We start from the raw sequence: 69,674 nt of genomic DNA, 5'->3' as shown, positions 1-69,674 counted from the left end.
CGGGCCCGGCCCGCCCCGGGCCCTGCGCTCCGCCGCCGCCGGGCCATGCCACGCCGCGCCCGCTCGCCGGGGACACGGGCGGCAGCCGCGGGTAGCGATGCGCGGGGGTAGGTAGGACGGACTGACGGACGGACGGACGGACGGACGGAGCCGGGAGCGACGGTGCCGCCGAGACGTCGAGGGAGAGAGAAAGAGAGAGAGAGAGAGAGAGAGAGAGACAGAGAGACAGAACGAGAGCGAGCGGCGGAGCAGCGAGGAGCGGCGGAGCGTGTCCCCGTCCCCGCGTGTCCCCGTCCCCGCAGCAGGACGCGCAGGGCGATGTCACCGCGGCAGCAGCCACAGCTCGTCTGACCGCCACGGCCTCTCCATGTCCCGGCTCGTTATTTATTATTATTATTATTATTATTATTGTTATTATATTTTTTTCCTCTTTTGATTTCTCATTGGGAAAAGCACTTTGACTCCTGACTGCTCTACCTCAGACCTTAGAAAAACTCATCACGCTCGCTTTTTGGCGGTTTTATTTTGAATTTTTTTCAATTTTTATTTTTCTGAGCGCCGATCTTTATAGCCGGTATTGTTTTATTGTTACTATTATTATTATTACTATTATTATTATTATTGTCCGTGTGGTTGGTTGCGGCCGGGATCCTGCGGCTGTGTCGAAGCGCTGGGCAGTGGGGTGTTCTCCTGTGTACCCCTCCTAGGACACTCGAACGAAGATTTTTCTTCTTCATCCCTTCCTTTTTCTCCTCCTTCACTTCTCCAAGGCTTTTTAAAAATACATACACAAAAACAAGAAAAAAGAGAGAGAGAGAGAGAGAGAGAAAAACGAAAACAAACCTTCGCCGGTGTTGTCGTCTTTCTGAAAAAAAGAAAAAAAAAAGAATCGTTGTTTTTATTTTTTTTTTCCTTGATACCTGGGAAACCGCTGCCCCCCTCAGAACTAACCAAAGACAATGGTTCACTGTGCAGGCTGCAAAAGGCCGATCTTGGACCGGTTTTTGTTGAATGTACTGGACAGGGCTTGGCATGTGAAGTGTGTTCAGTGCTGTGAATGTAAATGCAATTTGACAGAGAAATGCTTTTCGCGAGAAGGCAAGCTTTACTGCAAAAACGACTTCTTTCGGTGAGTACCGGCCTCCGCCTGCCCCCGCCGCTTCTCTCCATTCGTTCTTCACTTGCATTTTTTCCCCTTATTTTTGTTGTTTTACCCCGTTTCCAGCGGGACCCACAAGCGCCTCTTCCCTTCCCGTGGCACCGAACATCTCAAACCGCGGCTGTTTCTCGGTGATCTCGGGGGAGGGACGGCCGGGGGTCGGCCCGGGGGTCGGGCCCGTTGGTGCCGCCGCTCTCCGCGTCCCCCGGCCGGGCTCGAGTTGCCCAAACTTCCCTCCAAACTCTCGACCTGTGGGGTGGTGCGGGCGGGCCTGGGACGGGGGAACACGGGCAGGGTCCGGGCCCGGTGCAGCGGAGCGGGGCTGACCCCGCCGGGGCTCTGGGAGCCGGAGCCCGGTGCCGTTCCCGGTGCCGTTCCCGGTGTTGCCCAGTGGGGCAGGCCCGGTGCGGGTGCTCCGCGGGCCCGGCGCATCCCGCCCACCGGAGCCAGGCCGGCCGGAGGGCAGCGACCCTTCGCCGGTGCATGGATGGATGGATGGATGGATGGATGGATGGATGGATGGAGAGGGAGGCGGGGACCGACGCTCGCTCGCCGCCGCTCTCTCCGTCCGCTGCACCGCGCCGGCATCAATCCCGGGCTCGGAGCGGCCGCCGGTGCCGCTGCCCCGCCGGGCCCCGCCGCCGCACACGGGCGATGAGGGCGAGGACCGGCTCGGGGCCGGGGTGGCCACGGAGCCCCCGGAGAGCACCGGCACAGCTCCCGGCCCGGCCCGGCCCGGCCCGGCGGAGCGCGGCCCCCGGCCCCGCCGCCTCTTCTCGCTGGACACGGGAACCGGCACTGCTCCGAGCTCCACCGCTTCTCGCCGGCAATCGGCCCGGCCCTGCTCCGGTCCCGGTTCCCAGAGCGCCTGGGGCTGAGCGGGGCACGGGAGGCCTCCGGCTCCGGTGCCGTCCCCGGCTTCCCGCCCCGGCCTTGCCCGCACCGGCGGCTCCTCGGGCCGGACGCCACCGAGGCCGGTACCGACATACAGAAAGTGTAGAATTCCTGCGAGCTGTTTGTCAGAGCATCCCCTAATGCAGCGCAACCCTGGGCGCTCAGCGATCCGGAGCACAATCCCGAGCCCGCTGCCCAGGCCGGCTTTGATTTTTATTTTTATTTTTAAAGCTGTAACATGGAGAAGAGAGAGCGCTATGCAGGGATGCAGTATTTGATTTAATCCCGCTCTGTATGGCCGAGCTGGGTGTGTGGAGGCCGCGGCTCGGGGCCCGCGGTGCGCGGGCGATGCTGACCGCTGCCCGGCCTCTCTCCGCAGGTGTTTCGGGACCAAGTGCGCGGGCTGTGCCCAGGGCATCTCCCCCAGCGACCTGGTCCGCAGGGCGCGGAGCAAAGTGTTCCACTTGAACTGTTTTACGTGTATGATGTGTAACAAGCAACTCTCCACCGGCGAGGAGCTCTACATCATAGACGAGAACAAGTTTGTCTGCAAAGAAGATTACCTAAATAACAGCAATACTGCCAAAGAAAACAGCCTGCATTCAGGTGAGGGTGCGCGGCCGGGGCGATGAGGGCGGGCATCGGCTGCTCCTTGGGATGAGACGCTCCTTTCCTTCCTCCTCCTTTCTTCTCTTCTTTCTCCTGTCTTCTCCTTTCCTCTCTCCCTCCTTTCTTCCTTCTCCTCTCCCTTGTCTTCTTTCCCCTTTTTCTTCTCCCTTCACTCTCCCGTCCCCTTATTTTCCTCTCCTTCTTGTTTTCCTTTTCTTTATCTTCTCCCTTTATTTCCTCTCCCTCTTTCTCCTCTCCCCCGCTCCTACCACGGCCCATCCCTCGCGGTCGGTATTTCCCGCCCGGCTGAGCGTGACCTGGGTTTGTTCTCCCCAGCCACCACCGGCAGTGACCCCAGCCTGTCCCCCGACTCTCAAGACCCCTCCCAGGACGACGCCAAGGACTCGGAAAGCGCCAACGTGTCCGACAAAGAGACGGGGAGCAACGAAAACGACGACCAGAACCTGGGGGCCAAGCGGCGGGGACCCCGCACCACCATCAAAGCCAAACAGCTAGAGACTCTGAAAGCCGCCTTCGCGGCCACCCCAAAACCCACCCGGCACATCAGGGAGCAGCTGGCACAGGAGACCGGCCTCAACATGCGGGTCATCCAGGTACCGCCGCCTCCGGGCACCGGGCAGGGCTCCGGGGGATGCGGGGGCGAGGAGGGGCCGGTGCCCGGCACGATCCGCACTGCGGGGCCCGGGGAAGCCCGGCTGGCCTTTGAAATCGTTATTGTCGAGGTGTCCCGGTGCTTCCCGGTGCTTCCCGGTGCTTCCCGGTGCTTCCCGGTGCTCCCGGTGCCCCAGCCCCGGCCGGTCAGCAGGGACAGAGCCGCGGGTTTACTCGCAAAAGTCCTAAAGAAGCCGCAAACAGTGTCGAAATTAATAACCAGAAATGTGAGGGGTTAATGGGTAAATAAGAATGACAACGCGCTGGAATTATTAAAAGGTTTATAAACCCGCAGCGCTGGGGTAATGGGGGGTTAAAGGACCATTAAAGACGAGGTTACATTGGAGAGGCTCAGTGTGAGGGTAATTAGCAGTAATCTTGTCAGGGTTAGAAGAATTAACTCAATCATTCTTGACCTGCAGTCGGTGGGGAGCGGGGCCGCCGTCACGCGTGGGTTCGGCCGCGCTTGGAGAGCGGCTCGGGGCGCATCGGGCAAGAGAGACCGGGAAAGGGGAAAAGAGCAGCTTTGGGGATGGGGATGGGGATGGGGATGGGGATGGGGATGGGGATGGGGATGGAGGGGAAGGGGGGAGCGGCGCCTCTCGGGCTCCCGGGAGCGGGACCCGCGGCTCGCGTGACCCGCGCCTCTCCCGCCGCTCTGCCAGGTGTGGTTCCAGAACCGGCGCTCCAAGGAGCGGCGGATGAAGCAGCTGAGCGCGCTGGGAGCCCGGCGACACGCGTTCTTCCGCAGCCCGCGCAGGATGCGGCCGCTCGTGGACCGGCTGGAGCCCGGCGAGCTCATCCCCAACGGGCCCTTCTCCTTCTACGGAGGTGGGTGCCTCTCTCCGTGCCGGGCTCCCGGCTCAGCTCCTCCCGGTTCCCCGCCGCGCATCGCGGGACTCCCCGCACCCGGGGGTGGGGAGGGGGATCCCGGCGTTCTGTACGCTGTTCCCCCGGTGTTTTCGGGAGCGCCGCGTTGTGCCGGTGTCCCCGCTGCTCTGCGGGAAGGGAGGCCCGGGGCTGCCGCAGCCCGGCCAGCCCGGCCACACGTTTCCCCTCGGGTTCGTGGGTGACACCCCGAGCGCACCCCACTCGTTACCTGCCCGCCTGTTACCTTCCCTCTGTCTCTCTTTGTCCGCCAGATTATCAGAGCGAGTATTACGGCCCTGGAAGCAATTACGATTTCTTCCCCCAAGGACCGCCTTCGTCCCAAGCTCAGACCCCCGTGGATCTCCCGTTCGTGCCCTCCTCGGGGCCGTCAGGGACCCCGCTGGGGGCCATGGACCACCCCCTGCCCGGACATCACCCCTCGAGTGAGGCTCAGCGCTTCACTGACATCATGTCGCACCCTCCAGGAGACTCGCCCAGCCCCGAACCCAACCTGCCCGGGTCCTTGCACTCCATGTCCGCGGAAGTTTTTGGCCCCAGTCCCCCATTTTCATCGATATCCGTCAACGGTGGTGCTAACTACGGCAATCACTTGTCCCACCCTCCAGAGATGAACGAAGCAGCTGTGTGGTAGCTTTAAAACAAACTGGGTCTAAGTAAGTGATGATCATCTAGTCTGCTTATTGTTATGGTGTACAGAAATGAATTCATATAACATCTCTCCCGCCCTAAGACAATTTTACCTTGGGAACGAACTGAATCCAATCGCTCCAAGGCAAGCTTTGCTCTAGACCAGGACAATCTCCATGTTATGGTTGTATCAAACAAGCGAGGGGACTTTTTTGTACCATTGACAAAGAAACTGGGGAAGCTGTACAGTAAAAGTGCTGCCATTCCATAGGATGGCGTAAGTTTGATTACCCTGTTGGATGTCATCCTAAGAGCCACAATCCTTAGAAACTTCTCATTAAAAAAAAAAAAAAAAATTAAAAATAATTGAATGAAGGAGAGGTCAAAGAAAAGGGGGAAAAAAAAAGCTTCAAGAACTCTCTATAGCGTTCCTGGTTAAGGATGGTTCTGGCATTATGAATCTCTTTGTTCATTTTTGTCTCTCAGAAAGTTCGACAACAAGAAACTTTTTTAGCTTCAGCCATTTCAGCCTGCTGACGATCAGGTGGGACAACTTTTCCTTTTTCCTTTTTTTTTTCCTTTTCTGTTTTGTTTTGGTTGCTTTGGTATTTGTTTTGTTTTGTTTTGTTTTCCTTTCCAAAAAAATAGCAAATACTAAATGTTAAGCCCTCAGCACCAACTCTTCTACCTTCACAAAGCTACACGTACAAAACCTCCTCATCATAGCAAAGGTCACCACCCAGACCTCTAACGAAAATGACTTGAAAAAACAAACAAACAAAAAGTATTCTACCTTCACAGAGAGAGAAAAGCTAAACAAAAAGACTCTATTGAACTAAAAACAGTCAACTGTTTACGTCTAATGTTAAATTCAGGAGCTCAATGTTTTACTAATAAATCCTGTTTTAGAAAAACCTCTTGTTCAAAAGCAAAAGATTTTGAGCAGCCAACCAAAATAGTTCATTTTCTTTTCTGTAGATGTTCTAACAGTTTGCAGGGCTTGTGGTTCACTGTGCTAGTTTGTAAAAGGTGTTGTTTACAGAAGGCAAAGAAAAAAAACCCCACAAAACCCAGACAGTTGCCAAATAAAGTAAATATATAGCACAAATACTGTAAGGTGCTTTGCACCAGCAACCCGAGAAGTTGTTTTAAAAGTGTTACAAGGTTAAAAAGAAAAAAAAAAAAAAAGAGACGAACAAACATCTTTGCTAATTTTTAGTCCTGTTGAACATTCATGGAATTGTTAATATGACTTATATAGACCCACACAGGTTTTATTTTTGTGTCTTTAAAATAAAAGTCCAAAATATTTAAATTTTATGGTCAAATATGCAGTCAACAGCTGCTACTTTTTTCTTTATATATTAAATTTCTCATATGTCTTTTATTGTTCTAATGAACCTAAGCTTGTGTGACCTCCAGTGCATATTAGACCATTCACTGTATGAAAGAAAACATGTTGGATAAAATTTGTGCGTTTTTAATAAAATTAGAAAATCAGATGTTTAGATAACTTGTGTTTCATTTGATGTTTTAAGCAATTTTTGGAAATTGATTCTCTTGAGTGAAATGATCCACTCTGCTGCTAATCCTGGGCAGCTCTTTGGCTCTGGTGGAAGTCTAAGCCCTGGTGTCGATGCAGACAGCGGCCAGAGGCAGCTCCAGCCTTTCTTTCCCTTTCCAGACTCAGTTGTTGAAGTCCAAATACCCTGTTCCACTGCATTTTAAATTTTACAATTCAGAAATAATCCAATTATTCAATATCTTCAGTTATTCGTGCTCTATGCTAAGAGAGACCATTTGAAATGCTGATTTTATGCATAAACAAAAACGTGCTGTAAATGTAAAATGCTTGCAAAGATACGGTTTGCAATTGATCCAGTTTTAGTTAATTCTTCAAAGGTAATTTCATTTTTTGTTTTTTCTCCTAATTGGATGGTTTGGACACAGCATAACCTCAATGTCCTGAAAGTCATTTTAATCCTTTTTTCTTAGATGAGGCAGAGTCAATGCTTTGACGGCTTTTGGTCGCTCTGAAGTTCTCTAAAGGGCAGTGGGGGAGAATATTTTGCTTTGCCCTCGATACAGCCTCATTCTCTTGGAGAAAAAAATGAAACAAAAAAATCCTGGAGCCTTGAGAAATGCCAGATTTCCCGTTTTAATTATCAACCGTGGCACATTCCTGAATATTCAGTTCTTCAAAAGCAAAAGCGCCGCTGGTGCCCGAGAGGACTTTGAGCTGTGTTAGGGACAAAGAGTCAGGCTGGGTTCTGCAAAGTCTCTGGTTTGAAAGTTCCACCTGCTGGGTTCCTGCAGAGGGATGAGCTGGGATTGCTTCTCCTCCTTCCTCTCTACTCACCAGGGCTGGGGCTGGCTTCTCTTGGATTTCATGTAGACACAGAATTTTTGTGCTAAAGCCCAGACTTCCCCATTCCCAGTGATTCCATTCTTTCTCTCTTTAGGCTGGGGGTGGGAACAGAACCAACTCCAAATGCTTTTGATTTCCTAGTTTGTGATTTTAAATGGTGATTTTTGGTTTTGTTCACTACCTAATTTCTAAGCCCAGCAGAGGGGCCACCTAGATGAAGCAATAGTTCACTTTAAACACAAAATGTCTTATATAATAACAATATAAAGATAAAAAAAACTATCTGCAAGGGATCTGTTAGTGTTTCTGAAAAAATAATTCATGCTTTATTAAATACAGGGGAGACTTCTTAAACTCCTGGACTCCGTGTCTAACTCATTTGTTTGTCTTTTGTGCTATTGCCATGTTTTGCTGCTCTGCTTTGCATTTGCATAATTGGAGGAAAGGGTGATTTATTTATTCCAAACTTCTACTTATCTGGGAAAGATAAATACTACTGTTTGTGCTGCTGGGCTGGGCTGCTGCTTTATTGTTGAATCAATGATTTTAAATGAGGATTTCACCAAATATGTTTGTTTTGTAGGAAATTTTGAGAGCTTTCTTTCTCTCTCTCTCTCTTTCTTTCAGTCCTTGTACAGTTTATTCTGCATTCATTTAGGCGGTGACATGGCTCAGTTTAGGTCCGTTTAGGTTGTAAAAAGGAGAATTTGTCTTTTTGTGATGCTCCCATTGCTTTCTTGGTGTTTTGCTGGGTTTGGGGGAGCCCAGGGGCCGTTCCCATGGCCGAGGCCGAGCCCCGGCCCCGTGGAGATTGGAATTCTGCACTCCTCAGAGCGAGCTCAGTGCGTCTGAAGCCCCTAATCCAGCAACAATTGCACAGTCAAAACTCCTTTTGAAAGCATTGTCACGTTGGGTTCTTGTAAGTCCTTGTTTACAAGAGCATTTCCATTGACTCCGGCGGCGTTCCCGGGGAGGGAGGGATGGAGGGAAGGATGGAAGGAGGGAGGGAGGGATGGATGGATGGAAGGATGGATGGATGGAAGGATGGATGGATGGATGGATGGATGGATGGATGGATGGATGGAAGGAAGGAAGGAAGGAAGGATGGTTGTGGGAGAAGGGCCTGGAGGGATCCCAGGATCCTGCGCTGCCTCTGCTGTGCAGTGCCCGGCTCTGTGTCCGTCCAAGGCCTCCCCAGGAGCCTGTTGGGAAGTAACTGCTCTCTTTTGGTCTCTCCTGCCTCTCCTGCTGCTGTTAACGTGACCTCGGGGCCGTGTCCCAGCCGAGGGGAGCCAGGGGATGCTGCCCCTGCCCCGCCTGGCCGTCACCCAGCTTGGGATGGCCGGGGATGCTCAGCTGAGGCAGGGCCAGGCTGAAGATCTGTGCACAGCCACGTGTGTCACACCTGCTCCAGACCCAGGAAAAGGGTTCCAGGCACATCCTGTGAGTACTGTCCATGGGAAGCTGCTCTGCGGGAAGGGGATTTTTGCAGGTTGATCAAAGTCTGTAAAATGCTGCGAGTTTCCGGCAGCCAAACCTCTCTTTTTGGCCCAAATATTTCACAGTGTCCCCACCCAGGATGCTCTCTGCTCATTCCGTCCCTCCCCAGGCCCTGCTGGGATCTGTTTGCTCAGGGATGGAAAGGGTTTTGGGAAGAACTGTATCCCAGGAATAAGGATATGCTTAAATGATGATTTGTGGACCGTTGATTTGTAATATTGTAATGCCTGTACCCAGGTGCTGAGCAGTGGGTGCAGGATACAAATTGATAAATAAATATAATTTTTAAATATCAGTGGCGATTTGCATACTTTCGCCACCCTGGGAAGTGGCAGATATTTCGGTGTCCTCTCAGGAATTGTCTGGATTTTTATCTTGAATAACTGTGGTGTCTTTAAGCTTTGCTTGTTCTTACAATATGAAATTGAAGCATTTGCAATCTCCCTTTCTTTTCCTACCCCTAACAGATAAATTCACACCTCCTAAGTTTAAACAATTGATACAAATCCTTCTATCCTGTTGAACTGGGAACAAGGATTTGTGATGTTGAAGCAGGTTTTGGGAGGTCCTTTCTTTGTCTCTGCCATGGCACTGGGGTGCTCAGCATTCCTCATGCCAACAAAACACCCATGAAATTATAAATTAAATTAGTGGGCCTGTTAAAAATATATTTTGATTATAAATCTGGGATTTGTTTATTTGTTGATAGTACTCGTGGTATTTTAGCTACAGGGTATGGGCTCATGCTTGGAAAGCAGAGTTTGGTGTGGCCTGGGAGAGTTGTTCACTCATTAAGCGCAGAACTTTAATGTAGAAATTGGAGAGGAAATGTGGCCTTGTGGTGAGGTGACGTCCAAATTCCTAAATCCATGTCCTTGGGGTTGCTTGGTGGTTGTGGGGTGTTCTGGGGGTGTTCTCAGGGTGTCCCTGCAGGGCTGTTCCTGTTGGCACATGGGATCACAGTTGTTGTTTTTGTTGGCATCTCATGGTTTTGTTGTGGGAGCATCCCTTGGTGACACTGCTGGGACAAGGGGGTGCCTGGGTTCTCTTACAGCTTCTGCTCCAGGATGTCACCAAATTCAGGGGCAGCTCTGCCTCGGTGCCATTTGGGCACTGTTCACAGTTTGGTAAGAATTAGGGAGATTTTTGCTGTTTGGTTTTACTCCAAGCTTCCTTCTTGAGGAATTCGCCCCTGCTCAGAGGCTGCTGGGATCCCACATGATTTGGGGGGAAATCCTTGGCTCTGCTCACCTGGGAGCCCAGGTCTGCAGGGTCCCTGGACAACGTGAGAATTGTGACACAGCGCAGGCTGGAACCTGGGCTGGAAAATCCCCCCTGGCTCCCAAGGACCCAGAGTGAGAGGAATTCCCAGGGGCTGTGGGGAATTTCTGGGAGTGAAGCCCACGGGAGAAGCTGCCTTGCACACTTCCCTTGTGCCTGTCTGTGTGCTGGCAGGGCTGTGCACAGGAGAGCACACGTGTGGTTTGCTTCAAAATCAGACATTTTGCTCCTCCTAAAACCGGTTTTTGTCTAGTTTTTAAATTGCCTTTGGGTGGCCTTTAAAATTCTTATCTGCTGGAAGCATCTTTGGGCTGTGCATCTCTTCAGACACACTCTGTTCCTTCTATTTTTCAATGTAGGAACCATTAAGAATTGATAAAATCTTTAAAACAATTGTGTTTTTTGAATGAGGGATGGGTTAGGAAAAGAAGAAGTACTCAAGTAAATAGAAGCACAGAAGAAAAATACTAATAAATATTTATAAGGAGAGTTTTTTATGTACGTAATCTAAATTTTATGTAATTTGCTTTAGTGGATGGGGTTTGCCTGTGTTCTTTTCTTCTTCTCCCCAGTTTGTTTCACTTCTTTTTTTTTTTTTTTCTCTCCTTTTCATGGATAAATTGTGTTGCTGGTTTTAAAAGGAAATTTTAACTGAACTAGCATGACTGAAATGATAAAGGTCAATTTGGAAAAGGACATTTGCTAGCCCAAGCATTGGCAAGACCAGCCCCAGCTCGTGGCTATTTTTGGCCAGCACGAGGCCCTTTGTATATGGGTCAAATTTTGCTGTTGACAAAGTAACTCAATTAAATTCAGCAGAGGTGACTCCAGGGTGGGTGATTCCAGTGGTTGTGGCTGGGAATGCTGTGGGAATGGGTCCTGCAGCCCATGTGGGGCCAGGGCTGAGCTGGGAGTCCCTGGCTGGCAGTGCCCGAGAGGCTCCGCGTTTCCATCCCAGCCCATTCCTGTGTTCTGTTCTAAAAGATGGATTCATGTTAACGACCTGTAAATGCAAGGCCAAGGGAGGATGGTCCAGCCCTTCCCTGCCAAAGCTTCTGTCTCATCTGACAATTTCCCAAAAGCTGACGAGCTCCAGGGGTACGGCAGGGAAGATGCAGAATGGGAGAAATCAGAAGCCCTTTTTATAGCCCAGCACGTTCCCTTGTTTATCTGCTCTGTGTTTATTCCCATTTTAGCAAACAGGCATGTGAATGAAAAAGTAAAATTAAGAGGGAAAATGGCAATGAAATTAAGTCAGTCAGGTAGATGGAGTTTTTGAACAGGCCAAGGGTTCCTCTGAACCGACCGTGAGGCATGAAAAGCATTTCATGAGCATCTTAAATGAAAATGTATCGATACAGTTTTTGTACAAATATTCCCCTGCTCTATTCTGAGTCCCAGGCACGGCAGTGTGGTTGGAGGGCACATGAACCAGAAATTAAAACCCAGCCCTGGAGTCTGATTTAATTACCCTGCTAAGTGAAAGGCAGAGGAGAGAGAATAAACAGCAGCAAAGACGACTCTGCGGGTGAAATATTTTAACAATCCCCGACTTTCATGGGCTGCAGTTGCTGTTTGATGTGGCTTTGTATTGACTGCATCTCTTCCTGAAAAACTGTGAATTAACAGGTCCTGTGGCTGTGGGAGTGAGGTTGGCGTGACCCAGAGGTGTGGGGTGCCCCACACCTGAGCACGCTTTTTGTTCTGCACGGGTGTCAGTGATGGATGTGGCACAGAAGAGGAACAGGCGAGCTCTGCCAGGACCCCTGAGTTTACAGCAGCGTGGATGTGGATTTGAATGCATTGCTGGGTTTGGGATTTATATGGAGCAATTGTCCCATTAGTCTCAGTGGGTGAAATCCTGATCTCGGTGGCCTGAGTGTCAAAAACACTGTGACTCCAAGGAGCTCATTTTTTACTCCAAAGGACTAATGCAACTCACTTGTATTTTTTATTAATTCTACTGGGTCTATTTTATTTAACCATCACTAAAAGCCTCTCTTCCTTCATTAACAGGGCAATTCATTATTTGTGAGGGTAGAGAACATCCCTTTTTCACTCTAGGAGTGCAGAGGTTTGAAAATGCAATTATGCAGGGGAGTCTTGGCACTAGTTCTTCGGTTGTGTGAGGTTAGTTACCCAGAAGTAACTGCAATGGTAAATACTTGCTCCTGCTACTCAATTTTCCACAGATTTGTTTCTCCAGGCTCCTCCCTTTGTTTATGGTGGCTTCTCTGAACAAAATACCAACAAACTCAGAGGAAAAAAAAAAAAAGGAAAACCTAGAAGCAAAGCCAGGGAAGATACGCTGTGCATGTCTCCTGGTTTATAAGTTTCTTGTGTTTTTCAAATCATGTGTCAGTAAACAAACAAACAAACAAATAAATAAGTAAATAAAGATCAGTATTTAATTTAATGGGCAATCCCCCATCATCGATTATGCAGAGCATTACAGCCATCCATCCTGCCACGATAAAATAAATACAAACTACAAAACCGAGTTGAGTATTTTAAAGTTTTGAGGGGTTTTGCAGTGAAAACACGCGTTTTCAGTAAATGCTGTTTTTCACATAAATCGAGCTGTGTGATGTCATCAAGGTCCCCAGTGCCAGCCGGGCTGGCGGAGAGGGTCACAGCGGGGCTGAGAAGGGGAGGGCGATGTTTGGGTTTTTCCAGCCGGCTCCCTCTCAGTGCCTGCCAGGTTTCTCCCCGGCTGGTGGCGATGGGAATTCCTGATATTCCTCTGCCCTCTGTAGGAGAAGCACCCGCATGAGCCGTGCTGCGGGATGGATCCGGCTGCATCCCGGCACCGTTCTCCCAGCACAAATCACCTCCTGCTCGCTTTCCTGGCCTTTAAAGGGGGGACAAGAAGGGGATGGGAATCAGCCTGCTCAGGTTCACGGGGGCTGCTGGAACCTTCGCAGGGAAAATCCCAGCGCTGGATGTGAAAAACCCAAATGTGGAACCCCCGGCTCATCTGAGCTCTGATCTACACCTGCAGCTCGGGTTGGAGAGGCTGAGCTGAGATCAAACCTGTGCCAGCCTCGGCTGCTGTTCCCCAATTTCAGGCAATTCCTTGAGTTTTGGGGCCACCTTAGAACTGCAGAAAGGGGCTGGGAGAGGCTCAGAGGGCAAACCCAGAGAACCTGTCCCTGCTAATTCTCTCTGCAGGTCACGGCTGCATCCCTTGGCTGCTGCTCCTTGGCCAGAGTTTGACCCCAGAAGCTAAAATTCCTGAATTTCCTTCTGGCTGGTCTAACTCAGGTGTAAGGAACTACCTGTGTGCAAGGCCTGACCTGAGAACCCAGCTTTGGGACCTCACTGCTGTGAGAGGAACTCCAGCAGAGGCCACAGAATATTTAACGCAGGACGGGAAAAGAATTAATTCAGTTCTGCACAGCTGGAGAGGCTGAAAAACTCGACGTTGATTTAAAGCAGTAGTTGTCATATTGTGCATTATTAATGGGACTTTGCTGCTGTGCTGCCGCTATCCCGTACCGTGAGACCCCAATTCCCACAGGTACCGGGAATGCCCCGGTACAGACGGGGCTGAGGCAGCGGACAGGGGGCCCAGGGGGGTCCCGGCCGGATCCCGGTGTGGGCCTGGGGTTGTTCCCGGTTGGATCCCGGTGTGGGCCTGGGGTTGTTCCCGGTTGGGTCCCGGTGTGGACCTGGGATTGTTCCCGGTTGGGTCCCGGCGTGGGCCTGGGGTTGTTCCCGGTTGGGTCTCAGATTCATTCCCAACGTGATCCCGGGATCGTTCCCTGGTTGGATCCCGGTGCGACCCCAGGTTTATTCCCAGTGTGTGCCCAGGTTCATTCCCTGCTGGATCCCGGGCTCATTCCTGGTCGGATCCCGGGTTCATTCCCAGTGTATCCCTGGGTTCGTTCCCGGTCTGACCCCAGGTTCATTCCCAGTGCATCCCCAAGTTCATTCCTGGTGTCACCCCGGTTCATTCCCCGTGTGACCCCAGGCTCATTCCCGGTGTATCCCCGGTTCGTTCCCAGTGTATCTCGGGTTCATTCCCGGTGTATCCCGGGTTCATTCCCGGTATATCCGCTGTTCATTCCCGGTGTCACCCCGCTTCGTTCCCGGTGTGACCCCAGGCTCATTCCCGGTTGGATCCCAGGTTCATTCCCCGTGTGACCCCAGGCTCATTGCCGGTATATCCCGGGTTCATTCCCGGTGTCACCCCGGTTCATTCCCGGTGTATCCCAGGCTCATTCCCGGTTGGATCCCGGCAGGACCGGGCGCTCCCCTCACGCCCCGCCCCGTCCCCTCACGCAGGCTCCGCCCCGGTTCTGGCCCCGCCCCGGTTCTGGCCGCGCCCTGGCCCCGCCCCGCGCTCCCTGCGCTCCCCCAAGATGGCGGCGCCCTTGGCGCTGCAGCTACAGGAGCTGCTGGACCCCCGGCCCGGCCCGCGGGACCCCGAGGATGATGCGGAGGAAGGTGCGGAAGACCCGGGCCAGGAGAGGGTCGGCACCGCGGTGGCGGTGACGGGAGAGGCCGGCGGGGGCGACCCGGGCACTGCCGGAGCGGCCGCACGTGGCGCCGCGGCGGCGTGAGGGGGATCGGGGGGATCTCAGGGATCTCTCGGGGATCTCAGGGGTCGGGGCTGTGTCGGGCTCGGGGTTATCCCCGCGTTGGAGTTCATCTCGGGGATCGAGCCAGCTGTGGGATGGGGGATGTGGCCAGGACCGGGGTTCTCTCGGGGCTCCTCCGGGATCGGGCCTGTGTTGGGCTTCGCGTGGTTCTTTTCTGCAGGCTATGGGAGAGCAGTAATGCCCTGCAAGAAACGTCTTAGTAACCACTGAGGAAGTTACCGTGGTCAGTAGAGGAGTTTTCCCGTTGTAGTAACCATCATTTTGTTCCAGACTTGGCAGAGCCCCAGATTGGTTTGGGTTGGAAGGGACATTAAAGCCCCACCCAGTGCCACCCCTGCCATGGCAGGGACACCTCCCACTGTCTCAGGCTGCTCCAAGCCCATCCAGCCTGGTCTTGGACATTGCCAGGGATCCAGGGGCAGCCACAGCTTCTCTGGGGAGAACTTCATCCTGTGGTGGTGCCAGGACTCCAAGAGATCGCTGGAAGGATTTGCCTCTGCCCCTCCTTGTTGCCCAGCATTTTGCCATCCTCTGCTGGCTGGGAGGACTGTATTTAGAGCACATTTTGTTGCTTTGGTTGTGAGCAGGAGACTTTTTTTGCCCCCCTCTGCCTCTAACAAGCGCTCTGAGTGAGGCATTAACATTTCCAAACACACATTAAGAGCACTCAAGGATGATTTGAGTCGCTAGACTGCCCCAACAGAGCTAACCCTGTAATTTGGCACAGGGTGCCTTGCAGATGAATGAAAGAAAGCAGGGAGGGAGGATGGTGGGATGTGTTCTCTGGGCTGGACTGCTCTGCTCTGTGTCTTGGAGAAGATGGGGAAGAAAAAGGGCATTAACCACAGTGAAATCCATGTGTTTATGTGGCTTGTATATGTAGCAAGAAGCCAAAGTGCTTCTGAATTGGAGTTTTCCTCTTTTAATCTGCAAGCATGAAGCGAGTGAAGGCATTGCAGCCTTGCAGAGTCTTCCACACGAAGGGCTGTACTTCTCAGAGGCCCTTCTGCATCCTTGGGAGGGCTTGGATAGGCTTAGTTCATGTTGAGCTTCATGCAGGAGCCTCTCCCCCTTGCAGGAAATTATTTGTGTGCCTTTCCCATGCTTTTCAAAGTTCCTGTTCCCCTGTTGTTACAGAGCATGAGGAGCTTCCCAGGGCTCCTTCCAGACTGGAATTCAGTTCAGTTTCAGATACCACTTCTCTTTCCCCCCCCTCAACAGCTACAGTTGCTAAAGTGATTGACAGATTTGAGGATGAAACCACGGATGACGTTTTGCCTGTTGGTAATATCAGGAAAAGAGCTTCAGCCTCTCTCCTGGAAGCTGATAAGAGGTACAGTGGAAAAGCCACATCTCGGAAAGCTCTGCAGGAAGAGCTCTGGGGAGATGATCTGTCTGAAGAAGGATCTGGTAAGAAATCTCTTTTGTTTCCCCCCCCCTTTTTGCTGTCAAACCATGATGTCAATACATGACTGAGCAACCTCAGGGCCCTGTTACGGTGCAAGGAACAGCTACAGTTAAGCTGGACATCAAATAGCCCAAACTGAGCTGTTGCTGATGAATTGTTCTGCTAAGTAAATAACTTTTTTCTCTCATTTATTAGCTGAAGATGCATTAGATGACTGGTACAGTGACACTGAAGGCTCAGAAGAGGAGGACAGTGCTGGCACTAAGGCCAGGGAGAAGCCCAGCAGTGCTGGCAGTGAGCAGGAGGGTGACTTGGAGGATGATGAAGAGGAGGAGCTGCCTGTCCAGGCCAAGGCACCAAAGTTCAGCTTCCAGAGTATCACAGACTTGGAGAAGTTTACAGAGGGGATGGATGATGCAGGGAGCAGTGAAGGGGAGGATGAAGATGAGGATGAGGATGGTGCTGACATGGAAGAAGGAAGTGAGGCGGAGGAGGAGGAATTTGGGAGTGAAAACCACGATGATGGAAAAGAAACCAAAGACAGCCAAGATGATGGGGGAGTGCTGACCTTCTCCAGAGGACAGGAGTCTGAAGAAGTGGAGAAGGGCAAAGCTGTGAGGAACCAGCTAGGTTTGTGCATGTTTGCTGTGTGTTTGCTGGCAGTGTAAAAGCAGCCGTGCTGGGAAACCCCTCAGCATGGGCAGGTGCTGCCAACACTCTGCTTGTGCATGCTGCAGCAGCCCCATGTGTATGCAGATGTTCTGCCACATCTGGTGTCACTGCTGCTGTCACAGCTCATGATGTGAAGTGTGTTTATCCATCAGCTTAACTGAACCAGTGCTGAATATCCTCACAGGACCGTTGGGTTTGGGAACTTCCTGCACTACTCCTGCTGTGACCACTTTGTTTCTTTCCAGAATGTAACTCCCAAAATGCCATTTCTTCCTGTCTGTGCTGTTAAAGTATCAAACCTCTGTTTGCAGGCTGTCCTTTGAAGCAGTAAAGCAAAGGGATGTTTGGTCTGTGAGTCACAGAGTTGCAGCTGAGGTTTGCTTTGTCCAGAGACAACTTGTGGTACTCATTTTGTGCTGGTCAGTGCATGGCAGGACTGCCCTGAGCAGGAGTAATGCAGCCCAGAGGAGAGGGCCTGAGCTGTCAGGTCCTTCAGGAGCAACGAGTGCTTTGTCTTGCTAACTGATTCTTTTATTCCCTTGTCTTTTGTGAAGCCCTGTGGGATCAGCTGATGGAAGGGAGGATCAAGATGCAGAAGGTGCTCATGACAGCCAACAGGCTGCCCCAGCCAGACACCTACCCCAGGTTCAAGAAGGAGGGGGGACAAGACTTTGACAATGCTGTGGAGAACTGTAAGAGCCTTTTAATCTTTCTTCTTTGCTCAGACTCTTATGAACAGTTGCTTGTTGCTGTTCAGGGCTGGGATGCTTTGTCCAGAGACATCTTGTACCAATTTTGTGCTGGGCCAGTGAATGCCAAGGTTTGCCCAAAGCAAGAGTAATGCAGCCCAAAGGAGGGTGAGTGCAGATGAATTCCAGCATGGAGCTGCTTTATCTGTTTATTCCTGAGATTCCTGCTAATGATGAGCTCTGTAGTAGATTCTCCAATATGAAATCATAACATGCAGGCTGCACTTGGTGAGTGCAAAGTGCTGGGCTTTGGTGTGGTGTGGGCCTGTTTAATTTTTATATTTGGACACTTTTTTCTGGCCTGGAGGTGAATACATAGGGAGATAGATGTCTGGGTCATCAGACAGGACCCTGAACCTTGGCCCTGCAGCAGATTTTGGCTGTGATCCTCTGCCTTACCCCTGCCCAGGACAGGACAGTCAGCTTACCTGCAGTTACAGGTGAGCTGCCTTCTGCTTTAGAGTTGGCTCTGCTGCTTTAAACGAAGTGATTAAGGACAAAAAGGCAAACTCCCACCAATGCTGTGCTGACCTTTCAGTGGAGCACATGTTATTAATGTCCTTAATGAGATGCATTACAAACTGCCCCAGCTCCATGTTTCATTACAGGTCTAAGATGCAATATCATTAAAGACCTTTAACAGAAACAATGCTTGACATTTTGGTATTTCCCATAAGCAAAATACACCCAAGAACATGGAGTGTAATGTCCCCAGTGCTGCAGAGGCTGATCCCTCAGTTTTGCAGAGCTCTGAGGGAAACTCCACTGCTCAGAATGATCCCCTCTTCACCTTCCTCCTCATCATCTGGGCAGGGGAGTTGTGGGGGTTCACTCTGATGTTCCTCAGAGCTTGGCTTTGTGTTCTGTGCTCATGTGTGAAGACAGAACATAAAGCTGGAGTGACCTGGGCAGTGTTAGCAGAGGAAATCTCAGGCTGACAGGAAAATACTGAATTCTGCTGCTATACTTGTACATGATGGGCTTCAGCCTTGGGCAGGATTTGGGGTCATCATGACATGGCCACTGTTTTGGCCTGGATGATGCTCTCCTTGCAGGGAAGCCTCAGCACCTCTGTCCAAACCCACAAAATAAATCTGGTATGTTTTCAACATCCTCATTGAACAGGAGGGAATGATTTGGTGTTCCAGTTGCACAAAAACTTGGTGCCAAAATCCCAAACTCTGGGTGAAGCCTGCAGGATGCTGAGGTCAGGAGGCTCCCAGTGCTCTCAGAGCTCCTGGACAAGAGTGTTTCCAGTAATTTTTCCCAAATTTTTCTATTTCTAATGAAATTTCTGCTCTGTGCTCAGAGGAAGATTGAATTTTTTTAATTGGAAAATGATCCTTTGTGTGTTTTCCTCTTGGGTATCTCCTACTCAGGACAACCCTGTCGTGGTGCTGGAATTCCCTAAAGGCTGGCAGTGTAATTGTGTTAAAGAGTAGGCAGCAATTCTCCATCCATTTGCAGTTTTAAAACCAAACCTGGGTGATAATGGCAAGGTCATGCTCATTTTCCAGATTTTGAGACTGGAGGTTACAAAACCTAAAGTGTTTAATTTATTATTTTTGTAGTCTTTTATGATTTTTTTTTTTTTTAATGTTACAACGTGCTTTGGACAACCTTAGATTCCTGAAATCTCAGGTTCTGGTAGATGATTTACTGCAAAATTGCTTATAAATTGAAGTAGAAAATGTTTTGCAGACCTGGCAGCTTTCAGGCTTCACACCCATTTGTCACCCAGCATTTCCCTTTGTGTATAGAACAAGAATTAATTAGGCTGCACTGCAGGAAAAGTTTATGGCCATAATTTATATAGGATGAATTTCTGTTTAAAGAGACAGCATTGCTTTGTTTGTGCTGTCTTACTTTTTATTTCCCTATTTTCTCCTTTTTTTTTTTTAATCTTTAATTATATTCCAGATTATTTTTTTTCCTGTCACCCTTTTTACATACAAATGGGAGACCAAACTGTGGTCAGGGGAGCTCATGTTTATTCCTGTTTTTCACCCACTGAGAAAGTCTGGATGGTTTTTAGTGCTGAGATCAGAGTGGCTGAGCTCTGAAAGCAGCACAAACATCCAGGGTTTAATGCCCTGCACACACAAACCCTCCCAGCTCACAATTCCAAGGTGCTGCTGCCTGCACTGGGCTGTTTCCCCAAGACAGATTTGTATTCCCCTGCACTGCATCTTCCAGTCTGGTCCAGGGCTTGAGATGTTGCCTCTGTTTGGGGTCTTGCACGTTCAATTAATGTTTTTCATAATCAATGCGAGTCAGAATTTGCAATCTGCTCCTGATTTGCACATTAAAGAGACCCATTAATTAAAAATTCCAATCCCTGGCATGTTCCCGCAGGATCCCTGCATTATTTACATAGAAAAGGAGTGCAAGGTGCAAGTTTCTGTGCTGTGGCTGCACAGATTGCAGGCTTGCCACTCAGATTTCTCTCTGCTGGGAGCTTGGGAGGGGATCTCCTGAAATTGTCTCCAAAAATCACCTCAAGGCCAAGGAAGAGCCAAAGCAGAGGTGGGATAAACATTGGTGGAGCCACATCCAGTGTGAGGAATTAAACAATTCCAGGGTTTGGGGCTTGTTGTGTTAAACCTTGATAGAGTGATAGAAAAACCCACAAATAATTGAGGGACAAGGAGGTAACAAGGGCTTTAAGGAATTAAATTTCTCCATCCTCAAAGGCCCTCAGCTTCTCAGTACAGGCCTGTAGCTTTTTCTTTCTAATTCCAGTTAAAAATCTGAAACTGGCAACATTTCAGTGACTAATACTTTATGCTTTACTAAAAGAGCTGGGAATTGCAGCCTTTAAATAGCAGATTGTGTTCTTTTCACTTGGTAGTTGGTGAGATGATTTAAAAATGTACAGAAACCCAGGTGAGGAAGTTTCTTTGCCAGAAACTGATGGAAGTTGCAGGACTTTAAAGGGACAAGTGGCTGTGTTTTCCTTTTGCAAGAGTTCAGGAGGTCCCTGAAATGTAAACTGCTCACTGCATTTTTGTGGGCTTTAGGTTTTTTTTTTTTGGATTTGATTCCATCTATCAGTGGATTAAGAGAAAATACCAGAGCCCCAGATTTCTATTCCTCAGCATAAGCTGCAGATAATTTCAAGAAATAGAGGAAATGGTGGGTTTGGTAAAAGTAGATATGCAGGGTGTGTGGGGATGGATTTGCTCAGTGGAGGAACAAAAGTGGGGACAGCAAATAATTAACTTATTTACACTTTGGAGAGGTGTGGTGAAGTTTCAACAAGGTTTGTGATCAATAATAAAATGAATCTGAATAAAGTGAATCAGATTTACAAAAAAACCACCAAAAAAACACAGGGCTTTGTTGCCTTCTGGGAAATGAAGAACTTCTTGGATTTTTGTTCCTAAAACTTTGAGTGACCCAGGAATGGCTGTTTCTGGGGTGGAAAATAGGTGGAAGTTTGTGATGAGTGTGCTGGGGAAGGACTTTGCTCCCATCTGGAATAATTCCCTGAGCTGGGCCCTGGCACAGCAGGTTGGGTACCTGGTCCCATGACAAATTCTATGGCTTGGGACTGAACAGCACATTTAAATCTCTCTCTCTCTCTGAGTGCTTCACACTGAATATCTTCATTTTCTTCTGGATTGGTTCTGCAATATTTTGACATTTGAGAGAGAGGGAAAGATCCTGTTTAGTCTCTGGTTAATGTATGAGTGTGTTCTCGGTGTCCTTTTAATGAGGATTTTTGTTGGGCTCTCCTAATCCCAGGCTTTAAAATAATATTTTTACATCCTCCACAACATCCAGGTAAGTCGTGTTGAAGACACTGATTAAGCAGGAACTAATTTTGGATGAAATCCAGTCTGCTGTAGGTGCCAGAGAAGCTGTTGCTCTTTCTGGGAGAGAGGATGTGCCTGGCAATGGCCCTCACCTGGACAGGGAACAGCTCTCTGATAAAATGGGATTCACTGACACAGGCTTGGAATTTTTAAGGGAAGCCTGCAGGACTCAGCAGCCAAGAGCTCCCTCGTAATTTTGTTCTCACCTCCATTCCTGGATCCCTTTTAGAACTCCAGTATATCCACACCTCCATCTGGAGATGTGAATGCATTAATGCAGAGCAGGGTGAGTATCCCAGGGAGGGGGAGGAACCAAGGCACAGACAGATTACACAGTTCCAGAGGCATAGAGCAGTTACAGGATTAATTGGTGCTAGGCAAGATCATGGACTTAAATATATTCTTGCTTTGAAGATTTTACTGGGAGCCTGCACAAATGTGTGACAGCAGAACTGGGTTTCAAGCCTGAGTGTAAATTATTGTGATCAGATCTAGCCCACTTAAAGCTGGTAGTTCATTTTAATTGAATTGTATTAGTCTGGACACTTTATGAATACAAAAAGCATCGGCCCTGTCAATTCCTGCAGGGTTGGATGTGATTTAAATGGATGTGGATATAGGTGTCCCCAAATTTCACCTCTCCTCTCTGATCTCATGGAGAATCTGTTCAGCTCTTTTTGGGACTGAGCCAAAGCCTGTTGACATTAATGAAGACTTCTCTCAGCTGAAAGAAATTAATGAATCAGATCCCTTTTTTTTTTTTTCCTAAATTTTGTGCAATGTGCCGTGGAGAGCTTTTGGTGAGGAGTGGGCTCAGCGAGGATGAACAGCTCCTGGGCCATTCTGGGGGTGCTGTCTGTGCCAGTAAATGAGAGGGGAGAGGCCTCAGACTGCCCTGGACTCAGTTTTGGAGCTCTGTTATTCTGTGTGAATGTGAAGTTGGGTCACGAAGTCTGTGATGTTTTGGGCACATGCAGAATTTGGGCTGTGACAGGTACCAGGAAGGTTGTTTTGTGGTTTGTCATTCCTGTCTGTGATTCATTCAGGAATTCTGTGTGGGAGCTAGTGGAGAAATGCAGGACTTTTATTAATGTGCAATTTTGGGCTGTTTTCAGAGAAAAAACTCTTACCCTACCTCACGGAGTGCCAAGGCTTTTGCCTTGTGGTTATTCAGTATTTTTGAGCAGAATTGTTGTCTCCTTGTCATGTGTGGGTGTGGTAAAATGGTTTCAGAGGTGCTCTCCATAGCCACGTATGTTGTTCAGCAGTGAAGTCTGAGGTTTATTTGAAATCTGTCTTAAATTTTAGTGCTGGAAATACAGGGACCTGATCCAGCTGAACTCTAGCCTGTGGGATTTCACCACACTCAGACAGTTTTGCCTACACCTGAGTTTCTCAAGATTAATAGCTAATTAAACTGAATTTAGCTAAATATTTATGCATGTTAGTCTGTGTACTGCACAAACAAGATGCAGGGAAACAAAGGCTTTAAAAGTGCCCAGACAAGTGTGTGCAAATGTCAGCTAACTGGGATTAATTGGCAACTGGGTACCTTGAGATGGAAACTCAGGGCTTGTCTTGATAAATATAATTAATGGCCTGGTATTGTGTGAGGAGGTCAGTCTGGATGGGCTAATGTTCCCTTCTGGCTTTAATATCCAGATATAACTATGAAATTTCACATTTCCTCTTCCTTTCTCCTCGTCCATGTATTTGGGGACTCTGGGCTGGCAGGGGCAGGAATGTGTTCTGTCAGCTTCTTTGCATTTCCAGTAATGGAAAGCATCAGTTTTTATAAATCTCATTTTTGCCAGCCCCATCCTCTCCCTGGTTTGGGCTGATATCAAAAGATGATGGTTGAGGCAAATCAGCAGAGCATGAACTTCATGGAAGTATTTCTCTTTCTCTCCTCCTCAGCTTTCCCCCTCCCCCAGTCCCCTCTAATAAACCCCTGAACACCCAGCCTTTATTCTGTTGTTGAATCCAGTTATTTTCTTTACTTTTAGCAAACTCATCTGTGTCTGATCCTGTTGTCCTCCCTGTCAGGTGCAGTAATATTGGAGTGAAAGGGCTAAATTGAGGCTGTTCTGGAACTCTTTGGGAGTCAGCTGAAGCACTGCTGTGTAGGGAGGTGCAGCCCTGGCTCCTTTGTGCCCAGGGAAGACAATTTCCCCTCTGCAAAGGCTCTTGCATCATTTGCATTCCAATGGAACCAGCAAACTGGGCTCGGGTGTGGAGCTGAGCTTTGCTGTCAGCAGCAAAGTCAGCCCTTTTCCTACCAGCATTTGGTAAAATCCTCCAAACTCACTGTTTTGGGAAACATGAAAGGAGTGTTGCTCCCATAATTTCCTAAATTTGGACGTATTTCCCAGTGTTTTGTGCTGAAGTCTGTGAGAAATAGGAAGGTACCCACACCACCTGTAAAAAATCACCTTTAGCCTACCAGTGAGTCTGGGCTGGCTCTTGGAGCTCCTGTCTGAGGCTCACCAAACAGAATTATTTCTTTTATTTCTGTGCCACGTTGGTTTGGGACCCTCAGAGGTGCTGGGCTGGAGCTGCTGGGATCCTGCCAGTCCCACATTGTTCCTCCTGAGGTTCTTTCCACACTGAGAATTAAACCCAAGCTTCTGTCCACAGCCCCATGTCTGGGATGTGACACCTGGAGGAATTCCCCTGCCTTTTCCTGCTGCTGGGAATATAGAGCAAGCTCCAAAAGTAATACTGACAGACTTCAGAATTACGATACACTGGAGCTGCGGCGTAATTCTTTGTTGAAGAAGTTAGAGGCCTAAAATGTTAAGGCTTATTGTTATTCCGAGTTGATAATCTCTGCCTTGCTTTAATAATTTTTCCTCATGCCTGGATAGCCTGCGAGTTGCACAATAATCACTCACACAGCTTTGTAATCAATGCCCAAAGTAATAGGATTCCGCTGGCCAACGGCAATTAATAAATTTGTGTCTTTTTTAAAACACTAGCAAGTCGGGCCTGAAATACGACTGACTGGCTTTCCTCATTTGCATATTTATTGCAGTGGAAAAATTCTTGCCGAATGATTGATGTTGAGCCTGCCTCTTGAATTCCAAACAGCACATTATTATGAAATGAAAAATGCCGGCCATACAGTTGATTAAAGTTGAAGACAGTGGAATCGGTGTTTTTTAAGATTGTGGGAGAATTAAAGGCATATTTTAATAGATGTTGACAAGAAGTGAACTAACAAAAGCAAAGCAAAGGATTTGCTTGAAAAGATTTAATCAAACGTGTTTGGTGGGGGATTAATTGCTGGGGATGACGAGTGCAAGTGGCTGGCTGCTGGATGTGAATGGGGAGCATTGTTCCGAGGCCAGCTCTTCGAGGGCCATTTTGACCTGGAGTTTAACTCCTGTCCCACATCCCTTTGAAGGGAGGGAAGATTCCCCCTCTCCATCCAAGTCCTGGGATAAACCTGTGGACCAGGTGGAGATAGTTCTTGTGTGCAGCCATTGAAATAAGGGCTTGGATTCCTCTCCTCCTTTTGACTTGCCTGGTGGGGACATGGGGGCTCCATGGGAACTCTCTGTGGAGTCAGGGGAATGTTCCCAATATTGTGCAGCTCAGCTTTTGCTCTGCATCCCTTCATCCCAGTGCCAGTGTTGCTCCAGCTTTTCTGTGTGAGCACTTCCCCAGCCCGTGGAGGAAAACATTGCGTGCCTGTGATATTCCAATGATGCCAGAGCCTCAGATTTAATTGAGGGGAAAAAGTCCTTAATTTCCAGTGCTGGCACGGGCTCTGGAGTGGAACAGTGTGCTGGGCAGGTGGTGGTTCCTGCTGGTACATCCCAGGAAGGGTTTTTCCATGGATTCAGTGTCCCTGCGTGCGGCCGCTCCCGCTGCTCTGCACAGCTGCTTGGGAGGGTGAAATGAGACCTCATCTGTAGAGCTCGTGGAAAGGAGTGCAGGGCTCTTCCTGGGTGGGAATGCTGGGTGTGGATGAAGCCAGCAGCCCCCCTGGCAGCCCATCCCCATGGGCAGAGCATGGGATCTGTGGCAGCTCTGGAATCAGTCCCTGCAGCTGGCTCCCCCCACTCCAGTTTGTCCACAACCACTGGCACTGACAGAATTGATTTGGTGTGGTTTGAGAGCAGCAGGACAGGTTTTCATCTCTGGTGGGTCTCCTGACACTTTGATCCATGGCAGTGCTATCCCTGAATGGAGTTAAATACTCCAGGGCTATTCCAGCCTGGCTGGAGGGCTGGATAGAACGAGGACATATGAGAAGTACTGAGAGAAAGGCACATTTTGATTTACTGGTGCTGGCTCCCAGTGTTCTGGGTGGATTGATCTGCTGCCTGCTGGATTTGGAACAACTTTTTCCCTCCTGGACACAGAATGAAGGGGTTTCTGTGGACTTAAAAGTGACTCTTCCAAGGTAGTGTCTCATCACTGAGCCTGAGTCCCATCTGAGCTGGAAGTTATACTGAACCATGTTTGTTGTTCTTGTTTCAGACAAGGAGCAGCAGCATTACAAAAATCTTGCTGGGGGTAGGAGGGTCAGTCAGTGCCCAGCCTCCTTTCAAGGTGACCCAGTTTGCATCCATGGAACAGTTTTGGTTTGTGCTGCCTTCACTCACAAATGGGGCCAGACTCTGCCCCAAAGCAGGCAGTGTAAAGGCAGACAAGGGCTGGGAAGAAAACAGCCCCTTCTGGAATTAAATGTGAGATGGATGGGGCAGGGCTAGATGGGAAGAGGGCAGAGGAGGGTGACACTTGGGCTGCTGAAGTTGAGTTTACAGCACACTTAAGCAGCCAACAGTAGAAGTGAGAATGCCATCCAGTAATGTTATTAAATACACAAGAACTGAGAACAGGGAAATCACCCAGCTGTAAGAGGCTCCTGATGAAGCCACTGCCTGGAATAATTAGCCCTCCTACCTGGTTAGACACACGGTCATTCCCTGCCCTCTCCAGCCCCTCCACTCCAAATAAAATTGCTCCCCAGTCCCACTTCTGCTGGGGTCTGTATCTCATAGCCTGGGGCTGCTTGAGCCTGTCTTTTTTTTCCTTGGCTGCTCAACGTGGCCCTGCTATACCCCAGAAGGGCTGGAGTGCTTCTCCAGTTGTAATTGCCAGGATCAAAGCTGCCTGGGGTGCATTAGCACTGCTGCTGGAGGAGAGGCAGCAGGGAGAAAATAAACAGTTTGGGAAGCTCTGGGGACATTTGGCTGTGTTGCAGACAGCAGGAAGGATTTTGCTAGTGTAAGCTGTGCACTCAGGCTAGGGTGGGGGCACTTGGCTCCTGCAAGTGATGCTTTAGCTGCAGACGCCTACAACAAATGCATTTTTTTGGGCTTTTGTCTGTTTGGTGGAATTGTTTTGATGCTCACACACGTCTGATTTACAAGTGCAGCAAACCTAATCCGTTAATAGGTTTATATAGAGCAGTTGTCAGAGTGTATCTACAATGAGCCATGGGCTCAGGGAGGGTGAGTCCAACAGCTGATCTGCAACAAAAATCTTAAAGCATCTTCTCCTTGACATTGCTGTTACTGAGGTCAGGCCATAATTTATCTGAAGGTGGTGGCAGCTGAGCAATATCACAGTGGGAACATGTGGAGATTGAGACCTCTGAGTGTCTGGGCTGATTTCTGCCTCTGTCTGCCTGAGGAAGATTTGCTGTTCACTCTACCCATGATCTCTGTGTCCCCCGCTGAAAAGCAGAAATGAAGAAAAAAATGGAGTGGGGGAAGGTTCTCCCTGTTCTTTTTGTGCCACGTGCAAAGGGAGATTGGGGAGTTGAGCAGAACAGCCCCACTGGCTCTGAGGCAGAGGAAGGGGAAGCTCTGGGGAAGGTCCCAGCTCCTGCTCTCCACACAAACCCACGTGCTCTGTCAGCCAGAGTTCAGGTTTTTGGGTAGGGGTGTGCCAAGTGTTTCACCTGGGAGAGCTGACCCTGGGATGGGTGTGCAAAGGGACAGTTTGTGTAGGCCTGGGCAGACACTTGTTTTCTGTCAGAGAGTTCTGCAGGAGGCTTGTTGGTTGCCACAAAAGCTATTTTTGAAGAGTAGATGCTGTGGCAGTGTGCAGATAACCTGTCCCACAGTCAGTTGGAGCTCTGTGTGTCCTTGGAGAACCCACAGCCATTGGAACAGATACTGCATGGATGCAGGAAACCTGTCAGCTGCAAAAGCCTTTGGATGCACAGCATCACATCTCCCTTCAGGCTTTGTGTGTGTCAACACCCTGGAGTGCCACTGCTCATCCCAATAAAAATCACATTCACACCATGTATTGATCAATTGACACCCCTCCACCCCATCTTTTCTTCCCTTTTCTCTTTTCCTGATCTGTGGGCCTGCAGTTGTGCTTTTCTGATCAGAATCTTCTCATTAAACTCACCAGATCACGGTTTAAAGTTTTCTCCATAGATCAGGTCTTGTCACTTGTGTCTCTTGCTCTGCAGGTTGTAAAGCCCTGGAGGCCTTGCTGAAAGTGCTGGTGGAACTTCAGGATGAGCTGCTTTATCAGTACCCAGGCACGAGGCATCTGGTGGATGGAAAGCAAGCAAAAACTGAGAGGTAAGTGCAAAAAGAGATAGGATCTTTCTGAACCCTGTGGTCTCCAGCAAACAGGACAAAGCCCAGCCTTCCTGAGCCACCTTCACTGTGCTGCTCTCTCAGCTGCTGTGTCTGGGTGACAGACACTGTTATTTGAATTCCTTCTGCCTTGTGGGAAGTCTGGTTTGTAATACTTCTGATAATGGAGCAGGGGCTAAAACCATGGGGCTTTTAATGAAATGATCAGTGTGGTGTGGGCTGGTGGTGGAGGGGCCACCAAGGACTCACACATTGCCTTAGGGAGGGACAGGGTGTTTATCCTGAGTGGTTTTGTTCCAGTGAGGATGAAATCCCGAGCAGCAGCGATGAGGAGCCAGTGGAGAAGGCTCAGGAGAAGAGGAGGAGCCTCCCCAAACGGAAGCTGAAGTTTGAGGAGTACCCCGAGTTCATAGCCAAGCGCTACAGGGACTTCAGGACCTACAGGAACAGCACCCTGCAGAAGTGGCACGACAAGACAAAGCTGGCAACTGGCAAAATGGGGAAGGCAAGGCCTGCTTTGTGTGTGCTGACACAGTTCTCGTGGAGCAGGGATCTGGGGAACAAGTTCAGACTGAAAAAGGGGAAATTTGGGTGAGATACATGGAATAAATTCTTCCCTATGAGTGTGGGGAGGCCCTGGAACAGGGTGCTTAGAGCAGCTGTGCCTGCCCCATCCCTGGAAGTGTCCAAGAACAGGTTGGATGGGGCTTGGAGCAACCTGGGACAGGGTAGGGTGTCCCATGGGAGATTCTGTGTTCTCTCAACCAGACATCCCATCCCACCCAATCTCCAGCAGCAAATAATCTCCAGGAAAATGTCACTCGTGCTGCTGCAGGAGCTGTTTGTGGGGGCCCTCAGAGGATCTCCTCCTCCACAAAGTGTAGGCTTTAATACAATGGGTAATCATTTCACCCAGGGATCCAGGGTCTCCTCACATCTCTGAGTTGGTATTCATCATCAGGAAGCTAATCTGAACCAGAACAGCAAAGGCATTTTATTAAGCCAGGCCTCAACTTGCCCCAGGTTGGGAAGGGAGAAACAAATAAAAAATCCTCGCAGAAATCCCCGCAACGAGCCCCAGACCCCCACCTCCCCCTCCTTCTCCTCCTCCTCCTTTTGGAGCTGCTTACCCAGCGCCATGGAAGGACAGAGGAGCAGTGGTGCCTTGAGGAGAGGCCGTGTGTGTTTTGTGACACTGTCTGATGCCGTGCAGGGGGGGTTTGGAGCCTTGGAGCGCTCGGTGCTGGCGCAGATCGAGCACGTGCTGCTGGACAAGGAGCGACTGCTGCGCCGCACCCAGACCCGCCGCTCCCTCTACACCGTGCTGGGCAAGCAGGAGCAGCAGCCTGGCCCCCCAGCCCCTCAGCCTGGGCCTGACACCTCGGTAAGGGAGGCTTTTGTTTCTCTAATTCATCCTGAGCAAGTGCAGAGCCATCGCTTTTAGCGGTTGTGCTTTTTTTTGGGGGTGGGGGGAGGTGGATGGAGAAGTGGTTGGTTCCTGCAGCGTAATGGTTAAGTAAAAGCATTTAAATTGCAGTTCTGTGGTGTTTGTATTATGTCCTGTCCCAGTTCCTGATGGGGGAAGGCAAGGCTCCAGACGGGGTTGTGCCTCTCCTGTGCTGCTCACTGAATTCTGGTTTCTGAAGTAGCAGCAGCAAAACTTGGTGTTCACTCTGCAGTTCAGAGTCTTGAACCCAGAAAGTCCCTGTTAAAATCATACTGCATATAACCTACAGAATATGTTAGTAGTAGGCGCTTTATTAATTTCGTATTTAAGAATGAATAAATACTCAATTCTGAGAGATCAGGTAGAATTACTGGACTTGCAAGATGTATTTTTGCCATTACCTTAAAAATATCTGTAATACTTTGCCAGAAAGACTTTGCACAGTCCTATTTATTTCCCAGTAAAGGCATCATAAATCTATTTTGGCATCGGCAGCGTTTCTGCCTTGCCTTTAAATGTATTCCTGGTCCTTAAAAGCTGGTTATGTTGGGAGTTTTTTCCCCATTCCTTCATACCATCAAGTGTGTTTACAAGCTGCTGCACGTGATGTCTCTGGAGTTAGGGACAGAAATGTGCACATATGAGCTCTGAGTATTTCCTTGATGCTTCCAGGAAGTCCTCCCTCCCTCAGATTCCAACAGGCACCTGAAGGACATTGATGAGGAGATATTTGATGATGATGACTTTTATCACCAGGTAGGTGATGGTAAATGTGTGTTGGAGTTTATGGCTCTGGTTGGGTTTGAATACTTAACAGAGAAAATTCAGTTGTTTCTGTGCTCTGTATTTCTATTTACCTGTAAAACTCAGTTACCTGTTTTAACACCCAAAAGCTCTGCAGGTCCCTCAGGGAGCTCTACTCTCAGTTTTTTCTCTAGGGCTGTGTGAGTTTGAAGTTGCCCTGTGGGTGTGAACTTGGTGCTGGTGCTTGAGTGTGTCAGGGCTGCAGGAGCTGCCTGTTCCCCTGGGGAACACGAGAGGAAGAGCTCAGAATCCTCTCTGTTCTCTGTGGGCAGAGCCCCCTTAGGAAAAACAGTCCCAGGAGATCCTCAGGAGCACTGGAAGTTGCTCTTGTCTCAGCCTAAATCATCTCATTTACCTGCTGAATGGGAGAGCTCCTGGGCTGCTCCATGACTTCTCTTGGAATTGGGCCAGCTTGGATCCAGGCCAGTTGTTCCTTTTATTTGCAAAATTCTTAGAAGCTAGGAATCTGCACCCAGTGCACGGAAACACTGTGATTGTAGTGTATTTAATAAAGATAGTGCCAGCTTTGTAAAAACTGGAATTGCCACATATTGAGGAATATGTCACTGTAAGTCCTTCCCCAGTGTGTGAAAACCTCTGCCTGCTTTGATGATCCACACAGAGCCTGAAATTGAGGACTAAACAAATATCATTATATCACTGGAAAGACAGATTGTTTTTTTATCTGAACAGTTAGAGTGGCCAGGAAAGTGCTAGGGGAGAGAGCTGTTGCCATTTGAGGATGCCAGGCTCCAAATGGTGATGGGAGAGGACCTGTCCTGTTGGCAGCAGGGATTGGAGGGGCCAAATCTGTTGAGGTAATGCTGAGGTGGAATTTGGGGTCCAAGTGGCCCAGAAGCTCAGCTTTGGGGGCAGATTGGACCCTAAGAACACAGGAGAAGTGAAGTTGGTATAACAAACTCATGGAGTGGAGAAACAGCTGAGATTGACAGACCAAGGACCTGTGCAGAGAAGCTGCTTCTTCTGAAATGTTAAATTTTTTCAAAGAAAACAGCAGTGGATGAGTGTCCCCATCTTTCCCTCTGATAACTGTAACTGTGCTAAATCGTGATTTCAGAAATATGAGCAAGCCCGGCTTAGCTTCTCCCCTCACTGGTTAATTGGGGTGCTGGGGTTAATCTAAATTAAAACTTAAACTAATAGAGGTCATAGAGGGAAGAGAATCACCTGAGTAAAACAAATGGGTCTGCCAGACACAACTGTATCTTGGCCATTTCCCAAGAGGGAAGTGGCAGCAAATTGGAGCAGTTTGAGGCTGGGGCAGAGGTGAAGGATGGGTGCCGGGGGCCCCTCTGGAAGGCAGCGCTCCAGATTGCATTCCCTGCTGCTCCAGCTGCAGGAGCAGCACCAGCCAGCAACATCTGGCAGCACAGCCAGGCATGGGTGCCACTTTGGGAACCCCACGGACTGGAAATATGGTGCTGAGGCTGGTGCAGGCTTTAATCACTTCCCAGTCCTTGGCAGCAGCTCCGACAGCTTCTCCCGGCCTCGTACATCACACACAGACATCTGCTGAGCCCACGGGCAGCTGCACATCCATTTTCCTCTCTTGCTGGGCTTTTTTTGATCTCACTCCCTCCTCATCTCCCTCCCTTCCACCCTTGCCCTCTCCTCCATCCCCAAAATGTTTCCTGGCAGAGAGGATCCGTGCAGATCCCCAGTGTTTGTGGGGGTGCCCACGCCTGCTCCGCTGCCCTGCTTCATCTCCCGTGCTCAGTGGAGTTTGCCAGAGGTTGGAGCTGAGGCCAGCTCAGGGATAAGGCTGAGGAAAATAGCTCTGTGTTTTCTGTCACCTCCCAATTAAATTGGATTCATAAAGTGCTTTCCTTTATTTGTCAGGGCGCAATGGTGGAGCTGAACGCTGCATTGAGAGCGGGGAGAGCGCAGCACAATGGAGCTGCCAGGGCCCTGAATGGCTCTGCTTTCCCTGGGTCAGAACTGAGCAGGGCTTTTGTGTGTGTGTGTGTGTGTGATTGTATGTGGGCATGGAAATAAAACCTGGGAGGGGAACTGCTCCTCCAGGAGTGATCAGCACCACGGGCTGAGGGTGCTCACAGCCTCTGACCCCTGTGCATAACACTGATTGCAGCCTGCACTGCAGCACCTGCCTCTTCCTTCCCATTGAAATTACAGCCAGGCTTTCCTTGGCATCATTTTCACTCTTCTAACTCTATTTATAGTTATTAGTTTATTTTGATCACTGCTTAAAATGTAAACATTCAGATAAAGAGCAGCACTGCAAAGCAGCTTCCTCTATGTGTCAGTGTGAAATTAGGCAAGTAAAAATGAACCAGATTTGATGAATGTGCACAAGTTGATGACAGCAGAACAAGTAGTTATACTGTTTTATTGTAGATTACAATAAAAAGCTCTTTAATTAATCTGGTTTTCTTCTGGAAAAACAATTTTCTTGTCCAGGTCTTAATATTCAGTGGAACTCAGCAGGTGGGTCTGGTGGAATTTTGTGATGATTCAGGATTTATTTAACTCTCTTCTGCCCATCCCATTTTGCCTTTTCTCCTATGCTTGTTTTATAAGCAGTTACAATTTTTATTGTAATGACCCATATTAGATGGTGATGGAAAGCTGAGCTGAATAATGCAGTGAAATATTTTTACTTGGGTGGGGATAGTTAAAGTGTTTCAGAAGGCAGCAGTGAGAGGCTGGAGCTCATTTCCCTTTCCTTTAAATTCTCCTCCATACATGGTTTTTAGGGAAGAAAAAGGCTTTTTATTTTTAGAAGTCATATTTACGTAGAATTCATTACAGCTGATATTGCAGCATTAAGACTTAAAATTCCAGCCTGCTACCAGGGAGCTGCTGCTCTGACATGCTACAGTGGAGATTTTATTGTTAGGTTGAAATACTCCTCTGGTAAAGGAGAGAGTGGAAATTGGTTTATTTCCAACAGGAATTAGGTTAGTGTTCATATGCTAAGTGTTCCACTGGTAGCAGCTCTTCCCAGAACAAATGTTCATCACTGCTGGCAGCAGGTATGCCTAAGGAGAATTGGGAATATCCATAATCCCTTTTTCCCTCTGCTCTCCTGCTCCCTCCTCCCCTGGTTTTGGTGGTAGTGTGCATTTTGTGACAACAGTCCTGGCTGTGGGTACCAGAGAGGAGCCAGAGTGGAGGGGTAACATCCAAGGAAAAACCAAAATCTTCCAGGAGGGGCTCTTATTCTCTCCCCCCCCCCCCACCCAGTGGGATTTACCCCAAGGTCAGCATCCCTAAACCCCACTGTGTGACTCTTTGGAAAACTTCACTGCTGGGGTGAATGTCCCCTGGTGTCTCCAGCAGCTTCCTGGGCCCACAGTGTGGTGTCCTGTCCCAGGAATTTGATAATGCCATGAACAAGGAGTTACCAATCCAGAGAACCATTAAAAGTCAATAATGGTGAAGAATAGAGAAGCCTGGCTTTGTGACAAGCTGGTTTACCTTAATTAAACCGGTGAGTGATTAATATGGACAGCTGATCTTGTGGCTTTAATTAGATGCATTTAGAGTTTTGTGTGAATAAGAGATGTCTCGAACCATCCCACAGGTTAATGGCAATACAATACTCTTATCACAGGCATGTATCTTTCAAATGGCTGAGTAGATGGTTAATAACACATTTTAAAGCTTGATTTGGAGCTTCTCCTAATGGGTTCTTCGAAAACAGGCAAATCTGTGCATCTTACACAAACCTGAATTTGAATAAAACGGGTTTTAAAAAGAGACTGCCCAGCGATTTCAGCTTGCATTTTATTAAATATAAAAATCAAGTTTTTAAAAAGCATTTCAAGGGGCTTTAAAGTAATAATTGAGCTGAAAACTTGAATTTTCTCTGGTGTTGGTAGAAATCCAAATGTTGTTACGCAGCTACTGAGTGGGAGCTTGAAAGGGGATCTATAGATGGACTTTTTTTTTAATTTGATTTGCTCTGTAAGGTCTGAGACAAGTGAGCCTTTTGTCACGAGGCTGATTTCAGCTCTCCTTAGCTCTTTGTCTCAACTGGAAATTCTTAGGGGTCTGCAAATCAGAAAGGTCAGTGAGTGTAGGATTAGAAACACTGATAGATAGTGCATGAAAATGAGACCTAACCTCTGAAATGAAAATTGACCTCTAAAATGAGAAATGAGTCTCCGTTACCCTTGAACATCACCCTGGTGGCATTTCCAAGTCCCTCTGGTTCTGCCCACTGGACTTGGTGTGCATCTCTCTGGCTGGCACTGAGGGGAGCTCCTTTAGGGGAATTCTAGAGCAGTCACTTCAGTGGTTCCAGCAGGGACCTTGGCTTGGGTGTCAGGACAGGGTTTGGGTTCTGCAGGAGCTCTCCTGGCAAACATCAGCCCTTCCTGCCAAGGCACCTCCAGCTGGAATGGACAGCATCCCTCTGCTGCTGTGGTTTGTCCTCCTGGGCCCAGCTTTTGGGATGGGGCTGTGCTTCCCTGCAGTTGTGTTTGCTGCCCTGGGAGGCTCAGCTGAGGTCCTGCAAGTTCAGGGAAGAGGTGAAGGAGGGAAAGCAAAATAGGATTTGTTTCAAATCAAAGCCTTTTGATGCTGGAATTGCCTAATTCTGTCTTCACACATCAGGGCTTAACGCTGATGGTGATTTACTCACACTTCCTAGTTAATAATTAGACATTGGGAGACACCATATATCACTCCTAATGGAATATATGGGGTCTGATGAGAGTTTTCTGTTTTGACTAATAAATTCTAAGCAGAATCGCCAGGCTTAATGAAATATTACCGTTTGGGAAGTGGTTTAAGTCTTGTGCTGGGAAAACAGTGTTGCTTTATTCAGTAAATGAATTTATCATTCACTCTGTATCCTGCGCCCTGGCTGGCTCTGGAGCACGGGCTGGATGCAAGACTCTGAACCAGAAAGCAGAAAACTAATCAAATCCTTAAAGACCAAAGGCAGCCAGGCAGGCCTGGGCTGACTTTTTCAGTGGTAGCCTCTGGCTACATCCACTTTTATTTTAGTAACCATTGTTAGCATGATTTATAACCCCAGCTCGGAGACGTTCGCTATTTAGATGTAACAAGATGCTTCACAGCTTTTATTTCCATTTCCTAATTTCCCTCTTGCTTCTGCTTTTTTTTATTTTTTTTTAATTTTTTTATTTTTTTTACTTCTCCCTCATCTTTGCCTCGCTCTGCTTTCCCAGGCAGTGCCCCCAGTCCAGCGCAGCAGCACTGGAAGGTCTTGTCAGCCCCAATAATTGGTTCAGGGTTAGGAGCCTGCCCCAAAAATGCATCTTGTAATCGTGGAATGGTTTGGGTTGGAAGCTCATCTTTTTCCACCCCATCTCGGTCAGGGACACCTTCCACTCTCCTAGGGCCTCCCCACCCTCACAGGCAGGAATTCTTTCCCAGTATCCCATCCAACCTTGCCCTCTGGCATTGTTCTCACCAGTGTGGGCACAGCTATAAAGATCTTGGGGCACTCCGTGGTGTTTCAGTGTGGATTTCTGGGCCAGCAGGAGGAGCCAAGCCCTGCAGGAAATGTCCTGCTGCTGGTTCCCTGGGATCTCAGGGTGTGTGTGTGTGGGTGTGTGTGTGTGTGTGTGTGACATCCCATGGATCAGAGAGGACAGCAAACACCCCTGACTGCTGGAGCAGGAGCAAACCTCCCTCAGCTCTCTGCACCACTTGTGGCTGATGCTCCAAGCCTCCTTCCCACCTTGCTTTTGACAGAATATTGACTGGGAAGCAAGATCCCATTTCTGCTGAGCCTTAAGGGCAGCTGTTTGCAGAGTGGCAGTGCTACACAGGTTTACTGTGTCGTATGTCTGTGTAACACTGGATTTGGATCTTGTATTTAGCTGCCAGAAGTGACTGTGATGAAGTGGCAGAGATAAACTGATAGATTGTGTGCCAGAAAGATGTTGGGAATCAATCAGATAAACAGGGCAGAGAAGTAGCTTGCTGTTTTCTAGTGATAATAAACCAATGGCCTGGCTCCTGGAATTTTTAAATTTAATTGCTGCAGTAATAATCTCCAAATATAAGCAAGTAGGGAAAAAAAAAAAAGTAGGCAGGTTTTTAATTATGTTTGAATCATTCTTTTTTTTCTGGTAATGTGATGTATGCCTCAAAGGAGAGGAAAGTACAGGGTGGAGGAAAAGCTTCCTGCATCCTCTCCTCCCTGGAATTGCCTGGATTCTGGTTCCAGGTGGGCGTGTTTCAGGTGTTTCTGAGCTGAGGCAGTGACTTCACTGGTTGGTGGAATGTAGGTGTCCATAAAGCAGTTTGTTCCCCTCAGTTTTGGAGGGTTTATTTCTGTTCCCTGTGTTGATGTCTTTGCCACTACCCAAGGCACAGCACGCACGGTTTGCAGTGAGTGGTGATAAACACCCAGCACCAGTGAAGGATCCACAAAGGCTGTTCACAACATCCTTTGGCTGCAGGAAGTAAAGAGGACAAACCCCAGCCCTCAGGGCACAAAAAAGAAATAGAAAAGGCTGCCTGAGCATTCCTGCTGTAGCTATAAAAAGGATTTTGCTGTGCTCTTCTCCGAGCAAGCAGCGCTGCTCAAGCTCTTTGGGAATTGTTTCAGTTCCCCCTGCCCTTCCCCAGGAGCCTGGGGCAGCCCTGTGGGGCTGAGCCTTCCCTGCACACCTGCCTTTGTTACACCTGTGGGAGCTGCCTGCACAACAGCTGTGCTCATTCCCAGTGGGATTTTGTGTCTCCTGCAGCTCCTGCGAGAACTGATCGAGCGTAAAACCACATCCCTGGACCCCAACGACCAGGTGGCCATGGGCAGGTGAGTGGGGGTGGCTGTGGCATCAGTGCCCTTCCAGTCCAGCTCCTTGTAGAGGCCAAAATACTGAGTTCACCTGGAAAAAGGCATTATGGCATTAGTCAGGAGGCTCATCCTCTCCAACACACTCCTGAGTTATGCATCACCCAGTCTGATTTTCAGCTGTTTGTGTGTGATCCTCTGGAGGTATTTCCCCATTGGAAAGGTTTGGTCCAGGTATTTCTGTCTCTCAGTGGTTCCTGCAGCACTTAGTGGCACAAAAACTGGATGCCCACTGCTGAAATTGGCTTTGCTTCTTTATTAAATCTGCTTTGGTGTTGTTTCAGAAGAATAAACCTTCTGACATCAGTTAAAGCAATTCCTGTGTATCCCTCCTGTAGGAAAAGATTCTGTACAATTAAAACAATATCAGGGAATGTTCCCTGCATGAAGTAAAATATAATTCCATGCAGGGAAGCTCTTATTTCTCTGTTTAATTCTAGAGTTAGAAAGTAAAGAATCTTCCAAATGCCACTTCATGAGCAGTGTACATTGAAATAGCCACAGAATTTCTCTAATTCAGAAAAGTGTAAAAGCCAAGGAGAACTGGAAAAGCTGGGGTTGGGCTCTTTCCTGAAACAATTTTGGGAGGGTCATCTATAGTGAGGGGAAGAAAATGCATCAGGAGATTCTGTGATGGTAAAACAACTTTTCTCTCCATAAAATATCACCCAGATTTTAGTGCAATGTGTCAAATTTATTTTGTGTACTTCTGGAATATTATGGAAAGCTATTCACTGTGATTTAACACGATATAGACAAAATTACGTTTAAATGGTGATTGCATTGTACATTTATCTGACTTTACAATAAAATAGATTACAGTAATTAAGATTATATTAAGATTGCAGTAATTGGATTTGTTAGATTTTTTCCCTGATGCTGAGTTTTCATTGTATAAATCAGGTGAGATGACGCTCGTTTCAGTTAAAGAAAAATATTTATAACCAGGAGAAGTTTTTCCCTGCTGGAAACTTCTTGGACTTGAGGAAGTTCTGCTTGAGAAATGAAGCTTCTAATACAGCTGGGGATCAGAGAGTCTTTCTGGGAGTGTTCAGTGGCTCTAAAGTTGTTTTCCTGTTCTGCATTCCCCAGGCAGTGGTTGGCCATCCAGAAGTTACGGAGCAAAATAAAGAAGAAAGTGGACAGGAAAGCCAGCAAAGGAAGGAGAATCCGGTGGGTGACACCTTCTGCAAGCACACACAAGCCCTGATTTTACAAAAAAAAAAAAAAAAAAAAAAAAAGTCTGACAGCTCTGGGTGTGTTTTACCCCAGTTGGCTCTGAGGGGTGTTGGCTGATGTTGACTTTGAGGGAATTTCTTGCTCTGGGGCAGCCACTGGGGAATGCTGGTGTTCCTGAGCCTGGAATAAGCTTGGTGGATGCAGAGGAAACACCAGAGAAGGGTGTTCATGTGTCCCTGAGGCATTTGGGGCTGTAATTTCCAGAGAGAGCCAATAAACCCCTCTAGTGCAATTTATATTTCCTGACTGAGACATGGGCAGCACCTCCAAGGGAAGATGTGCAGCAATACCTCAGGTAAATCTCTATTCCTCACTGAGTGCCAGTTGTGGTGTCAGATCTCTCTTTGCTAGTAACTCACATCACAGCTTCCTTCATGTCTGAATCATTTCCCTCCTGGATCACTCATTTGGGTTGAGCTCAGTGGAAAGGAAGCAGCCTGGAGAGCAGGAGGTGTTTCCCCTTTGCAGAGCAGCTCTCTGAGTCTCCCTGAGATCAGCATGATTTGTGGTGGAGGAGGGAGGATGCTAAAAAGCTGCTGTGCTTCCTGAAAAATCCACCACATTAACCATCCTTTGTGAGTAAACTATAAATCCTGAGTTTAGATGGCATCTGATAGAAAGTCAGTGGAGTCAGTCTGGGTCTGGCCTGGCATAGCAATTTTTAAGATAGATGTCATAAGGTAATTTATTGAAAGAGGGAAGAGCTACTTTGTTGGCCTGAAAAGCCTATAATTATTGGCTATCAATATTCTTTTCTGTCAGCATCAAACATAATTGGATATATTCAGGATTCAGTCAAAACTCCTGACAACATCACACAACTGAGGCAGCCTGGTAAGTCTCCAGGAATAATGGGGAGGTTTCACTGTGTGCACAGAGTGAAAGCAGTCCTGGGAGAGCAGCTCTCCCCCCCAGTCAGCTGCCTCTTACATCTTGGGTGCCTCTTTTATGCTTCTTTAGCTAAAAGTTGTAGTGACCCTGCAGGGAAAATAACAATAAAAGGAAGAAAGTCTCGTTGTCTGTGCATGGGATGAAGATGCAGTTAAGATCCTGCATTTTTCAGAATAGGGCAGTAGAGCCCAAATGGGTGTTTTTAAATAGTTGGTGCTTCCACTGAAAGATTTTGTGTCACCCCAGGCAGATCCCTGAGCTTCTATTCTCTCTCCTTCTCTAAAATTGGGACAGCAGTGCTTAAATTTGCCTTAAATCATGACTTTGAGATCCTGGAGAGCCAAGTATTTAATACCAAGTTTCATCTGTCTCCTTAATTCTTCCTTTTTAGCAGAGCTTCAACATCACAGCCTGTTTGGATGCAATGTGCAGGTTGATTGTAGGGGTTGAGGATCTTCAGGTGCTTCCAGAAGCAGTCTTCCACTTGACACGAGGGAAATTTGGGCATTAAGAGAGGAAATAAGTTCATCCAAAAATGCAACTTCAGAAACCTGGTGGAGGTAGCTATGGAGGAGGGATGTTTGCAAACCTGTCACATGTCAGGGCTTTCTGATCTGTGCTGCTGCAGCCTGGGGGTGTCTTTCTCTCCATTAAATGAAATGTTTTCCATCTGCTGGACTGGGGTTTTCTAAGTGCTGGTTTCAGAAGCTGTGGACAAACAGCTGGTGCCAGAGGCTGTAGCTGAGTGGCCACAAACCCGTGCCAGGCTGTCCCTGCAGGAGCCCTGCCCTGACTGTCCCCATGGAGCTGCTGCACAGCCCAGGCTGGGACCAGTTTGTGACTGCTCTTGGCTCCATCCTTGCAGGGCCACAGCAGGGCAGCTCCTTCCAGCCAGGGACAAAGGCTGCAGAGTGCAGAGGAGCCCTTGTGTGAGGCTGTGCTTGAGGAGCCTCCTGAGCTGGGCTGTGAGCTCAGCATCCCCCGGGGAATGTTCCTGCACAGGCAAACAAAAGGGACTGCAGAGGTGACAGAGTGGAAAGGTGATTCTGGGCAAATGCTAGTGAATCCTGCTATTTGTCAAGCTCTAAAAATAGCAGCAGCCTGGATGAAACACCTCAGGCTGGGGTAGGCAGGCAGTGCACACAAATGCCTGGGTTTGGAATCCCCTGCCCTTGGAGACGGGGTTTAAAGCCCTCTCATTCAGAGGTTCTCAGTACCCTGTTAAATCTTATGTCAGCTCCTTGAATATAAATCATGAAATCCCTGCAGGCTGCACCCAGGGTGGCAAATAAGAAGGAGATCCTTTCTGTGGAGGTGCAGGACAGCTTGCAGCAATGTTTTGGTGATGAGAATATGTCCCATCCCATCTCTGCACAAGCCTTTTCCTGTCTCCTCCTTGCCTTGTATTTACATGCTCTATTTGCAGGTTACTCAGGGGAAGATTTCCCAGCTCTGGAACGGCTCCAGAGTGGGATTTTGTTGTTCTTTAGGGCCCTGCAGAGCACGGAGCAGGGCAGAAGGGGGAGCAGATGGATGCTGGAGCAGGTCTGATGCTCCTGCTGCCTGCAGTGGGCACAGGTTTCAGCAGCTGAGGGAGGGGCTGTTTGTCTGTCTGACCCCTCAAGGTTGTCTGTCTGGAGCTCACAGGTCGTGGGTGCTGCTGTCCTCTCCCTGAGATGAGAAAGGATTTGCTGTTTCTCAGTTTATTATTCCTATATATTAGGAATATATTATTATGATTATTCCTGTTCTGAGAGGGGAGGGGGATTGCCAGCTCCAGGGACTCCTTAGGGATCAGCCCCCAGGAAATCCCTGCTTTTCCTGTGGGAGCTGGGCTGTTCCTGGCCAGGAGCAGCATTTCCTCCTCACGAGCAGTTCCTGATGTGTTGCCTGATGCTCTCCCCAGGTACCATGTCCACAGCAAGCTGGTGAGCTTCATGGCACCTATTGACCTCTGCACAATGAATGATGATGCCAGGTGAGTAAGAGATTAATTATGTTTCTCAAATGGCTCCATGACAGCGTGGTATTGACCTGTTCTTCAGCCTGTCACCCTCTCCATTCCTTCTTATCAGTTCCCCATTTGTCACTGGCATCACAGCCTGGGTGTCTTGGTCACATCTGTCCTGGCAGCCTGGCTGAGCTTTCACTCTGCAATTACTGTGACACCAAAGGAGAAATTGTCATAAATCTCAGCACCTACCAGTTTTGATTCCTGCTTTAGAACTCCTCCCGTGTTGAAATTTCCCTGCTTTATGGAATTAGTTTGGAAATACACAGCTAAGCTACCTGGTGTCTTCAGGTGGAATCAGAACTTTAAAAAGAGTTTCTCTTCTAACAGAAATAGCAGCTTCTGTATTCTGGTTAATGTGCATTTTCTTAGATCAGTTAATAACTGAAATAGTTCTCTCAAGATTCACTCAAGACTTTAATGTTGCTTGTGTTTATCTCTATTTAAAGAGTAAAGAATTTTATTGGGAGACTCTGATGTTTTAATGTGGTAATTAGTAAAGAAAACACCAGTGAAGTTTTGTGCACAGTTACCAGACAGCTCTCCCACATATCCACCCATATTTCTTCAGCAACACACTTTAAACCCAAATCTCCAAAAGCTGAGCTGTTTGTGGGAAGGAGGTGGAATAATTTTTCCAGTGAATGGATGGAGAAAGCTTGAGAAACATCTTTCCCCTGGGTTGTGGAACATGTTTGTGCTTTGTGAGGGAGAGATGTCATTTGTCTGTTTGTGAAATGGAAACCAAATACCTGCTGCTCTTTTGCTGCTGCCTTTTGGGGGATTGCAGGGACTTATGGATGAGAGGTTTTGTGTCCACAGGACCTGTGCTGTTTGTGCTGTTTCATCAGTGCATCTTTCTCAGAGTTGCTTTACTCTGCTTTTTTTCTCTCCTTTTGTTTTTTTTTCCAAGTAAGAGCAAAGCCCAGCTCCTCTGATTTTTCAGTATTGTTTGGATCCTCTCACCACAAAAAGAAATGTGGTAGTCTCCAAGCTGTTCCTCCAGCCATGTATTCCTAATGTTTAGCTTAAATTTCCCTCTGCTGTAATTTAGGACCATAATTTCTTGTCGTGTTCCAGGTGGGAACAGATTCTTGCTTCCTCTTTGCAGCAGCCCTTGCACATTTGAGTGGGAATTCTTGTGAAAAGCTGGGTGGTACTTTTTGTCTTCCTCCCCAGTTTACACCATTTGTGTTTGCATCCATTCACAGAACACATCCAAAATACTGCAGTGGGTGTCTGAAAATCAGGCCTTTTGTAGGTGTTTTTGGTTTAGCTCTCCCCAAATGAAGAGATCTGCTGCTCTCAGTCTTTTGTTTGAAAATCAGAGCCACTCTCTGGGGATCAGCTCACCTCTCTGTTTAAAAGGACCTCTGTCCAGCACACAGCTGGACCACACAGGGCAGGAAGAATTCAACATCTGCTGGAGGATTAAACAGAGCAGGCCTGTGTGCTGGAGAGGGAAGCAGCAATGGTAACAGCTTCCCTTTGTGGCAGAAGCAGGTAATTTTATTGTTTGCAAGTGTGAATTACTGGATTGAAAATGCACATGTACACTTCACAGAGATGTGACTGTGCTCTGAGACAGTTTTATTTTTTTTTTCTGGTCAGGCACTTGAAAAGCATGACCCCAGAATTAATAACACCTCTGATCAACAGGGCACTGTACTGTAGTGGGAGAGATTTCCCAGTGCCAGTGAGCCTTGTCTAAAATGGATGTAGAAACAGCTGGCAGAGCTTTTCCTCTGAGTTCTACCAGTACCCATGGGGGCAGGAAGACACCAAGAAAATTCCAGTGAATAAATAAATATGTGTCTGCAGATGGGGGTGCTGCAGAGTGCAGGGAGTGAGTGGTGCTGTGGTTCTGGTTCTTCCTTGGCTGTGCAAACAGAAAGAAGAGAAATCCCTGTGAGGAGAAGCAGCCTGAGCACTGCCAAGAGAAGGGATCACTCCAGATTTTACCACGAATGCAAGAAGAGAAGCACAGGTCAAATAACTGCCTTTGTCAACATCCCTGCCACTTTCTGCCTCACTCCTGCTGCTGGTTGGGATAACAGCATTGCTGGAGACAATTAATCTTCCCCTTGCCCATTTTCCAGGCACCCCAAGCATGGGCAGGGCTCTTTAACCTCATGCTCACATATTTTATGTTGTAATGTGTGGGGCACTGGTGTCCTCCAGCCCTTCTCCTTTTTAACCCCTCTCTGGTAGTATTTTAAAGCACACACTGGGAAGTGATTTTTATGGTTACCTTGGGGTCTGTGTTTATAGACTTTTATCACATTTATTGTCCTCTTGGGCCAAGGTTTTTCTAATCAGTCCAAGGTCACTGCTGTGAGAATGCTCTGCCTTGGGACAAAGAACCCAAAGGCAAAGCTGGGAATGTGGTCTGGGGGCTGTCCAGAGGACAGAGGAGCTGTCTTGGGCAGGACAAGGTTGGTTGTGGTTTCTCCTGGGTTTGAGGGTGGCATCATGTGGATTCCCTTTCTTGGGACTTCCCTCAGAAAAGGTTTTTCCCATCATCAGCATATGGCATCCTTCAGTAGCACCTTGTGCTTTGGGAGATGGGGCTCAGAGAGGTGATGGCCTCTATCTCCACAGGCTTTTGGGTCCAGAGATCCTTGAGGCAAGAGCCTCAGGGAATTCCTAAAGATGTCACACAGGACTGGGCTGGAGCTGAGGCTGAACCCAGACCTTCTGTGCAGTCATTGCCCTGACAGCCTCATTTAGGAGGTCAGATGTGTGCACTTGCAGAGAGCTCCTGTTCCAGCTAGATGTGTTTGTTTATTTATGGGCAAGCTGAGGCTCAGGATTGCCCCTGGAGACCTGCAGGCCGTGGGCAGGTGAGGGGTTCCCAGTGCTGGAACACCCAGTCTGTGTTCCTGGAAGATCTGTGTGTGCTTTTGGGATTTATCCTCTCTGTGTGTTTTAGCTGTGGTACACAAACCTTCAGATCTGCCCCTGTGGGAGGGAAACAGAAGCTGGACACAGACACTGTGCAGCAAGGGCTGGTGTCCAATTACTGCAAAGTCTGATGAATGTCCTAATTTCACCTCTGGAGGACAGTAACTTGCAGGAAGAGACATCTTCTAAGGACACAGATGTTTGGTCCAAACACCTTTATCTCCCAAGACAACTCAGGTTATTCTGACAGGTAAAACAAGATTGTGCAAATATGCAACAGTGATCTAATCAGCTGGAACAACAGCAGTATTTTAACTGGCACTACCTTTTAACAGCATCATTAAGGGCTCTCATTACTCTTTTATTAGAGGCTCACTCTATTTCTTATCAGATTACAGAATGAACATAACTCATGGCACTGATTTGATCTCTTGTTAAAGAGGATTACAGCTTTGCATTAGCTGGGATTGACACGGTTTATAATTTGCTGTTGAAGCACAGGCTGGTGGTGTCACACGTGTGACCCCTCCCCACACCCCCCAGGGGAAGGGCACCCATACATCATCATTAAACATGGCACCCAGGGCTCTGCAGGAGCCTTTTCTGCAGGAAAGGCAGGCAGGGCACGAGGGACGTGCTGGAATTCCAAATGGGGATTTACAGCTGGGGGAAGGTGGGGGAATAGATCCTGGTTTATATAGGTTGGTTTATGCCTCAACAAATGGATCCTCATTAGGGAGGTGGAATTTGCATCCTTTATGAGCCCAGTCAGAGGGAAGAAGATGGCTCTGATGGGACTGTGTCAACCCCAGGCAGTGTCACCACAACTGCAGGTGGGGGTCACTTCCCTAAATCCCACATCCAAGTGCAGGAGATGAGCCCCTGCCTCCAGGATCCTGCATGGCACAGCAGCCTCCAGCCCAGTGCTGCTCCTGCAGGTGCCTGCTGGGAGGCTGAATTAACACCCAGATTATCCAGATGCCAGCGAGGTTTGGATTAGAGCTTTTCCCTTGGATCCAGCCAGGCCCTGTGCATTTTCCCAAGCAGCATTCTCCCTTTAGTGCAGTTGCTTTGTCACAGAGTGTCTTGCTGCAAGCAGAGGGGGGCACATTGCAGGAAATCCTGGTATTAAAAGATTAATTTACTTATATGACATAAGAGTTTAATAAAAAAAAAAAATATTAAAGAAAAAGGTTGGTGAGATAGAAGCCTTTAACGTGGCTCACTTCGTACTTGGGGTATTAAAACACCCTGAGAGCAGATTAATGGAGGAATTTGGGCTTGGTGATTGTCAATCCAGGGTGTTCACCACCACAGAATTCCTGGGAGGAAGCAAAGCCCTTCCTGCTGGAAGAACTGAGCCAGCAGCTCCTGTTCTGCACAGCACAAGCCCCAGTGACCCTGTTTGGTGGGAGGGAAATGTCTCCAAGTTTGTTCAGGCACAGCCTGGAAGAGAGGATGTCCTGCTTTGGCTTTGCTTTGGGAAACAAAGAGAGGAGCAGGAACATGGAGGGCAGTCTGGAACCAAAGGAAAAATGTGATCCTGTGAAACTAAACCTGCTTGGATTGATGGCACCACAGCTTTGGCATTGTCGAATCCCAGAACCCCAGGCTGGTTTGGGCTGGGAGAGAACTTAAATCCCTCCCAGTGCCACCCCTGCTATGGGCAGGGACACCTCCCAGTGTCCCAGTGTCCAACCTGGCCGTGAAATTTCTTTTCTTTGTGCCTGATTTTGTTTTATTTAAAATTGCCACCCCCCCCCAGCCTGTGGCTCAGTGAGCCCCTAGAGGTGCACTCTAGCACCCGTGTCCTTCATCCAGGGCTGTTGGAAGGGCTCTGTGGGTTCAGCTGCCAGTCTGAAGGGTGACCCAGCTGGTGGCACTGGACTGGAATCATCATGTCCCCAAAGCTGATGTTTGACATCCCTGGCAAGGAGACAGGGGCCTCTGGTATGGAAATTTCCTTCTTAAAGGGGGAAAAAAAAATAACCTGTTAAGGGCTGCGAGATGATTTGTCGTTTTTCCTTGCTGAGACAATTTGTCTTCTCCTGCATCAAATCTGTTATAAAACAGGCAAGCTGTGAAAGAGGGAAATCGTCCTCGGAATATGAGGAGCACAAAGAATGGTTCCCTCTGCTCAGGGCACTTCCCAGCAGCATCCCAGAGCCTGCCCTGCTCAAATACCCATCCCAAACCAGCCTGGGAAAGCAGCATTTGATGGATTTCCTGGGGAGACTGGGGCTGCTGGACCACAAGGCACTGGAGCAGCCTGGAGGTGTCTGCACCCTGTGTTTCACTGGGTCCCTGCATCTTCTGTGCTTTGTGCTGCAAAAGCTCCCATGAAAATGGGACTGGGACCAAAATGAGGATGAGAGAGGTTCCAGCTCTGCTCCCTTCTGTGTCCCCAGCTCAGGGCTGGGCAGGAGCTCCGTGCTGGTGGAGGGGAATGTTGGAATTGGTGGCAGGGACAGCAGGGATGAACCCCAGGGCTGGTTATGTCAGGGGACAGTGCCTTGAGTCCATGTCTCTGCTGTCCCCCTCTCCTCACCCCATCCCCACATCCAGATGTGCACTGTGCCTTTGTTTAGGGCCAGAAGCAGCTTTCTGAAATATTTATAAACCTTGTGCCTGCTCTCAGGGGACAAGCCAGAGGTCACAAGTCACCTGCAGTAATTTAAAGCCATGGGGTAAAAGCATCTGCAGAGGCACCAAGGACCTGATCCCGACCTGCCTGGGAGGGAGGGAATTGCAGGAGCTCTTTGGGAGCCTCCTTGAGGAGCTGGCTGGGCCACCAGGGCCCATCTGGCCAGGGATTTATGGCCAGAATTTTTGGGAAGAGGCTGAGTGCCACCTCCTGGGGCTGCAGCAGCCCCACAACCCCTTGAAGCCCATCCCAGTGATCCCACCTGGGAATGGCTGAGCAGGGAATGTGTGCTGGGAGGTGTGGAATGCACAGAGATCCCTCCGTGCTTTAGGCTTTGACTGGTTCAGCCTTGGAATAGAAACTGGGAAGAATTGGTTCCAGCCTGTTCTGCCTTCCTGGTGTGGAGCAGCCACACCAAATCCCAAATATCCCAAATACCTGGGATTTGGAGTGGGGTAAAATCCCCTGGGCACTGAGCTCACCAAGCTCGGCTGGAATTCCTGTTCCTTTCATTTCGTTTTTAAAGAGAAACATTATTTTTTATTGAGAAATTTCAGGCTTCAGCTCTGTTTTGTATTCCTGGTACCTGCTCTGCTTTCTGGGCACCTTAATCTGAATTTCACACCACTGGACAAAACATTTCACAGATTATACCAAGCTGGGAAAGACCCACATGGACCATCAAGTCCAATTCTTCAGTGAATGATCCATCCATGGATTGAACCCCCAAATTTGGTGTTTTCAGCACACCCTGTTCTGACCAGCTGAGCCAGAGTGGTACAGACAGAAAGTTTTCCAAGGAAACCATCAGCCAACTTCAGTTTCTATCATCCACGGGTGTTTATGTTCCATCTTCTTTTCCAGTTTTTGTGAATTAAAAATTCATAGTTCCCAGTGGAGGATGGCAGTAGGAATGGGGGATATACTCATTTCAGTACTGCTTGTGGCATATTCTAAATTATCTCTTTTTTTTCTTTTTTTTTTTTTTTTTTGGGTAGAAGAAGAGGAGAAGTAAAGGGTACTGGGGAAAAGGCAGAGAAATTGGTTGGAGGGTATTCTTACTAAAGAGCACAGCAGTGGCTGGAGCAGTATTGCTATTTTAATAATAATAAAAAAAAACCCTTTAAACTGATTTTTTCCCCTAATATTGTTCTTCTACTGGTTTTCAGAACTATATTTTTAAAAAAGGAAATAATATGACAGTAATTACACAGAACAGCCCAGCACTGGCTGCCCCCCTCCCATGTTTGGTTTCCCCTTGGAGTATTTGGTGCTGCTGCAGGGGGACAGAGGAGATTCCTGGGGATCTGCTGAGAGTTTTTGTGATTAATTCTATTTTGATGCTTCATGGAGATTTATGAAATGTGCTGCAGCTATTAATATTCATCCAGGGCACTCCTTTCTCTCTGTTGTGCCTAGAAAATGTCTGTAGTAGCAACACCTGGGATTTGGAGGGGGAAGAACTACTCTCAGCACCCCAGCTCCACCACCTGGACTGGCTGTAGCTGCCTTTATTTAATTTTTAAATTAAAAAATTGTTGACCTGGAAGCAGCAGTGTCCAGGTGGGGAGGTGCCATGTGCCATCCCTGCCTCTGGAAGAGATGCATAAATAATTAAACCAGGGTACTTACACACACATGTTTTATGGCAAATAGCTCTGTGGTTCCTGATCATTTTTTCCAGAAACAGGTTTTATGATAATACAGTAAAAATATTAAATTAGAAAATGCCTCACTAAGGGTGATAAAACCTCACTACAGTGGAAATAGGTAATTATCCCCTCTACAGCCTAAATGACAGTTTAAAAGAAATAAAAATGTTAGTGCTCATTACTTGCTTTTGTGGGTTGCAATAAAGGGTAAGTTAAATTTTAATTCAGGGAAGACCCCTGTATCGACCTGCTCTGGCTGTACCTGAGGTGGAAGTTGTGTTAATTACCTGCACAGGTAATTCCTCAGCCCAGGCTGCTCCAGACCTCCTTGTGCTAAAGTCACCTTTTCCCCCAGCTCCAGGATGTTTCAACCCACTGGCTCAGGTCTGATGTTTCATATCTGTGGGTGGAGGAGAGAAATTTTATATTTTTTTAACCAAAATCCAAGTTCATTATGCATAGCCTTAAGGGGGCTGAAAGTATTAAAATCTGCACTTACCCTGGTGAATTGAAACATAGACAAGGTTAAACCTGGAGGATTGATGAGTTTTACTCTCTGCATGGTTAAATCCTGCTGAGGGGAGAGGCTGGGAAAGAAAAGGAGCCTGGCTGATGAGGAGAGGGGGGGGAAAAAGAGGTTGGGTTGTTTTATATTTGATTTTCAGGGTGAAATATTTGCCCTGTTTTGGGGGTGCTGGGGTTACCTGATTTTTCTCCCCCTCTTGTCACTCTGCCAGGGTGTCTGTCCCTGCTGTGTCAAAGTCCAGACAAACCCACTGGGATTTTTCTTCATCCCATTCCCTTTGCCAGTGCCATTCCTGGGAGGATGGGGGAACCTCCCTGACCCCCAAAACCTGGAGTTTCCATGTCACAGCCTGTCAGTGCCAGCAAACACTGCTCTGCCAGCAAAGACAAATTCTTCCTTGAAATCTCCCCGGGCTCTGCTTGTTTGAAAAAATGGCTTTTTATTTAAAATCTGTGGGATTGGAGCAAATTCAGCATCGATCCCTGAACGCCTGCACCCACAGAAGAGCATCAAACCCCCAGAAAGGAAGACAAAAACCTGAGGAATTCTCCTGCTGGGTTCTCCCCCCGTGGGAAGGGCCAAGGCAGGCTGCAGAGCAGCACTTTTGGGGTTTAGCTGCTCCTCAGGCAGACACAGAAGCTTTGCACATTTCCCCAAAATGGAAGAAAACAAATTATTGTGAAATGGAGAAGGGCCTGGAGAGTCTGGAGGGGGCAGCAAGGCCCCTCTGGGTTTTCCCAAATGCTTTAGGGTGGGTTTTGAGGAAGCTTTGAGGCTGTTCCTTGTCTGTCCATCCTGCACTGCTGCCACTGAGACTTCATTCCTTCACTGCCTGGGGAAGTTTTTTCTGCCATCACTGCTGAACATGGAATTCTTCCTTTGGAAGCTGACAGGGAACCCTCCCATGGAAGTGTCTACAAGCAAAAAAACCAAACCCAAATATTGCAGTCCTTGGAAGGGAAAATCCCATCTGTGTTCACAACACTCCCCTCCATGTGTGCAGCCAAGAGGCTTTAGGAGCAGCACTTAGAGAAAATCCAGCTCTTCCCCTGCTTTTCCCTCCATGCCCAGAAATGCCTGGCTTAGAAAATCCCTCCTTTCCCCCAGCTCACGTTCTCTGGTTCTAAAATTAAAGATAAATAACACCAGCCCACTTTTCTTTCTTTCTAATTTTTTTTTTTAAAGGGAAATTTGCTCCTGTTATCAGAATTGCTGCACATGGGATATTAATTGGAATCTTGTTGCTGGGTCATTTTCATTGTTTTTCAAGTACTGTCCAAGAAAATGTATGAAAACTAAATTACAGCCCCACGTTGGCTGTGTGATTGAATCCTCCTCACGGCCCCGTACATCCTATTAAAATATTCAATCTTGTTTTCTTACTTGAAGAGCCTGTCTGTAAAGGGCAGAGTTATAGAAACCCTCATTCTCTGGAGATCCAATATCTAGCCACACTGGAATATTTCCATAGTTCTGTCCTGCCTGGGATTGGGCTCACACGAGTTCCCCCCCTCTGCCTGTATTTATTAATAAAAATTCTCAAATGCATTTTTAATTACACGAGGCCTTTCCTATTGCAGGAGGGGAGGGGTTTGTGGCAGCTTTTTGCTTCCATTTTGACCTTGGAAAGTAACTTTTCCCTCTGCACCTTTTTTCCCCCAGGACGGAGCTTTATCGGTCACTGTTTGGAAAAGTCACGAATGGAGAAGAGCCAGAGCAGAATTAGGATTGAGTGGGATTGAGTTCCTGATGTTCAGGCTGCCCAGGAGCAGAGCCAGTCTCTGGTTTGTCCCCAAAATCCTCCCTGAAGGAGCAGCAAACCCTGCTAAATCAGAGGGAAGAGTGAGCCCTGTCCAGCCTGAAATACTTCTTCCCAAAGACAATGAATCCATTTTGAACTCTTCCCTTTAAATTCCTTACCTTGATTTTGAAGCCTGGGCACGGTGTGGGGGGAAGGACAGAATCCGGGCCCCCCCGGGTGGGTCCCCCAGGGGTTTTTTTGTGTTAAACCCTTGGAGATTTGGGGGCCGGGAGGGAGTTCAGTGCCCTGTTCTGCTGCTTGGCTGCATGTTGGGAGTGTGTGACTTCATTTTTTCACCAGTCAAGAGGATTTAAATGTCATTTCCATAATTAAAACAGAGGAAAGATGCTCCTGTGCAGGCACCAGAGCTCCCAGTTCACAGTGTGGTTGTTGAACACGCACAGGGACATTTGCTGATCCTGCCACAGGGATGTGCCAGGATGTTGCTGCTGCAGGAAGATCCCGGGGACTTCTCCAGCCCAGCACTGCTCCTGCACACTCAGTTCCTGCAGCTGCTGTAGGATGCCAGCACAGGACAGAGGTGAATCCCATGAGGGGTGCGTGGGCTTTGTAGGAAATCCCCACAGAGGGAATTTGGGAACTGCCCTGGTCAGAAATGGGGCTTCTCTGGTGTCACTGATCCTGTAATGGCCGTGGCCTGTCCCTGCCTGGGGTCTGGGCACTCCAGTTCAAAAGGTTTGTGAGCTGCTTGTCCCGGTGTGATCGTGCAGGAGAGACCCCAGGGATCCCTCCCTGCCCTGTGGGAACACTTCAGGTTTCCACAGAAAGCAGAGCAGGTGCCAGGGGAGGAGGTTTGGCTTTGGTGGAACAGAGCTTTGAATAAATCTCTGCTCCCTCGCAGAGGAGTGGGGCTGCAGCTCCCAGGGAAGTGCTTTGATTTCCCTTCCCTCCCTCCATTCCCAGCTCTCTGGTCCAGGCAGAAAAGCACCTGGATTTTTGGGATCCACCGATGGGATGATGGGATTTCAGTGACCCCACATCCAGCAGAGCCCCTGTGGGGAGCAGGGAAAGGCTGATTTTTTTGTCACCTGTGCCAGGTGAGCAGCCCTGCTTTGGATCAGCTCAGCGTGGGGTGCTCCAGCACAGAGGGACCTCCCCATCCCTTGGGGTGACAATTCCCTTGGGAAATCCTGGCAGTGTCACCTCCTGTCCCCATCAGTTCCAGGTCCCCAAGAACTGGCAGGATCACCAGCAGCACAAAAGCCCCTCGGTGTGACCCCAGAGGCACCCCGGGCAGTGAATTGGGGGTTTTGGGGTGCTCTGGGGCTCTCCCAGCCCGGGGCTGCCCCTCCCCTGTGACTCCTGCGTCCTCTGCAGCTCGGGGCTCTCAGGATTTGTTCGGTTTTTTTTTTCCTGTTCCCTTCCCGGTAATGTTAAAAGGGTAATAGGAACCACTTTAAATGTGATAACTTCTCTCCGGTATTGTTGGAGGAGATAAGAGCCCGAGCCGAGCTAAGCACCGCTTTTGAATTCACTTTATCAGTGTTTGAGCAGCCGGTGCCTGTCCCCATCCCTGCCACCACCTGGGCTGGGGGACACGGGGACAGCCTGGCCCGGGGGATCCGCAGCTCTGACCTTGCAGAAAGGGCAGCGCTGGTTCCCGGCAGGGAAAGGAGCTGTACCTGGATGTGGAGGTGCCTCAGGAAAAGTGCAGAAATTCCCAAGGAGCAGCCCTGGCAGCTCCCGGAGCCTGGGGACAGCAGGGACGAGGGGCCCGAGCCTCAGCAGCGTCCCCAGCGTGATGGAGCTGGGCACAGGCACAGCTCCCTGAGCCTTCATGGACTCACAGAAAGAACCAGGCTGATCTCCACCAAGTTTTCCTAATGCTGCCGATTAACAGCAAGTGAGATCTCCCCTCCCCAACAGAATATTAATTCTTTATTAATTCATGATACAGCTGCTAATTAGTACCTCCACAAATGGCCACTACACCTTAGCAAAACACTCGGAGGTGTTTTGGGGACTGGGCTGTGCAGAGGGAGGGACACAGGGTTGTGTTAATCCTCTCCCCCCAACCCCACCACAGCGAAGAATTTCAACTTTCAGACAAACAACTTCATTTACAAGTGTGTCTCTAATTAGCTGCAGAATTAGTAAAGCAGAGTTTTCCCCCCCATAGATCGGCCAAACCCCCGGGGGAGGCTCTGGAATGGAGAGAATCGCATTTCCAATTATTTTGTTGAATTGCTAATTTAGTTATTGTGCCTGGCGTAATTGTGATGGGTATTGGGTGTGCAATTCAATTTGTTTTAAATATTTGTGGGAAGGCTGATCAGTAATGGAGCTGACCTATTTCATGGCCCAAAGTGAGAGAAGAGACTAAAACAAAAAACAGCTACAAAGCCCCAGTTTGTCTCAGTTTTTATTTTGATGTCTCTCATCCCTCTTAAGACTGTTGATGCAACAAAAGGTTTACATTAAAAGATGATGGCACTTTGATCTTGGGCTTTGGAGAGCTTACAGCTTTGGTTTGTCTTTTCTTGGCATTTTAATATGGAGATATTTTAGGCTAAAGAGTTTTAAACTGGATGATGCTGGAGTTCAGTAGGGTCTGTCCCCTCAGCAGCCCCCAAATCTTAACTGTCATTATTCTGGTTTGAGAAATGTGAAAAATCAACTGCTGGAGTTGTGGTGGCTCACGTGGGCAAATTTAAATCTCACCTTTTGTGTGGAGACTCCGAAGGGGGTTTGTGGATCAGCTCCCAGGGACATCCCTTGGCCCATCCCTGGTGGGCCCTTCCCTGCAGGCTCCTACTGCCCAGGGCACACAGTGAGACTGGAAAGGGTCTCCAAGATCTTCCAGTCCAACCATCCCTGCTCCCATAACAGCCCTGGGAAGAAAGTCCCGAAGTTCTCCCACCTCAGCAGCACTCCCTGGAGTTTGGGGGGTTTTCCCTGTTTGTCCCATTCACTGTGATGTTAAAGATGACAATAAATCCTGGAGGGTGGGAATGGGGACTGGAGACACCTGGGGGCATCGGGGACCTGGCATGGGGCAGAGCCGGGACCTCAGGTGAGGGCACACCTGACCTGGAGGGGATCCACAGAACCCTCCCTGTCTTGGTCTCAAGCAGAGCTCAGCACATCCAGGACAGGGGTGACAGATTCCAGTCACAACAACAGAGCTGCAATTAATTCTTTTTATTAAAAGAAACTGAGGTAAGTGAAAAACTTCAGCACCAGCGAGAACCGTTCGTACCCGGGGGGTTTCCCCCACCCAGTGACCCCCCCCCCACCCACCTGGGGACATCCCAGGTGCTGCTGCCACAGGGCCCCAGCAGGCCCAGACCCCCAGGCCACTGCCAGACCCCAATGACACCCAGCAGATTTTTTTGGAGCTGCTTTACCCCCAAAGGAAGTGGGGCCTGAACCAGTGCTGTAACACTGAAATGGGGGGATGCTCTGCACAAGGCTGTGGCAGAGTGGGGACACTTCCCATTGCACCTGGAGATGTCCTGGAAAAGGGACTCTGGTGACACCACCACGGGGGGAATCCTGGTGACAGTGGAGGAGCCCCACAGGTCCCGGTCCTGCCTGGCTGACACATTCTCTGTCTGTGTGTCCTGCTGCAGCCCACCCTGGCATAAGCAAAAAGCATCTTTGGGGCTTGTTCAGGGGGCTCTAGTGGAAAAAGAAAAATCTCTTAAATCAAATTAGGGTTCTTGACTATTAAGAAAAAGCAAGTCCTGCAGGTGGCCGAGCTCTGCTGGCCACGGGCAGGGGAGCAGCGACCCCGGGCTGGCACCTCCAGTCACTGGCACCACAGGCAGAAGGGCTGCATTGCACTTCAGGAGGAAACAAGGAGAGGTGAGAGGCACTGGCAGCATCATTGATTAATTCTCTCATAAAAACAGCCCTTCTGATGTACCATACTTGTGATGTACAGCCCTTCCTGCTGTACTAAAGGAGGGGTTGTAAAATCTGAAATTCTTCCAAGACCATCACTGGTGAGCCCGGGACTGCCCAGACCCAGCTCCATAGCAGGAGCTGTGTGAGAGGGGTGGGCTGTGCTTCCAGCACTGCAGCTCCTTTGAGCTTTTGTTACATAAAAAACACATGTAGAAAGGAGTTGGGGATCTGGGCAGCTGCCACCCCTTCCTGCACTCACCTGCCACCCAATAATTCCAATAATTGGAATGAGATGCCAAAGCCAACATTTTTCCACTTTTCCAGGTAAGAGTGGCCCCTCCCCAGCCAAGCACAGGCAGCTCTGGGGAGGGACAGGATGGTGGAGAAAAGCTCTCCTCAGATCCTCAGACTGAGATCTCCTTGTGCAGCTCCAACCCCACTGGGGGATTTGGCTCTGTCCTTTCTCCTCCCTCACCTCAGTGCCTGGATCTGCCTCCTGCTGCCCACAGGAGAGGGATGAGCACTTACACCAAGGATACACAGTGGGTGTGTATCCCCATCCCCATCCATTATCCCTGAAAACATCAGGGAAGGGAGAGCAGAAATGCTGAGCAGCTGCACTTTGGTCTCTTGTGCCTCGTCCCAGAAGGGCTTTTCACACATTGTTCAAGGGAATTGGGCACAAAGGCAAAGCAAGGGGGGGGGTTCAGCCCCCAAAATCCTGCCCCCCAAAAACCTTCACAGCCCTGGGAAGCCTGGGAGCCTCCTGGGGGACACGGGGACAGCCCCGGCCACAGCAGCTAAAGGCAGGTTTTGCTCTACCTAAGAGACAAGACAGATACGGGACACACAAATCAAATCACCACTGACAGAGGGTGACACAGAAATCACCACTGACACAGCCAGGGGCTGTGGGGGTCCCCAGAGAGGGGACAGGGGACATTGGCACTTGTCAGCACAGAGCTGCTGCTGCTGCCGGGCACGGGGGAGGAGAGGAGGGCAGGGTGTCCTTGTGCAAGGACAGGGGAGTCCCTGCCAGGCCAGGGGTGTCCCTGTGCAAGGCCAGGGGTGTCCCTGGAAGGACAGAGGTGTCCCTGCAGGGTCCTGCTGTGCCAAGGCCTCACGGTACCAGAGCACCCAGCCCCACTCTGGTCAATAAATAAGGTACAGAAGGGGACTCAGTTCCGCAGGCAGGCGCTTGTGTTTATACGTTTTCCTCGTGTCCCTGGCCAAAGGACACGCTTCCTCTGGTCAGCCTGATTTGAAAAAATAAAACTGTCACTGCAGCAGCGTTCCCTGAGCCTCCCCGTGGCAGCGGAGCAGACAAAGGGCAGTTCCCAGCTCCGGGTTCCTCCTGGCGGCGCCGGGCAGGGGCGGGGTGGGGATCGATGCTCTTACGTGGAAGAAGGCGAGTCCATTGTGGAGAGGATCCGCACGACCTCGGCTCGCTGGGTGGGGGAGATGTGCTGGGTCATGTGCACGATGGAATCCATGGCAACCTCGGGATTGGCCTGGACCAGGCTGCAAAGAGGACAGAGGTGAGTGAGGCAGCTCCAGAGCCTCCCACAGCTCCCAGCAGCAATTCCAGGGGGCTGGAAAGTGGAGCTGTGAGTGCACATAGCCCTGGGAGCAGCTGGGAGCTTCCTCAGGACACTCTGCTGGTGGGACTGGAATTCTGAGTGTGTGGCCCTGGGTGGAGAAGGCAGGAGCTCTGGAGCCATCCCTGATCCCACCCAGGTCCCCTCCCTGCACTCACCCCCGGATCTGCTTGAGCACATAATCCCTGGAGATGTATTTGATGTTCTCCTCCACCACCGAGCGAACGCCCTCCTCCTCCGTCAGCTGCTTCTCCAGCCACTCCACCAGGTCCTTGTTGCTGTCCCACAGGTAAGCCTGCCAAAAACCCACAGCTCAGCCTGCCAAAAACCCACAGCTCAGCCTGCACCCCAGCCCTGCCCACCCCACAGTTCCTGGGCTTGGCAGCTGTGGGTGACACATCTGGCTGGGGATCCCCACACACATACCTAACAGTCAGCAAAGTTCAAAGATTATTTATTTCTTCTGCATCCTGCCATAAATGGGATGGAAGGGAGCAAGGAGGTGCTTGGTCAGTGCTGCAGAGAATGAGCTGCATCAATCCCAGGAGCTGTCCCAGATAAACCCCAGTTTCTCTGGTTATCAGCTGCCCAAATTCTGGTGGAACTGGCTGACCTGAGGTTCAGCTGCTCCGGGGATTCTCCCAGTGCTAAACCATCAGGGGACCTGAGTCCCCATCACCTCCAGCCTGCCCCTGGGCTGTCCCCAGCAATCCTGGGAGCCCTGAGCCAGCCCCGGGGCCAAGCAGCTCCTTGGGCACAGCTGGGGTGTCTGGAGCCCTCAGCCACAGCCCCCTTTTTGCCTTTCACAAGATCATTTCACCTGATATTTGCTAGATAGCTGGCTGAGTAATAACTCAGGAGTGTGTGAGCCCCTAACAGCCTTCTCTCTTCTCCTCTCCTCTCATTTTCTTTACAAATCATTTAAGAATCGTTTTGTTAATGGTTTCCGGAAAAGCAAGTACTGCCATTAGCACTCATTCATATTTATGTCATTTTATTTGGGTAATTAAACACAAAGCTCCTCATTTAAAGGTGCACTATCCTTCTCTGTTATCACTAACCAAGTCAAAGGCAGAATGACAATGAGCTGGGGGCGGTGACACCGTGCTGGCACCTCCCTGGCACCCCCTGCTGCAGCCAGAACCTGCCACACCTTTGGGACACACCACCAGGGACTCCCAGGGTCATAAAGGTTGGAAAAACTTCTGAGAGCATCGAGCCCAGCACTGCCAAGGCCACCACTGACCACGTCCCCAAGAGCCACATCCCCAGAGCTTTTAAATCCCTCCAGGGATGGGGACTCAGCACTGCCCTGGGCAGCTGTGCCAGGGCTGGGCAGCCTTTCCAGGGAGGAATTTCCCTTTCAGGGAGGAATTTCCCCAAAATCCACCCCGAGCCTGCCCTGGCCCAGCCTGAGGCTGTTCCCTCTCCTGCTGTCCCTGTTCCCTGGGGCACAGCCTGACCCCTCTTGCCAGGGACTTGTGCAGAGGGGACAGCTCCCAGTGTCCCAGGTCTCTCCAAGCCCTGTCCAGCCCGGCCTTGGACACTCCCAGGGATCCAGGGGCAGCCACAGCTGCTCTGGGAATCTCTGCCAGGGCCTCCCCACCCTCCCAGGGAGAAATTTTGGTTTCAGAGCCCATCCCAGCCCCTGCCACACTGCAGAAACCCCAGGATTATTTGATTTCCTTTCACACCATGTCTCTGATTGTCTCAGCCCGGTGATGTCACTTCAAGATTTTGCTTATTTCATTGTTTTTCTCCTTATTATGATTGGAAACTCGTTGGGTTTTGCTCCCTGCCTGTGCCCCTGCCATGCAGCCACGTTCCCTGCATACAAAGGAAGGTTCCAGGGAAGGGGGGAAAGCCCAGCCCGGGAAGCTGTGAGACAGCCCCAGACCTGAGCAAAGCTCCATTTACCCAAGAATCCCAAAGCTTTTAGTTTAGGAGAATATTTAATACTCTTATTAATCATTTTTAATCCGTTTGCTTTTAATTAAGAAACAGCATGATGCTTCCCTATCAACATATGCCAGGGAGCAGATTAATTGTGGCTTAAGATAACTCTCCTTGATTGGTGTAATGTATTAGCTAACGAGCTGCCTGCTTTTGGAGAGCTCAGCCTCTACCTTGGAAAGGCTGCTGCCCTCCAGAGAACATTCCCCCCTTCCCTGGAACCCCTGGGTGTTGGGGACTTTAAAAACAGAATGAAAAGAATTCAAAAATAAAGCAATGAAATAAAATAGATTTTTTAAAAATAAAGTAAAATAAACAAAATTAAGTAAAATAAAATAGATAAGTAAAATAAATAAAGTAACATAAAGTAAAATAACATTAATTAAAAGAAAATGAAACAAATAAATAAATAAAATAACATAGTAGCAAAGTAAAAATTAAATAAATAAATACATAAAATTAAGTAAAATAAATAAAACCAGATATAATAAAGACTGGAATGGAATAGAGTAAAGTGGAATGGAATGGAAAAGGAATGGAATGGAATGGAATGGAATGGAATGGAATGGAATGGAATGGAATGGAATGGAATGGAATGGAATGGAATGGAATGGAATAATAAAATAAAGTAAAATACTGAGATTGGAGGCTTGTGACAAAACCACCCCAAGAGCAGGGGCTGGGCTGGGTGGCCCTGGGGCACTCTGGGGACAGCAGGACAGGGGGACACGGCAGGACAGGGGGATGTGGCAGGACAGGGGGATGTGGCAGGACAGGGGGACACGGCAGGACAGGGGGATGTGGCAGGACAGGGGGACACAGCAGGACAGGGGGATGTGGCAGGACAGGGGGATGTGGCAGGACAGGGGGAAGTGACAGGACGGGGACACGGCAGGACAGGGGGATGTGGCAGGACAGGGGGACACGGCAGGACAGGGGGACACAGCAGGACAGGGGGATGTGGCAGGACAGGGGGATGTGGCAGGACAGGGGGAAGTGACAGGACGGGGACACGGCAGGACAGGGGGATGTGGCAGGACAGGGGGACACGGCAGGACAGGGGGACACAGCAGGACAGGGGGATGTGGCAGGACAGGGGGATGTGGCAGGACAGAGGGAAGTGACAGGACGGGGACACGGCAGGACAGGGGGACACAGCAGGACAGGGGGATGTGGCAGGACAGGGGGATGTGGCAGGACAGGGGGACACGGCAGGACAGGGGGATACGGCAGGACAGGGGGATACGGCAGGACAGGGGGATGTGGCAGGACAGGGGGACTCGGCAGGACAGAGGGACACAGCAGGACAGGGGGATGTGGCAGGACAGGGGGACACAGCAGGACAGGGGGACGTGGCAGGACAGGGGGACGTGGCAGGACAGAGGGACACGGCAGGACAGGGGGACGTGGCAGGACAGGGGGATGTGGCAGGACAGAGGGACACAGCAGGACAGGGGGATGTGGCAGGACAGGGGGATGTGGCAGGACAGGGGGACTCGGCAGGACAGGGGGACACAGCAGGACAGGGGGACACGGCAGGACAGGGGGACTCGGCAGGACAGAGGGACACAGCAGGACAGGGGGATGTGGCAGGACAGGGGGATGTGGCAGGACAGGGGGACTCGGCAGGACAGAGGGACACAGCAGGACAGGGGGACACAGCAGGACAGGGGGACGTGGCAGCCCCAGCCCCACGCTGACCTTCACTGTCCCCTCCACCTCCACGAACCAGCGGCGCAGCATGGCCTGGATCTGCCCATCTGTCAGCTCGGGGTTGGCCTCGTGGATTTTGCTCTTCACAGCCTCCTCCAGCAGCAGCCGCCGCAGCCGCCAGTAGAAAAAGGTCCGGGAGGTTTTCCAGTCCAGCACATCCTGCCCGGGGCACAGGAGAGAGGGGGAAAGGAGTGAGGGAAGCAACACAGACACCTCCTGCCCAAAGGGACACCCAGGCTGGGGCTCCTCCTGTTCCCTGCTGCTGTTTTTTTGGTTTTTTTTTTTTTTTCCTGGGATATTTTCTTTCTCTTATGTTTACATATATCTACGTGCACGAACAAGATGGGAATGCTGGAGCAGCTGTCTGGAAGCTTTATTCCATCACAATCAGTCTCATTCTACAGAGCTAAGCAAGGGAGATGGATCAGCTCCAGCTGCTATCAGCAGCAGAGAAGTTCTCTTTGTTACAAAGTCTTTTAACAACTTTCCAGCCAACAGCAGAATGTTAAAAGCTGACAAGTGTTTGCTCAGGCCAATTAATAAACTACATGTACATCTTGCTGTGAACAACGCTTGTAATGGTTTAAAACAATGGATAAAGCTTCATTATTAAGCTTACATATTTCTACTCTCCTGCTTAAGGTATTTTCCTGAGACCCATCTTTACACAGCTCACAGCCCTGCTGTTTCTTGTCCTTGCATTTCTCCATCCTGAGATTTCCTTTCTGAGAGTTTTCTATTTGCCACACCGTGGCAGAGGAGGAAGATGGAGATTCCCAGCGGGGATTGTCCCAGCACAGGAGCACGGGGCCGTGGCCAGGGAAGCTCCAGGACACTCACGGTGATGGCTCCTTTCTCCTGCATCCTGCCGGGGGTGTCGTGCAGGTCAGCGAACTGCATGGCCACCTGCTGGTACATGGGGATCAGGAACTCCTCCCTCTCCTTCAGCTTGGCCTCCAGCTCCTTCCTGTCAGCCGGGCTCAGCTCGGGGGTTCCTGAAAGCACGCACAGCTCAGAACCTGGGGGTGCAGCTCCAGAGCTCGGAAAAGCCAAAGGACAAAGCCCAGAGCATCATCTCGCAGCAGTGCTCAGCACATCTCTGTGGTCCAGCCCAGATTTTGTGAGGTAAGAGCTCTCAGGGTGTTTTCACCATGGAAACTCTGTTCCACTTAAATGCCAACGATCTAAGCCATCAATTAAGTGACATTTACGGGACTTACTCCTAAAAGAGAATAATGTCCCACCACATTTAGCAGGAAACACAGACCATGGCACCACTGTGAGCTCTCCTTTAGGCTGCTGCTGCCAGAGCCCACTCCTGGGGCTCTGCAATCACAGCAGGAATCCAGAGCAGCCCCAACCCCACATACCCAGCCCAAACCAAACACAAACTTCACAGAAACCCCAAGAGGGACCAACTTCACGCAGTGCAGGATACAAGGCTGGAATTCACTGAGCTCACAGAGGGTGATCAGACAAAGGAAATTCCAGCACAGGCTCCTGAGCATGAAGATCAGCTATTAATCTGTTCTCAGGAAGCCTCTAAAGCACAGCTGGAAGCTGAGACAGCATCCTGGGGGCAGCATCCCACTGCACCTGCAGGATGCTGCTGCTCTTTCCACAGTTCATTCCCACAGACACCATAATCCAAAGCTGCTGGTCCAAAGGGAAGAGCTCCTCAGTGGCCTGAGCACTCCAGTGCCTGCTCACACACCCCCTATATTTGTATTTTTCCAAGGCACAGCCCCTCCAGACAAAGATCCTTCCCAGGGAAGGAATGTTTTTTCCCGTGCCTTCCGATATAAATGTTACCTAACCCTTCAGATGTGAGTAAGAAGGTTTTAATTAAGAGAAGCTCCCCTTATAACCTTCAGAATAAAAAATTATCTATATTTATCCACGCTGAACTCCCAGGCTCCCAGGTTTTAATGGCAACACAAGCACTTAAGGCAGCCCTGCTGGTGAATTCCAGCCCTGGCCACCGAGTCCACCCAGCCAGGCCCAGTAATGATTTAGGTGAGATTAACAAATATGTCAATGTCTATTTTCTGCTTAATTTAAAAGCAGCGTCTATAAAGATTTTTGACTTCTGAACCCTGTTCTCCTGGAAGAAAGAAGGTAACAATGAGGAGGGGGGATAAAGAGTGATTATCCCATCATCGATCGTTTGTCAGGAGCATTTCTTATTCACTGGACTATTGTAAAAAGCTAAGCTCTCGATCAATCCTGTAAGCCCCCTGTACAATTAAATATCTTGGAATGGTTTTCTTTCTTTCCTAGTCAGATCCTGAGGCCTCGGGGTTTTTTAGAAAGCCTGGGCTTTATTTATTTATTTTTCAAGGGGGAAAAAAAAAAAGATAAAAAAGATGTCGCCTTCCACAAATCTTATCCTGGCAAGCAGAGGGGAGTTAAAATATGGGATTCCTTTGCTCTAGAGGTACTTGACAGTTAATGAAACTGTTAAAGTTTAAATCATAGGAACATTATAGACCTCTAGGTATGGATTGGCTGCTAATCAATAGGGAAACAAAAGGAGCAGTGCTCTGAGACAGCCCCATTCCACGAGGAGAGAGCCTGGCACGCAGCTGGGGCACCACCAGGAACGTGTGTGACCTTCCTCAGCTGGCAGGGAGCACAGGGCATGCTCCTGAAGTGCCATAAAATGTCACCTTTCCCTTGGACTGCAGCTTCCTCTGTAGCCTCCAGGTCACTGTGGCTCCAGAGAGTGCCAGGATGGGAAGGGGCTTGGAAACATCTTAATTCTGTTCCCAGCACCTCCAGAACCCATCCACAGCAGGGAACACCTCAACACCTCTTGGCTCTACACTCTTCTTTTTTAATCACTAACAAAACTGCCTTTACCAAGTTGAAAAGATGTCCTGGGAAAGCAGCACCTCATTTCCACACCTGCAACAACAGCCTCCCACCTGAATCTCAACACCTCTTCTTTTGCCTTGAGCAAAACAGTTGCCAGACATAAATTTCTTCTCTTCTGGGAGGGTGGGCAGGCCCTGGCACAGGGTGCCCAGAGCAGCTGTGGCTGCCCCTGGATCCCTGGAAGTGTCCAAGGCCAGGTTGGACAGGGACAGGGCTTGGAGCACCCTGGGATAATGGAAGGTGTCCCTGATGAGCTTTAGGCTTCCTTCTAATCCCAACCATCTGGGGATTCCATGAAATTCAGCAAAGGCAGCAAAAATGCCAAAGGTGTCCAGGCTCCCCAGGTAACTCCCCCCAAGCCCAGCTGGAGGGAGCTGCTCCAGAAGGGAGAGGGAAGGTCACAGGGAGCCACTCACGTCCCTGGAGACACAGGCATTTTTGGATTGTCTCTTGTTTCTTTAAATGAGACAGGCTGTAATTGCTTCACTAAATATTCAGCAGGATTTATGTCAGAAAGGTGCAGCATGAACAGCCAGTGAAGGTCACACATGCTCGTGGCACAGGCTGCAAATATCCTTGTACAGAATCCCTGAGATTCCCACCCTGGCCCTTCCCACTCTTCATTCCTGAGGTCTCATTTCTGAGCAGGTCAAGTGTGGCAGGGACATAATTCCAAAAATTTCCTACCCCCAGCCCTCCTGGGAGGATATCCCAGGTGCCAAGTGCCACAGAGGAGCTGAGAGAAAGCAGGACTTGCTCTTGGAGCCCTGTGATGGTGAATTAACACCAATCTAAATGCAGCACACTAAAGCTGCACACAGCTGCTGAAAGCAGCATCACCCACAAAACAAAGTTACAGATTGTGTTTATCCAACACCCCATGAGAGATGGAATCAAAAGAGCAGTGTTTCTCCCAGGTTCTCCTGAAAAACTGGCAGTGGGGGTCAGTTCTGATCCTGCACCCCAAAATGTTTCTTTTCAGAGAGGAACTGCTGTGCTGAAGTGGAGCTTAGTGATGAATACTTGAGTGTTCACTTGTTATTTGGAAATTTAAAGACTATTTTGGATGCTCTTTAGCCAAGTAAGATGTGAACCAAGCCCCAGCAGCACAAACTGGCTACCCTAGGAAATGAAATAAATAAAATTAGAGGTGCATTCCAGCACACAGGAACACCTCACAGGAGCAGTGAGGACATTCTCACTATCACATCAGGTGATGACTGGATGCTGCCTTTTCCTACAAGAAACATGAAAATGCAACAGCTAGTCTGGCTATAACTGGAGCCATTCTGCCATTCCTTTCACTCATCTTCCACCCCTTTTTTGCACCCATTTCCCTGCACCTCTGACACAAGGCACAGAATCTGTACGATAAGGCTTACTTTCATGTTTTAATCTAACTGTAATAAATAAATAAAACTGAATCTCTGAATTTTAAACTCTGGCCCAAGGCTTGCAGGCTGCACCACTCCCACGTTTCTGGGTGATCCCTGTTGTCCCTGCACACCAATTCCATGTGGGAATGTGCTCTGGGGCAGGAGAAGGGAAGGGCCACCCTCTCTTCCCCTGCCCTATGCTGGAACAGCCCAACTCCTGTGAGTGACACTTTAATAAACCACGGGGCTAATCAACATTTCAGCAATCGTGCTGGAGAATTGATAATGAACAGATTTATGTCAAATGATTCAATATCTGCCAACCTCCCCTGCTCTCCCACTCCCTGGCTGCCACATCCAGCCCCGGCGTGGGCTCGTGGGACAGCATCACCCTGGTGCTGCTCCCCAGAGCTCCGGGGAGGGATGACAGCCACTCAGGGGTTAAAGAGAGGCAGTGAACCCCCAGCTAATGAGTAAGAATTCAGCAGGCAGTGTAAGATAAATGGAGCTTTCTCTGCTTCTGCTGGAGTCAGCATGAACTGCGGCCCTGCGGCTTGTTTGTGGCAAATGGAGTGCGCGAAATATCAAAGGGCAGTGATCCAGAAGAAGACCGACTTTGACAAATTTTAAATTGGCCAGAAAGAAAACCAGCAAAAAGAAAAAAAAAAAAAAATTGGGGGGAAAAAAGATTATGCAATTCAGTGTGTCCTGCAATCTTGGCTTTCCTGCTCTGGTATGGAATTAGTGGCAAAACAACAGCAATGATCACCCGATGCTGGGAGCAATTACGATCCATCTCAGGGAGATGCTTATCAGTGACTGAAGCTTTTAGAGCTCTCCCTATGTACAGTTGTAAGTGACTTGCTCTTGTGTTGCAGTCATTTTAATTAAAGTGTATGGAGTTTGCTGGGAGTAATTACCCTGTAGAGGAAGAGGGGGAAAAAAAGCCCTACCAGGCTCCTGCCTCCTCTCATGGAGCAGGGTTTTTGAGGCTGTTGGCAGAAAACTCTACCCCATCTTTTCCCCTGTGGTGTTTTTCAGTGTCCCACAGGATTCGAGGGTGGCCTGCAGGTGTCCTGCAATCACAGAGGTGAGTGGAGGTGATGCTCTGCTCTCCCCCTCTCTCCAGGATTTCCACACTCCAGCCTTTGTGCACAGCATTCCTGCTGGCTCTGCTCCTGGATCCATCCCCAGGCACTGGCTCTGCCTGGAGCAGGGCTTGTTTTACTGCTGAACAGCCAGGGCTGTGTGGGGAGGTGAAAGCAAACACTCCAGCAGCAGCAGAGCTGCCCTGCAGGACCATTCATCTGCAGGGCCCAGCTGAGTGCTCAGCACATTCCCTTCCCTAAGCACACATCTGATTTCTCCTTCCCTGGAGATTCCTGCTCTCCCTGGCTGACAGACACCCAAGGGAGGGGGAGCTGGGGGTCCTGCCTGCCTGAGGAACTCCACTGAACACCTCCAGAGAGGCTTTTTTGGGACCCTGAGCTGGGTTCCCATCATTTGGGGTAGTCACAGTCCCTTTGCTCCTAAAGGGGACACTGTCAAGTCTGACAGAGGCTAAACTTTAAAACTGGGATTTAAGACACAGAATAATAGAATGGTTTGAGTTGAAAAGGACTTTAGAGATCATTTCATTCCACTCCCTGCCATGGGCAGGGACACCTTCCACTATCCCAGGGCACCCCCTCACCCTTCACCCATTCTTATTCTCTTCCCGAGATGGATCAGGAGGGTTGTTTTGTATATAAATTGTTGCCCTGCCATAAATTTTAAAAAAAGCCAAATAATAAAATGTAACTGCAGCAATAGCCAGGATTTATCAGTCATTTGCAGAACACTTTTCCTCCTGAAGGATCCCAAAAGGCTTTATAAATTCAAGCCATACCCACATGGCACGCTTCTCCCTCCACTGAAATGTAGTCAATTTTGGAGGTAAAAGGAGGCTCTGTAAGATTATACTCTTATAGTAAGAGCCAGTAAAGAACTATTTAAAGAGCCCATTCCCCTGAGAGAGAACATATCTGATATTAAGTGCATTTTGCTGAACACTCTGTATTTTGGGACGGTGAGTGTACAGCAGGCACTGGGATCACTCAGAGTGGTAATAACACAACCCTGGCTGTGCCAGCACCGAGCTCTGCACAGCCCCCCTGTTTGCAGAGACATGGACAACACTCCTTATTGCCTTGAAACTGAAGAGCTCGTGGATATCATTACCACAAACTACCCCAGACACTCAGTGACAATCCAGCAGCCCAAAATGTCTTTGGTCAAACTCCTCGTTACATGAAGCATTTGGCCCACAAACCTTTAGTGAGCTGAGCAATTGCCGAGCTGGAAATTAGACCCAGGCATCTGCAGTGAGGGTCTGTTGTGAGATCCAGTCAATAAAATATAATAAAAAAGAGAAATCAACTCCAAAAACCACCGCATTACACACCCAGGGTACGCTGAGCGTGCACGAGCGTCACCTCCCACGTACACACACGCAGCGGTCTCATCTGCTTTTCTTCCCAAGCCAGAGAAGAGTAAATGCAAAATGAAAGTTCCTCTGATGAAATGCCCTCAGTGCTCCCCCCGAGGGGTGTCCCAGTGGCCCTGGGAGGGTGTCCCACGTACCCAGGCGCTCGGCCAGGCTGATGTACACGGGGTCCACCCTGCGCATCGTCTTCACCAGGTCCTTCCTGCGGAAGCGGATCTCCACCGTCCCCTCCGGCTCCAGGATCCCTCCTCTGCAAAGGGACAGAAAAACAAACAAAGGCACTTCTTCCACCTGACTTACAGCTCATCGAACACAAAACTGAACGGTTCAACATCAGCTGGAAAGAACGTGAAAAGAGAACGGAGAAAAGGAGAATTTTTAGCTCCGGTTTACGTTCCAGCTGAGGAGTGGGAACAAACTCCCAGGGCTCGGGCAGCAGCCCAGGGTGTCCCGGGTGCGAGCGCAGGCAGAGGGGGCTGTACCTGCTCTCTCTGTCCGCGTACATCTCCATGTGCCGGGGGTTGATGGTGGGGTCGATGACCACCCAGGAGCCGCCGCGCAGCTCCCCCTGCGGCGGGATGTAAATGAGCACGGGCTGCCGGTACTCCCGCAGACCATCCACGATGTACGCTCCGAACTTCAGCACCTGGTCATACATGTCTGGGGAGGGGAGGGATGGGAAACGGTCAGACGTGGCTGGGGAGGGACAGAGAGATGTCAGACATGGCTGGGGAGGGACAGAGGAATGGTCAGACATGGCTGGGGAATGACACAGATGTCAGATATGGCTGGGGAGGGACACAAAAGTGGTCAGACATGGCTGGGGAATGACACAGATGTCAGATATGGCTGGGGAGGGACACAAAAGTGGTCAGACATGGCTGGGGAATGACACAGATGTCAGATATGGCTGGGGAGGGACACAAAAGTGGTCAGACATGGCTGGGGAATTACACAGATGTCAGATATGGCTGGGGAGGGACATAAAAATGGTCAGACATGGCTGGTGAGGGACAGAAAAATGTCAGAAGTGGATGGGGAGGGACACAGAGATGGTCATACAGATGTCAGACATGGCTGGGCAATGATACAGATGTCATACATGGCTGGGGAGAGACAGCAAAATGGTCAGACATGGTTGGGGAGGGACACTGAGATGGTCAGATATGGGTTGGGAATGACACAGATGTCAGACAAGGCTGGGGAAGGACACACAGCCTGGAGTCACAGCTCATCAGTGCTCCAACCTTGCTCCAACCTCCAGTTTCCAGGGCTGGGACAGCCACAGCTTCTCTGGGATCCTGTGCCAGGGCCTCAGCACCCTCACAGGGAGGAATTTTTCCTGATATCCCATGTAAATCTGCTCTCCTCCAGGTTAAGGCCATTCCCCCTGTCCTATCACTCCATAGCTTTGGGATAAGTCCCTCTCCAGCCTGCAGGATGCTCCCACATCAGTCCAGCCATGGAAGCCCTCTGGAAATCCAGTCTGGAGACTTTCCACGAAACCACATCTGTGCCAGGGCTGCAGGTCCTCAGTTCACACCAGCTGCTCTACACCAGGTGCCCTGGGCATGATCCATCCCTGACTTCCCAAGCCCACAAGCATTCCCAGAGTTTGGGAAATCAGGCTGGGTACATCTGTACTGCCCAATTTCAGACTTACTACCCTGGACCTCTCCCACAAATCATGTAATGTGAATAAAATGCACCTAAGGGCAGCAGAGCTTTTCCAGATTTTCATAAAAATGTGTGTGGGGAAGGATGGGGAACAGCACTCAGCTCTTCCTCCATTAAAATTTGTTTAAGGCATTTTGCTCAAAATTAATAAGACTAACTCCACTGTGTAAAGACAGTACATTGAAAATATCAGCCCCAAAGGTGATTTAAATAAAAGAGAAAAAGGGAAGGCAGAAGAATTTCTATGAGATGATATAGTTTCTAATGGATACAGTTTGTAATGGAAACGGGCACTCTTGAATATATATATTTTGTTACATATAATTATATCTAGAAGTATTAAATCAAAATACAAGAAATGAAAAACAGTTATTAGGCTCATCTAGCCCACCTCTTTGTTCACACAGGACCGTTTCCTCCACAGTGCTTTTGAAAGCTCCCACTTAGAAACCCCAAACAATAAATCCACTGCTTCTTTAGGGGCATGTCCACAGCCAAGGAGATGAGATTCCCCTCAGAACTCAGCCAAACTTCCCCTCCCTCCCCATTAATTTCATGTCACTGCCCCTTGTACCTCCCTACATAATGTCTGCACTCCTTCAGGCTCCCAAACAGCAGCAGGATTTTCAGTGGGGTTTGTCCTCAGACACCACAGGAATCCATCCCTCATCCCTCTTCCATCCCCTCCACCATTTGGGATTTTTGCTTGGACCCTCCCAGTTTGCCTTATTTTTTCTGGCCATTAAAATACCAGTGCAGAGAAAAGTAAGGATTCATTTAGGTACCTCATCCCTGCTGCAACAGGAACAGTCTGAAAACACTGAGACACTTTTATTCATCTAAAATCTTTCTATCCCTTGAGAAAAGCCTCATTTCTGGGGAAGAAAGAGACTCCAGCCAAGGTCCCTTTGTCATTTAGCCCTCATTTTAGTGTTAAGCATCAACATAATTAAGCAATTAACTCTTTAGGAAACACATACTCCTTTATATTCTAAATATATATGCACACAAATATATACAAATATGTATTTGTACATCAGGCACTGATAGGATCTCTCCATTTCGTTTCCAAGGTCATTGCCCAAACACTCAAGAAAAGGAATTTCATCTTATTTAAGAGGTATCAAATGCTGACAAAAGGAAGAACAATTTATTCCCTCTAATTGGGAATAAACATAAATCTCAGAAGAGAGACGACTGAGAACCAAACAAAAAACTCCAACCTTTCCCTTTGTCCTGAGCAAAGAACAAGACTCAAAAGGGGTGACAAATTTATTACTAATTATACAATTATTTTATTATGTAGTGCTAGTAATAAACCACTTGAAGTACTTTCAGCTAATTCTAGTGTTAAGAAAATAATTGCTTGATTCAAATTATTTTAACTGAATTAATTCTTTACTAGACATTTTTTACTAGTGCTACATAATAAAATAATTGTGTAATTAGCAATACATTTTTCACTCCTGCCACGGGTATATATTTTACTCAGGTGAAGTGCAGAGAAGAGCAGCACTAATTGTTTGAACAGGACAGAGGGAGGAGGAGCAGAGAAATTGGGG

At 49.1% G+C, this 69,674-nt stretch overlaps 3 protein-coding genes across 3 annotated transcripts in view; 2 read left to right on the top strand and 1 right to left on the bottom strand.

The window, feature by feature from the left end:
• The first annotated feature begins 959 nt into the window (after nucleotides 1-959).
• On the top strand, nucleotides 960-4,856 carry LHX1 (LIM homeobox 1). Its single transcript, XM_062507121.1, has 5 exons — nucleotides 960-1,129; nucleotides 2,433-2,659; nucleotides 2,999-3,276; nucleotides 4,000-4,165; nucleotides 4,477-4,856. The coding sequence occupies exons 1-5, from the start codon at nucleotides 960-962 to the stop codon at nucleotides 4,854-4,856; spliced, it is 1,221 nt and encodes a 406-aa protein (XP_062363105.1).
• A 9,484-nt stretch (nucleotides 4,857-14,340) lies between these two features.
• AATF (apoptosis antagonizing transcription factor) lies at nucleotides 14,341-50,857 on the top strand. The gene is made up of 12 exons (XM_062506957.1): nucleotides 14,341-14,450; nucleotides 15,827-16,015; nucleotides 16,209-16,643; nucleotides 17,240-17,377; nucleotides 27,695-27,809; nucleotides 28,128-28,332; nucleotides 29,041-29,211; nucleotides 29,947-30,030; nucleotides 36,789-36,856; nucleotides 37,988-38,068; nucleotides 40,932-41,003; nucleotides 50,425-50,857. Exons 1-12 carry the CDS (start codon nucleotides 14,366-14,368, stop codon nucleotides 50,486-50,488), a joined length of 1,707 nt encoding a protein of 568 aa, XP_062362941.1. The 5' UTR covers nucleotides 14,341-14,365; the 3' UTR covers nucleotides 50,489-50,857.
• A 4,538-nt stretch (nucleotides 50,858-55,395) lies between these two features.
• Nucleotides 55,396-69,674, bottom strand: part of ACACA (acetyl-CoA carboxylase alpha) — a 101,125-nt gene continuing 86,846 nt past the window's right edge. Inside the window, 6 exon segments of the mRNA XM_062507329.1 lie at nucleotides 55,396-55,954; nucleotides 56,190-56,326; nucleotides 59,686-59,856; nucleotides 60,538-60,692; nucleotides 66,573-66,685; nucleotides 66,918-67,095. Of these exon segments, the coding sequence (XP_062363313.1) occupies nucleotides 55,828-55,954; nucleotides 56,190-56,326; nucleotides 59,686-59,856; nucleotides 60,538-60,692; nucleotides 66,573-66,685; nucleotides 66,918-67,095 (881 nt within the window). The 3' untranslated portion in view covers nucleotides 55,396-55,827.

This window comes from Cinclus cinclus, chromosome 22 (genome assembly GCF_963662255.1).
Source record: "Cinclus cinclus chromosome 22, bCinCin1.1, whole genome shotgun sequence".
Lineage (NCBI taxonomy): Eukaryota > Metazoa > Chordata > Aves > Passeriformes > Cinclidae > Cinclus > Cinclus cinclus.
The sequence above is the reverse complement of the archived record's forward strand: the minus strand, read 5'-3'. Positions and strand labels throughout refer to the sequence as shown.

Coding starts and splice junctions, on each gene's coding strand:
- LHX1 (XM_062507121.1), top strand. CDS start 960: ATGGTTCACTGTGCAGGCTGCAAAAGGCCGATCTTGGACCGGTTTTTG. Junction 1,130..2,432: donor TGCAAAAACGACTTCTTTCG/GTGAGTACCGGC, acceptor CTCTCTCCGCAG/GTGTTTCGGGACCAAGTGCG. Junction 2,660..2,998: donor AGAAAACAGCCTGCATTCAG/GTGAGGGTGCGC, acceptor TGTTCTCCCCAG/CCACCACCGGCAGTGACCCC.
- AATF (XM_062506957.1), top strand. CDS start 14,366: ATGGCGGCGCCCTTGGCGCTGCAGCTACAGGAGCTGCTGGACCCCCGG. Junction 17,378..27,694: donor TGACAATGCTGTGGAGAACT/GTAAGAGCCTTT, acceptor CTTGCTCTGCAG/GTTGTAAAGCCCTGGAGGCC. Junction 28,333..29,040: donor CAACTGGCAAAATGGGGAAG/GCAAGGCCTGCT, acceptor GATGCCGTGCAG/GGGGGGTTTGGAGCCTTGGA.